At 37.4% G+C, this 72,089-nt stretch overlaps 3 protein-coding genes across 3 annotated transcripts in view; 2 read left to right on the top strand and 1 right to left on the bottom strand.

Annotated features, from left to right (window-relative positions):
* fam210ab (family with sequence similarity 210 member Ab) overlaps nucleotides 1-3,080 on the top strand; it is a 3,795-nt gene extending 715 nt beyond the window's left edge. The window contains exons 2-4 of the mRNA XM_020937465.2: nucleotides 519-933; nucleotides 1,198-1,309; nucleotides 1,907-3,080. Coding sequence (XP_020793124.1) covers nucleotides 551-933; nucleotides 1,198-1,309; nucleotides 1,907-2,206 — 795 coding nt within the window. The 5' untranslated portion in view covers nucleotides 519-550 and the 3' untranslated portion in view covers nucleotides 2,207-3,080. The remainder of the gene's footprint in view (nucleotides 1-518; nucleotides 934-1,197; nucleotides 1,310-1,906) is intronic.
* Nucleotides 3,081-4,439: 1,359 nt separating this feature from the next.
* LOC110171523 (acidic amino acid decarboxylase GADL1) lies at nucleotides 4,440-12,457 on the top strand. The gene is made up of 15 exons (XM_020937239.2): nucleotides 4,440-4,602; nucleotides 6,710-6,849; nucleotides 6,989-7,115; nucleotides 7,442-7,532; nucleotides 7,650-7,756; nucleotides 8,170-8,285; nucleotides 8,383-8,462; nucleotides 8,555-8,609; nucleotides 8,708-8,824; nucleotides 8,906-8,970; nucleotides 9,337-9,418; nucleotides 9,865-10,064; nucleotides 10,306-10,357; nucleotides 10,434-10,523; nucleotides 11,063-12,457. The coding sequence occupies exons 1-15, from the start codon at nucleotides 4,563-4,565 to the stop codon at nucleotides 11,234-11,236; spliced, it is 1,536 nt and encodes a 511-aa protein (XP_020792898.1). The 5' UTR covers nucleotides 4,440-4,562; the 3' UTR covers nucleotides 11,237-12,457.
* Nucleotides 12,458-23,147: 10,690 nt separating this feature from the next.
* tgfbr2b (transforming growth factor beta receptor 2b) lies at nucleotides 23,148-67,855 on the bottom strand. Its single transcript, XM_020937344.2, has 10 exons — nucleotides 67,567-67,855; nucleotides 53,119-53,263; nucleotides 52,268-52,467; nucleotides 38,036-38,325; nucleotides 36,621-36,869; nucleotides 36,429-36,542; nucleotides 35,804-35,941; nucleotides 32,864-33,005; nucleotides 24,649-24,776; nucleotides 23,148-24,188 (listed from the first exon to the last, which is right to left on the bottom strand). Exons 1-10 carry the CDS (start codon nucleotides 67,649-67,651, stop codon nucleotides 23,925-23,927), a joined length of 1,755 nt encoding a protein of 584 aa, XP_020793003.1. The 5' UTR covers nucleotides 67,652-67,855; the 3' UTR covers nucleotides 23,148-23,924.
* Nucleotides 67,856-72,089: the final 4,234 nt, after the last annotated feature.

The raw sequence follows: 72,089 nt of genomic DNA, 5'->3' as shown, positions 1-72,089 counted from the left end.
CTGCTATGTGAAAGTAAGTTGGAGTGAGTTTTTGTTTTTCTTATTAATGGTGATACTGTTGATGATTAAATCAAGTTTTAAAACTTAGGAATTCTGTTGACTTAGAGCTGCTGTCACACCTGCATAAATGATGACTCACAGGTTAAATACGACTTCAACAAAAGATTTACCCATCCAATTTATCTGCACAATAAGTTACTATATCACCCATGTAAAGTTTAAACAGAATATAGTCAATCATAGTGTCAAGATGCATTCGGACAAAATCAGTAATCGATCCTAAAATTAGGTTGCCTGTTTTAGAGTCTCAATGAATGAAATTAACTTAAAATAATAACTGTCTTAAGGAAAGCCATACATGAATACCACCAATCTCACACAGTATTCTATAGCAATTTCGTTCAGCCTGCTTTTCCCCTACTTTGGACTTATTTGAGTGTCTGCCTTTGATGTTGTGTTACCTTTAACTACAATTAACACAGTTTTTTTTTTTTTTTTTTTTTTTTTTTTGCTTTTAGTCTGTGGTTGAAATCCCAGCACACAGTAGAAGATGCTGCAGTGCCTCATATCTGTCCGAAGCCTGCGCAGGGCCACAAGGCTTGGATCAGTGCTTCAAGCAACTTCTCTACCACAGCCTCCCATGGTTCTTTGCTGCTGCGTGCCTCACCTGTCCCGTCTCACCACAAACCAGCGCTGGATCCTCACCTCTGCCTCCTCCAGAGCTGCTCCTCCTTCTAAACCTCCTGCGGACAAATCTGATTCCCCTTCTCCTGCCTCAGATCAGTTAGCAGACATAGACCCTTTTCAGGACAAGTCTGTGGGACTGTTTCAGAGATTTAAGAAAACTTTCAAACAATATGGCAAAGTTATGATTCCTGTTCATCTCGTCACATCATCCGTCTGGTTTGGAACTTTCTACTATGCTGCTATGAAGTAAGTGTTACAGTTATCCTGTCCTTCTGTCGGGAATGTCTGTTAAGAAGTTCATTTTAATTGATTCAAGGAATATTTGCCCTATAAGTGGTAAGACAAATGATTAGGAGTTATATAAATGTGAACATATTTATTGATTACTCATTAAATGACCATCATGAGTAAACTTCCCACATGTCTGTTGTTTGCATATTTGTTTGTTTATTGAATTGGATTTAACAAAATATTACTGCAGATTTAATTTGATTTTTGTTTTTCTTTCAGAGGTGTGAATGTTGTGCCATTCTTGGAGATGATTGGGCTCCCAGAGTCACTTGTCAGCCTTTTGAGAGACTCTTCTAGTGGCTACGCATTAACTGCATATGCAATGTACAAGGTAATTAAGGTTCAGAACACTGTGGCTGAAGGTACACTCACTCTGAGCCCAACAGAACTATGCCCAAGCATGTGATGCCTCTAAAGATCAGTGGGCTTGATGAGTAGTGCAGGCATTGTATCCAGGCGCAGCACGCTTGAAACTTGGCATGATTGGAGGAGGTAGGCCAAAGCACAGCTTGGTTGCCTGTTCATTTCCACCCACTGTTTTAACTTTTATTACTTCTGATAGCATATTAACGCAGCATAATGACTTAATCAGGCAGGGGCGTGGTTTGTGCACGTGTGCACTGGCTGACTCATTGTTAGAAAAAGACCCCCAAACAGCACTAAATGAAGCCGTTGCATAAATAACGGGTGATGTCAAATTAGTTGTTCGTTGTAAAGTAATGGTCTAAAATTGTCAACTTTTTTGACTTAATAACTGACCTTGAACTTATCTTATCTTAGTATCTTTTTCAGTTGCCTTTTCTTGTAGTATTTTTTTTAGAGATTTCCAAATACACTGCATGTAAAATATAAAATGGAAAATCAAAAAGTCAACATTAATAAATCATATTAATGCTCTGTGCTAATGTCCTGTCCCATTTGCTTTTAGATTGCCACTCCTGCTCGGTACACAGTGACTCTGGGTGGGACGTCCCTTTCTGTGCAGTATCTCAGAAAGCATGGCTACATAACCACGCCTCCCCCGGTCACAGAGTACATCCAGGACAGGATGGAAGAGACCAAGGAGCGACTGACGGAGAAGATGGAGGAGACTAAAGAGCGATTCTCTGAAAAAATGGAGGAAACAAAAGAACGCTTCTCTGAAAAGATGGAGGAGACCAAGGACAAGCTCTCTGAGAAAATCCAGGAAACCAAAGACAGGGTTTCTTTTCGAAAGAAGAACGAATAAGACTACAGTGAATTACAGTCGCATGACAATAAAGTGATATTGTAAAAAGACATTTTATTTCAGTAGTTTAATCCTGGCAAAATTAAATAAATCCCAACTCATCATTCATCATTCACAATGATTACTTTAAATAACTAGATGTGTATACTCACTATATTCATGGGAGTTATTCACATGATTCTTCCTGTTATGAAGCACTCAAATAATATTTTTTGTGTTGAAAATTGCAATGGCAACAGACCTTGTTCCTCATTACTCTGAAACCCATGAATGCAATATACATTCTTAAACATAGTCATTTCAACTACTAAAATAATTTACATTTTGCACAATATTTATTTTACTGACATGCACTGTATCCTGAGAGGATTTCGCAGAGAAACGCACAGCACTTACGGAGAGAGACAATGCACTAAACTGTCCGAAAATTTCACCTCACAAATACTCAGTTAGCGTATGTCCCACGCCCAACCCTCAGACTTCCTGTTGCTTGGTTTTGCATCACCATGTGTATCATTGGTTAGTGTGGTGACATGCACTAAAAACTGTTGGCTGTAGGTTAACTTATGCATAAGTTATAGCAGTGTGAAGGGACAGTGCAAATCCTTCTTTGTGTCAGGAGAATAAAACTTGAAGTTCATGGTTTCCTGTGTGTAAACTTTATCAAAGCCTTTAGGAAGGTTGGAGTTCACCTTGTGTCTTTTTATAATGTGTCAATAGAAAGATTTTGTTTTCTAACATATTTTTATCTGATAACCAAAGCTAATATATGATGTTGGTGTCTATTTGATTCACAGAAGACCACATGAATTCACATTAGAAGAGAAACTGCTACACATGGAATAATAATGCTATTAAAAGTTGTATAATGAGACTGTGTCTGCCTCTTTAACATGAACAGGGGCTGATTCTAAAGTGTAGGACTTTGTATTCAAAACGTCTACCTTCTGACCTTTTAGATATTAGTAGCGACATATTTTATCCTTGCAAAGAAATGAAACATCGCTATCCATAAATTATTTTACATGCAATATATATGAAATGGCAAAGGAAACAAAAGTATTAAGCACATCAGGAATGAAAGGTGTAAAAGCTGAAAAACAAGGTTTTGAAACTTCAGAATGTTCATGTGAGCAGCTGAGACTATAATCTAGAAGTGGGGGGAAAAAATTGCTGAATAACTGACAAGACTTTAAATGCTGATCTGCTAGTCTGGTCAAATGAAACCAAAATGTAATTGAATTGTCGGGTTAATGTAATTACATTGTAATTACAATAATTACAATTCAACTATACCACACCCAGTTAAGTCTGGGGTTGGGAACACGTGGTCTGATTTCTTTGCATGTGTTGATGAAAAAGATGCATTTATAAATATTTATACTGAGACAAAATACAGTTGCTGAATGTTTAATGTCCGTATTGCACAACAAACCTCAACTTCTTCAGCAATTCTATTTTGTTAATCAACACGTTTGTCTCTGTGCCACTGAGAGCGCTTGGTGTTTTTTTTATTACCTGGGGGCAGTGCGCCTGCATGCCTGTTTATGAAATGGAAAAGTACTCATCTTAACTGTATGCAAATTTGAGGTGTGACCAAGCAAAGGTCTTAAGAACCTCAAGGACAAACCACAGAGATGAATAATTTTATTAGAAGAATCATTCATCATAAATAATGAGATTTATAATCACACTGTTTATACATACTACTACTAAATGTCTAACAATATTTAGTTGTATAGGATACCATATTTTCCCCCAAAACACTGACAATTTATTTTACCCTTATTTAACCAGGAGGTCCCACTGAGAATCTGTTTTTAAAGAGACCCGGACAAGGTAGCAGGAAACACAATCAATACAAAACAATAAAATCACAAAATATCACATTATAAAACCATTTACATCTCTCAAACAAAAGATACACATGTCTCAGTCGCCACACTTTTTCAATTTTTTTTTTACTTTTCAAGTGCAAATAAATATTATCCGGTGCTGTTTTCTGTGAATTGTTAATGTAACACAATACAAAAACACAAATAACAGGTTTTGCACAACTTTTGGTTCTTTTCAATTTAATACTGCACACAAAACGCGTATTTCTTAAGTTCAAAGCAGTTTGATTTGGTTTGATTAAATCGATTGTCCTGAGCCCTCTCAGGTTAAAGCATGAGAGCAGTCAGACAACCCAATGACACAGTTGCTTATGGCCACGCCCACTAGAAGTGCCTCCGAAATATAAGCCCAGATCTATGTTTCCGCTGCTTTAAGGTTTTGGCCTTAAAAACTTATTTCAGGTCTGAACTTATTTCCGGTCTGGATTTTATTCATCATTTGAGGAGAAGGATTGCACAAGATGGACAAAATGACACTTATACCAACTGTTAACGGACAAGGTAATATTAAAATATTCCTAAGAATGTAATGTAAGAAAGAGTAGCTTCAAATTAAGATATATGACTTCAAATATATAATCATTACGTTGATTCTGTTGTTTTCAGAATAATCTGATCAAAACCAAGAATGAAGCCAACTTCAATTTATTTGTTTTATGGTAGCCAAGTAACAGCGCACGGTGATGGATGAAGGAGTCCAGCTATTTCTTGTTCTCATCTTTAAAACTCAGCATCATAAAATATTTGTTTTTTTGTTTTTGTTTTCGTTTACCTGATACATTTTGGCAGCGGCTTTGACAAGATTTGAAAGCTTTAGGGGAAGAAACAGATTACTGCTGTGTGAGGAGATAACAGAAAGAAAGATCTTTGTATCTATATTTATCAAGATAGACACATATTTACATAGCGCAGAGGTTGATGGTCTAAAAAAAAGCCTATTTTTAGATGTTTGGGAAAATGATGATAAACATGCGCGGTATCTGTTAGTTACAAAGTACGGGATTACTGTAATCAAATTACTTAAAAAAAATGCAGTAATATAATTAGTTACAATTGAAATTAATTAAATCACAGTTACTTTCCTTGTCTTCTGATGTCAGATACTGTGAACCGCAATAACACAAATATTAGTTTATAGCGTCATTAGTGTCAAGAATTTATGCTTTTTATAAATTTCCTGAGCTGTATGTTTCCCCATTTCAAAGCAACTTATAGTAACCAGTAATCAAATTACTTTTGAAATAATTTCAATTGCTTTATCGTCATTGTCATATAAAATGACAACGAAATTATGTCAGAGCATCACAGCAAACTGCACAGTGTGGTGCCAGTAACAGGAGCTCCCAGCCGTTACGTCTAAGCGCGCTGCCATCTTGCATTCCCCTCTGACTCCGCTCTGCTGTTTCCACTGCTGATGAAATAATCAATTTCCTCAAAGTGTTTCCTCTGGAAGTTCCTCTGCCACATTTGCTGCCACTTATGGTGTAACAAACTTGTAGAATCTCAAATGTCCATAGCTAGCGCCTTCACTAGCTCCCTAGCTAGCCTCTCGCATGGTCTCCATGGATAGGGGAAAACCAGCTCATTTCACAAAATCCAACAGTCCCTTACTTGTGTCCTTTGAACTGCACATTCTGCACTTTCAAGTTGGTTAAAATTCCACGACTAGATGTCAAAAACTGAGCCCAAAAAACAAAAAGTTTCCAAATCTGCTCAGTGTGTGAGTGTGTAAAGTAATCAGAGTAGCAATTAGATTACTTTTAGAAGTGTTAGGATAAATAACTAGACTTAGCTATTTTGCATAATCACTTCATTTGACGATAAGGGCTGTGATCACAGCTATGAGACTCATAGATATATGTCAAGACAAATGTGTGATATTCCAATCTATCTAATAGCAAACTAACTAAATAGGACAAGAACTACAGATAGGGTACCATGGTAGTCTCTCACTATAGTTGTGTATAAAACTCATTGTATAGGCCTTGCATAAACATGGAGTCTCTGCATGGGAATGTCGGCACAGACTCCTTGTACAAGTATGGCTTTCTAATACTGGAATAAGTAAATTATATGGACTTTATTTCTGTTTCAAGTATTATTATTATAATTTTTTTAATCTAAGCAGAAACTAACAAACAAAAGGAAAAGGTTTTCCTCCACAGAAGGAGTAATCAGTAATCAGATTACTTTTGCAAAGTAATCTAATCAACACGATTAATAACATACTGCTAAATTGTACATCTGATATGCACTGCTTATTCTTTATAGAAGACTCTCAGATTCCCTGCACTGGCTGGTGCAGTCTGGTCTGGCTGCTGTGTGTGTCTGAACTGCTATACGCTCCTGTCAGAGCCCTGAGGTCATGTGACCAGATGGTTTTAAATTGTCCTCTCTCCAGGCTTAAGACCAAGGGACAGGGCATTTGCAGTCACTGGTCCCAAACTTTGGAATAATCTCCCTTTGAGCATTCAGTCGGTCTCATATTTTCTTGCTTAATAACACAGTTGTATTTATTGCATGTAATTACTCTTGTACAGCACTTTGAGGAGTGTTGACTGTATTTTAAACATGCTTTATAAATAAACTTTGTCCTTAACTTTGACAGAAATACCAAATCTGGTACCTTCAGAGTTGCGTCTGGACCAACCCAGTGTGGACATGAGCTCAGCAGAGAGGTTTCTAGAGCGCTGTACAGCTCTGATCCTGGAGGAGGCAGTGAAGAGAGCCACCAACCGATCAGAGAAGGCAAGTGCAGGCACTTTAGTTTAACTCTATTTCAGGGTACAATATTGTGATCCATTTTGTTTGTACTGATATGGTCTGGACCATTCTTATTCAAGTTAAATAGTAGTAGTAATGGGCTTATTGATGCTCTGGTGTGCAGGTTTGTGAGTGGGTGTCTCCACAGCAGCTGCAGCAGTTGCTGGACCTGGATCTGGGAGACACAGGAGAGTCCGAGGAGGAGCTTCTGCAGAGGTGCAGGGACGTCATCAAGTACAGCGTCAAGACTGGTATTGCATTATTACACCTAATACTAATGACTAATCTGATATAGCATGGTCACAATTTTTTTATTCTCTTAATGGTCAGTCAGAGTTTACATATGCTCTAATTCAGTTTGTTATAAGAATTGAAATATGTTTATCAATACATTTCTCCTCTTCAATACTCTACAAGAGTATTTGTGTTGGTGTAGTTCTTGGTATAAGGTAAATAAATGTACATACATAGTTTTTAAGTCACAAACATTGACACAACATTTCATACATCATGGAGTGTGGTTGATATTTATGCAACAAATAAATGAAACATCCTCTTTTTTCTTATTTTTCTATAGTTCACCCTCATTTCTTCAACCAGTTGTTTTGCGGGTTGGAGCCTTACTCTCTGGCTGCCAGCTTCATCATAGAGGCCCTCAAACCCAGCATGTAAGGAAACATGAAAAAAAATAAAATAAAATAAAATAAATAAATTATTATTATTATTATTATTATTATTATTATTAAACAGTGTACGTACTATTAATGTGATCATATCCCTGGCAGATACACATATGAAGTGGCCCCAGTCTTCACAGTGATGGAGAAGGTTGTATTGAAGAAGATTATTGAAGTGATTGGATGGGAAGATGGAGATGGGATTTTCAATGCAGGTAACAGCATCTGTGTTTCAACCAACAGACATTTAAGTGCACTGTGTAATATATGTAGTTAAGGGTCTGCCACCTGCTTGTCTCCATGGAAATATTGATTTGTCTAGAATGTTCCATTCAGTATAGATTAAACCTATACTATATATTGTATACCAAGCAGGTTACAGCACTACACTACAGTACAATTCAGATCTGTGGAGAGTCACCCCTATTCACAGAAGGATTTACTATATTTTTGAGCTTTAGAAATGCTAGATGGATATACCATGGAACATTCCAAGCCAAGCAATAATATCTCCATGGAGACAAGTAGGTAGCAGACCCTCCACCAGAAAAGTTGTGAATGTGCTTTTAACATGACACAGATGTGCATCTGTTGTGTTTTGTAATCCAAAGGTCTTCTTCTGTTCTAGGTGGGTCTCTGTCCAACATGTATGCCATAAATCTGGCCAGATTTCACTACTGCCCCGAGATCAAGGAGCTTGGCATGTCAGCCTCTCCGCGTCTGGTCCTCTTCACTTCACAGAATGTAAGGGCACTATCTGAGTAAATGTTATTATGTTGGATTCAGATGTATTATCCACTTTAACAGCAATGAATGTTAATAATTGATTTTTCTATTCTAGAGTCATTACTCAATTGTCAAATCTGCAGCATTTTTGGGCATTGGTACCAAGAATGTTTATATGGTCCCATGTGATGAAAGGTAATCAGAACTAAACTAAAATACAAGGCTGACTAATCCTGAAAATGACTTGACTTCACTTCTATTTATTACTTACTTATTTTGGTTTCCAGGGGCAAGATGATCCCTGGTGCTTTGGAGGAAATGATATTAAAGGCGAAAAAGGAGGTTTGAAAGTCAAAATTGAAAAAAAAATGTTTTACATGTTTTACAGTTCTACTGAATATTATTTATTATATTATACAAATTATTATTTATATTTCCAGGGAGCACAACCATTTATGGTGAATGCCACTGCAGGCAGCACTGTCCTGGGAGCATTTGACCCCATTGAACAGATCGCAGACATTTGTGAGAAATACGATCTTTGGCTGCATGTGGATGTGAGAGAATAACATTATATATTTTTGTTCATCAGTAATTCTCTTTTTATGATGTTTACTATATTATTCTATCTTCTTCAGGCATGTTGGGGAGGAGCTGTTATCTTGTCTAAGAAGCATAAACACTTATTACAAGGCATCCATAGGTACCACCTATCCATCTCTCTTGGGTCACTATCCGTGGGTTTCAAAATTATGAAAAGTTAAGAATGTTACCATAGAAATTAACAATTTAAAATATAGTCTTTTGTGATATGGATGTAGACAAATATTCTGTGACGATGATTTTTTTGGATGATATGTTTGGTGTACAGTTTGATTACTTAACATAACACTCTACATGGGTAAAATAGAATTGGGCAGAAACAAAGGGGGTATTTTTTACAAAATATAGTAGTAAATATAAAATATTGTAGTAAATATATAACCAAACTCATACTGCTGTGCTGAACTGGTTTATGCTTAAATGCGTATTCACTAACGCCACCTTACCTTATGCTGTTCTTGTTCAGAGCCAACTCTGTGGCATGGAACCCACATAAGATGATGATGGCTTGTCTGCAGTGCTGTGCCTTTGTGGTTCGAGACCAAAAGGTAAGCCACACTCACAATGTGATAGCAACTTTCCAAGAATTAAACTGAGTAGTGTCACAAACTTTCCACAATTATTAACCCAACATTATCAGACTTCAGTAAACCTTTTGGAGGACAGGTCTAATGTTATCAGCTTCAAATCCCGTGGTGCAGATTTTACAACCTTTGAAACCTTTGATACGAGACCCAAGTCTGGCACGGACTTCATTTTACTGTTTTTATCTTTTTATGTTTTTTAGCTACCATTTTAAGGTATTCTCTCGGTTTTAGTGGTTTTATTTTTATTGATTTTTATGAACACTTGTAAATCTATTATTTTATTTTAATGTTTTGTTTAGCACGTCCAGTTAAAAAAAAAAAAAAAAAGTTGCTGAGTCATTGATTCATCATACCTGCACATTGTACGGGTTAATTTGTGTCATTATTTGCATTTTATTTGTCTTCAGCATCTTCTGGAACGTTGTTACTCCGCCAAAGCGCGCTACCTCTTCCAGCAGGATAAGTTCTATGATGTCACTTTTGACACTGGAGACAAGTCCATCCAGTGCGGCCGCAAACCAGATGCCTTCAAGCTCTGGCTCCTGTGGAAAGCTCTGGGCAGCAACCGACTGGAGCAGAGAGTGGAGCGCGCTCTGGCCATGGCACAGTCAGTGACACACATGCACACACGTACACTCACACATATTGTCACTTTGCAGCCGATGTCATCAACATTCCCTGGAGGGTGATGCTAACTGTAGGCTCTACTCAGTTTGAAGCAGTGTTTTTTTTTCCATTACAGGCTCTAGTACTCTTGTCCCAACAAACCAGAGAGACTTTACATTGTGTGTGTGAGTGTGATTTTTGGATGTGTGTTTTTTTTTAATCTGTAATGTGTCTTCCTGCAGTTATCTGACACAGCAGATCAAAGATCGACAAGAGTTTCAGCTGTTCATGGAGGTATTTCAGCTCTTTGAATTATGTACATAATACTATAAGATTAACCTATAATGTTTCCCAAAAAACTCCTTTACAGCCCGAATACACCAACGTGTGTTTCTGGTATGTGCCCCCAAGTCTGAGAAATGTCCCTGTTGGCCCTGAATTTTGGAACAAGTTGCACAAGGTATTCCACACAAAAAGAAAATATAGGCTTTGCAAATCATCATGATCATTTCACATCACAGTGCTCATCAGAAACACAAACGCAACACAATTTTGAAAAACACTGAAAAGCATAGTTAGGATTTAGTTAGGCTTATTTTAGAAACCCATTGCAACAGGTGCCATCCCAATTTTATAACTTTAATCTTTCCATTGCCAACACTTTGGTATGTAAGAGTTAAGGTTAAAGGTTAAAGCTAAAGGTTAATCTTCAATGGACGTAAGAGTATGGTAATAATATAAAAGTAAAATCCAAGTAATATTCAATAGTGGTAGACTTTATAGTTTTGAGGATAACATTAAACTTAAACATAAAACTACTTACTTAGTTTCTTAGTTAAATTAAACTGGAAAAGGTTAATCACACTTTATGCAGACTCAGTGTGTAAATCAGTAACAGCATGCATTTAGTGCAAAAAATTTAGTGTATAAAAGAAATATCCAAAAGTGAAATCCACAAATATTTGGTCCTTTCTTTTAACAATATGGGTTTCTCCCTAGGTGGCACCAGTGATAAAGGAGCGTATGATAAAGAAAGGCAGTCTGATGGTCGGGTACCAGCCTCATGGGGACAAGGCAAACTTCTTCAGGATGGTCATTATAAGTCCTCAGGTCACCTCTGAAGATATGGATTTTGTGCTGGATGAGATTCATTGTTTAGGACAGGATCTGTAAACAACTACTACTACTAGAACTAGGGATGGGCATTCGATGAAATTTTCTTAATCGATCGTCGGAAGAATTAACGATCGATTATCGATTAATCATTAACGTTTTTATATTAAAATGATCATCATTATTATTACTACTATCTGCACTACTAATCTGTATAAATAAATTCAACTTTACGACATATAAACCGTAACGACTCTAGAGCCACATCAATACGTTTGATATTATAATGTGTTTCACTAGCTAGGACCACGCCAACAACGACATAGTGCGAAGTTTATTGATAATGTACGAAGCGAGGTAGAGATGACTGGATTGAGACTATGGGTGGGGGCTCCGTCTCAATCTACAATTGGCCCAGCCCCCCCCCCCCTTTACCCTTTTACATAATTGAGGGAGTGCACAGCTTGCTCTTGTTTTGTCGCCTCTCTGCCAAATGTTGTACGATTTAAAGAGTTTAATTTATCTTGACTTCTCAGCCTCACACATTTTACTGATGGTGGAATGATGAAACGTCCAGCTGTGTCTAGTTTTATTCCTTTGATTAAATGATTGATATTACTTTTCACATCTGTCACTCCTACAGTTTAACTAATCTAAGTAACAGATTTTTTTTTAAATCACTGAAAATTACTCCCTCTACTCTTCCCTTGTTCGGCAGTAAACCAGTAGATGCCCCTCACAATATCAATGGAATATGTATTTTTTTTCTTCTATTTACTTTTCAACCTTTTTAAAATTAGTTTATAGTTGTTGCCATATTTAAATATCTATAATATATCACTCCTTTCAAATACTTTAAGTATAACTTCACATCATTCTCCTCAAACCAAGAGCTCCAACAGTCCAGACTCTGTGGCAGTGGTAGAGTAGTAGAGGATATCCATTCAAATAATTTAAACAAGACCACTATGTCACTTGCATAGTGTTCTACTTCTATATGTATTTTGTAAGAAATGGCTTTATGTTTTATCTTTATGGCCATTTTATGGTCTGTTTTTCAGTATGTTGATTCATTCGCATTCTAGTAACAGTAGAGTTGTTTCTTAAGACATCTGGGCATTTTCTTTCAAATTAAATAAAGTTTCATTTGTATTCAGCTAAAATGTGTGTGGTCCATAAAATGACTCTGGTATATTCAATAGCTATCTTCTTACATGAGACTGTGTGTACTGCATGAAATGTCAAAAGTGCAAAACATTAAAAAGTAGACATTTCAATGTTTTTGGCAAAGTTTTACTGTAGTAACTTTAAACCAATTTCTTCACCTACCATCACTCCAATACAAATTAAATGATTCATATGTTTGGCAAACATTCTTTGCTATTCTTTAATGTTGAAAACTCATTCAATATACCTTCTTAAATTTGCATTGTATAACCTTTCTGGTGGAGGGTCCATTAAATACTTTTCTCCTGTAGATGTTGTTGCTTTATCTGGAATGTTTCACAGTATGGCATTAAACCTTTCTATCTTCATAGAGACCAAACCAGACCAAGTTACAGGTCAGATCTATGGAGAGGCAACCCCGCTCACAGTCAGAATGCCTGTTTTTCTAATATTTTTGAAATATAAAACCACCTAGAATTCAATACATGTACATACATGGACCCCAAACCAAAAAGTTACACAGTGCATCTTTAAGAAAAAAAGTATGAATATTAGGTCTAATGTGTAAAGTCTATGTGTAAATTCTGGCCGAGCTGGTGTATCTCGTCCAGGACACAGTGCAGGACGTCTCAGCTGACCTGAGGACTGACTGTGACCGTCTTGAAGTTTGGTTTGTCCTGGTGCGTGTGGTACTCCAGCATCACACTGCCGCTTTTCACCATGCGCTCCTTTATCACTGGCGCCACCTACAGAGGAGAAAAGGTACAAACTGTAATCAATAATCATGAAAATACTACACTTTTCATTGGTGATTTGAATTGAATTCTTACAAAACCAACTATAGCTGTTGGTGAAAATGTTTTTCCTAAGATCATGAAACAAATCAAAAGCCAGCCAAATGTCTTTGTAAATTTGATGAATAATTTCTATTGATTTGAACTAAAATCATAGATCTAGATACATGACGTAGATATTACATTACTTCAGTAATAATTCATTAGTGATTAGAATGGGAAAAACAAACTTTTCCAGTTCACATTATTTATGTTTACTTTAACAATTGCAAGGACTGAACTGATCAAAATGTTGAGAATGATGCATCCAAGGCTGAGAGAAATAATGAGACTAGGATTGCCTATAGATTGCACTTAACCTTGTGGATCTTTGTCCAGAGTTCAGAGCTGTCTGGGAGGTTTCTCAGACTCGGAGGGATGTACCAGAAGCAAATGTTGGCATATTCAGGCTTAGGGAGAAAAAACAACAAAGAAAACAATATTATAGTTTTGTAATGCCCACAATTGTTTAAGAAATAGTATAAATAAAAAAAAATAAAAAAATTACATAATGTTACGAAATCCTTTGTTTTTCTTCTCGTGATCTGCAAAATATCTGAAAAAAATAAATAAATAAATAATAATAATAAAATAATAAAAAATATATAATAATAATAAAATAATAAATAATTATACAATTTCCAAACTTGTAAATATTTGATATGGCTTGAGTTGGTTGTCACTGACTGTACCATTGCCAGAGCACGCTCCACTCTTTGCTCCAATCCGCGCTGCCCAGACCCTTCCACAGGAGCCAGATCTTGAAGACGTCTGGTTTGTGGCTGCACTGGATGGACTTGTCTCCAATGTCAAAACTATGTCATAAAATGTATCCTGCTGGAAGAAGTAGCGCACCTTCTCCGAGTGCTGTAGGAGATGCTACCAAGAAAGACAGAATTATGGATTTACAGGGTTGGTGTATACCAAAGTGTGCATGCTCTGAAAAAGATTCCAACCAATAACTTCAAGTGGCTAACGAATGCTTAGCCAATCGTACTATTGCTGTCCAGTATGTTATTGAGTAATACTGTGGAATGTTAATGCCTCACCATGTAACTTTTCAGGCAAAAAAACAGACTAAAAAGCATTTTTTTTTTTTTGCACTGGAGAAAAACATGCATCATTACCATGAGATTACCATGAGATTGCGCCTGCTTGTTTCTATAGGAATGTTCCTTTGGCTATAATCATTCACAGTGTGGCATAAAACGCATCTATCTCCATGAAGAATGTTCCAATGTATGGCTTTAACTTTTATGGAATCAGGCAGGTGACGTGTTACCTCCAGAGCCACATGTTTAATTTTACTGGAACTCAAGTGTTTTAATACTATGACTAACAACCTACAATAGTAAATTTACATCAAACTTACTAATATCTACAGTTACAATAATGTTACTTACAGTTTTGTCTTGTACTAAGGAAGCCGAACACTGCAGAGACCATTGGCAACTAGGGATTCAACACCACAGAATCCACCCTTAAAATATTGAACACATGCAATAAAACAATAACATGATTTACATGATTAATTAAACATCTCCATTTATAATACTGTTACATTTACCTGTCAGTGCTTTTTACTAAGTGTTTATGTCTCCATGTGACAGAAACGTGAGCATGTGGATTCTTCAGTTTTGTTCAGGAGTTATTGCACATTCTGCAGTAGTAGCGCAGTGAAGTGTCCGGCAAGAGATATAGCTTCCAATCAAGTACGTACAAAAATATGGAGAAAAATCTATGGAACTCAGTGATGAAGACCTGCTGTGCAAAATCAGAAGAGTAGATTTTTTTGCCAAGAAGGCAAGTTTCATGAATGCTGTCGCAAACAGTACATGGTAATGCAAGCACCCAGTCTGACATTTTTTTTTGTCTCAGGTTATGGCTAGTGATCTTAGCAACAGCTGCTTCTCTGAATTCTGTAAGTTTTCATCATACAAAGCTGTGAGATGAGCAAGTTTAACAACCTGACCCTTTTCCATAACTTCAGTTTCTATATGGTCATGCACCCAATTAAAAGTTTTACTGATCAATGCCTTCTTTGTAGCTATTTCAGACTCTGCAGCTAAAGTGTAAAACTCATGTTTCTGACTCATGGAGACATTCTCTGCATGACACATAATAATATAATAATAATAATTATTATAATTATATTATTATAATAATAATAATAATTATAATATTAATAATATAATAATTATTATATAATAATTATAATAATTATAATATTAATTATAATTATTATAATAATTATATTATTATTATTATTATTATAATTATAATTATTATAATTATAATAATAATATTATATTATTATTTATAATATAATTAATTATAATTATTATAATTATTATAATTATTATAATACTATCATCATAATATGTAACACTTGTATAGTGCTTTTCAAGATACTCAAAGACGCTTTACATGAAGAGGATAAACAAAGGCAAACAAAAGAAATAAGACAGTTAATGAAAGATGGTTTTAAAGAGATGGTTTTTAGGGCTTTTTGAAACATGGGGAGTGTGGATGAGTCTCTCATGTGTTTGGGCAGGGAGTTCCAGAGGGTGAGGACAACAGCAGAAAAGGCCCTGTCCCCCCAGGTCTTATGTTTAGTCCTGGTGGAGGGAGACAGGAGGCTGGCATCAGCTGATCGGAGGGCATGGGGGGAGGTGTGGTGGTGGAGGAGCTCAAAGAGGCAGGTGGGGTCCAGATTATGGGGGGACTTGTACACAGTGGTGAGGAGTTTGAATTGGATGCTCTGGGGGACGGGGAGATGTGGAGATCTCTAAGGACAGGGGTGATGTGTTCACGGGAGGAGGTGTGGGTGAGGAGACGGGCAGCAGAGTTTTGGATGTACTGGAGGCCATTGAGGAGTTTGGAGGGTGAACCGTAGAGCAGCTATTGCAGTAGTCAAAGCAGGAGGTGACAAAGGCGTGGATGAGGGTTTCAACAGACTGAGGGGAGAGGGATGGGTGGAGATGAGGAATGTTCTGGAGGTGATAGAAGGCAGTTTTGGCGATGTGTTTGATGTGGCGTTCAAAAGATGGGGTCTGGTCTAAGATATCAAGGTTACAGAGGTGGGAGGAGGAGGAGGAGACTGAGGAGCCGTTGATGGAAAGGGTGAAGTTATTGTGGGTTTTGGTGAGTGTTTTGGGGCAGATGATTATTTATGTTTTGTCGCAGTTGAGTTGGAGGAAGTTTGACTGTAGCCAGCACTTTATTTCAGAGATACATGTAGCACTTATACAATGCCACAGAAAGAGGTATAGTAGTAGTAGTGGTAGTAGTAATGGTAACTGGCTAGATCAGAAGATTGGGTTCGGCTCGGAGGGAAGTGAGGTGTTTAATGAGACACTTTACACAAGATTGTAGTGCTTAGCTGTGATATTATTATTAATTACAGTGTACAACAGACAATATATACAATATTTACAGGGGTGCATATTTATGTGATTAAGTTCAGAGGCTATGGAGGGTTCAATGAGTTATAGTCCTTAGTCCGATTGCTAATGAGCAGCAGCAAAATTTAATGTAATCCACACGGAGGTCATGTGAAAGGCAAAAAAAAAAAGATTTCCAGAGATGGTTATGGTAAGTGGGTGATTTCCAGCAAAGTCTATGAGGAGCCCAATGCCCACAGCAGGGGGCAGTGGGTGTGTGAGTGTGTGTGTGGGTTAAGCGGCTGCTACGCCTCCTACCGCACAGGCAGATGCTTGCACTCTTAGTTTGATTTGGGCTCTAGGCCTTAGCTCGCCATCCAGTTTCTGGAGAGTCCAGTTTCGGAGAGTCCAGTTTCGGAGAGTCCAGTTTCGGAGAGTCCAGTTTCGGAGAGTCCAGTTTCGGAGAGTCCAGTTTCGGAGAGTCCAGTTTCGGAGAGTCCAGTTTCGGAACCTGGCCTGTGCAAAACAGGACCAGCAGTGAGAGTAATACAATTTTTTAGTACAACTAAGTCACTATAAAACATTTCCAAACATTATAACAATTTGTCATAATAAATCAGAATAATTATTCCATCCATGTACATGTATCAGTATAAATCAATATCTAGAGTACTCCATTGTAAAATATTTCCCATTAACAATAGGTAATATGTCATTTTAAATTACTTAAATTAACAATTTAACAGGATTATATATAAATCAATTTGTCGTCAATATCAGTACAAACAGTCAATAAATTGCACTGAAAAGCGGTCATATAAATGAATGCGAACAAATGAGGCTAGCGCCAGCACCGGCTCACAGCTCCGTATTGAATGTATTATTCGGAGCGCTAGCATTAGCATTAGCTCCGCACGGCAACAAACAAAGTTAACTCACCAGTTCCACTTAGTTTAAGCTCAAAGGATCACGACAGCACTTCGTCGTGAAGGCAAGAGGCATCTAGGGAAGTTGATGGCATAAGAGTTACTTTAATATACTTTTAGAGCGAAACAGTGAGTTTTAAGAGTAATAATCGCCTACCTGCAGCAGCTCAGTCACACCCTGGACCGACACAACACACGAGTGAATGGGAGCGTGCGCGCGGCCGTGTTTAAAGAGCTTGGCGCAATTAGTCTCGCGATACGTGCGCGAAGTAATGAAATGAAAAGAGTAATGATACATTCTTTTTTTTTCTTTAGGGTGAGCGTCTTGCTGCTGGTTCACATGCATCCCCAGCTCCTAAAGGCTATGGTGGAAAGCTCAAAGCCATTAACCGTCTCTTCAGAGATTTGCAGGTATGTCATGAAATGGTTAAATGTAGAACTGAAATGTAACCTCACCAATAATTTCGTAATTGATTAATGTAATTTTATATATGTGTTAAGTAGTTGATTAATGGCTGTTACGGCCCCAGGCCTTAGGTTTAATTTGCTGTGTGATTTTTGCGAAGTTCTCCTAATTCCTGCTGCAGGAGTCCTGGTCTGTGATTGGTGGGGCAAGTCGACGCCCACCTCACCTGCAGCCACCTCCCCCTATTTAAGGAGATTGCCAGCACCTGTTCGGGGCTGCTGGCCTTGGTGGCCAGTATGCCATTTTGTTTTGTGTTTGTGTGTGTAGTTAAGTTTAGTTTTGTGCCTTTTTTGATTTGGTCACTCGATTCTGTTTGTGGGTTTATGTGGTTTAATTTGGGGAACTTGTGTTTTAGTTTAGTGTGTGTCCCTAAGTTTTACCACTCGTTTTTGTGTAAGCCCGCGTGACCCCTTTTCTGGCACAAAACTCTGTTTATTCTGTTGTTCTGTTTCTTAGTTTAGGTTGTTTTCTGTATATTTTTTAGTGTTTTGTTAATTTACCTTTACATTCCTGTTAATTAAACATTACTTAATTTATTCAATTTTACATCTTGGTTTTATTTTTGTTACTTCCCTCACCCCAAACGAGCTGGGTCGTAACAATGGCATTTAGGTGTTTTGTTTCTTGTGGGTCTTGCATTAAAAATAATCTTTTCTAAGGGGTCACATTTTTTCAAATTACCCTTCAAGTTATTTATTTGAGTGGTTCATGTATACAAAAACATACAGCTCATACAAAAGAATAACCTGCTTAATAGGAACAAACAATGATATATGCACCATAATATATTTACTATATATTTACTTTTTAATTTGTATTCATGACTCATTAAAAATTGCATAGCCCGTTTTGCAAGGTGGTTACTTGAATATGTTATATTTATTCTATTCTATATTTTATTTTACAGATTGGTATGGACACATTTCTTGCTGGTTGAGCCTGGACGGCCTTTCTACCTGTGACTGAAGTGGGAAGGACATAATGATATGTCATCATTACACCTGTATTCAAAGAACTGTCTACAACATGGACATTGGATGTAGCAAAAGAAACCCAAAGAGTGAAACATGACGATGATGACAATCATTGTGACCAACTGTTGAGGGCACAGAGAATTCCTGCTGTCAGTTGGATTTAGCAAAAATAGTATTTTGTCATATGACTTGTTTAAATTGTGTTGAATGTATGATGTGCATTGTTTTAATTTCATTTAAGTTAAGTTGAAATGGAATTTTGTGGTGGTTTTCATTATTTTACATTTGTAAAAGGGATTATGAACTAGAATGACCACAGCATTTACACTGTATTTAGTGAAGGAGTTACTATTGAATAGTGTAGCATGAAGAACACTCTACACTATTTCTACTTCATAAAGTGTTAAAACATAGCAATGTAGAGTTATTAATTTTTCACTGTACACTAGTGTAAAAAATCAAATCTTAATCAGTGTAAAATTCAACTATGAGGAGTGTAGTTACATCACCTTACCAGTGTTGAGCCTTCTGCGCATTGGAATGTGTAGTTTTAACTCATTTAATTGTGGACCCCTTATGACATGGTAAAAGTGTTAAAATTAACAATATACAAGTTGAAGTAACACTCTTGAGTTTGCTGTGTAGTAGCTTGTTCCAGTCATTCTTTAAAACTCACTTTATCCACTACTACACAGTGTGAGTTAGTGACAGTGTGATGAGAGATGTCTTTTAATTTAAATACAGCATAGATATTATTGTAGCTACTATTTTTAGGCTACAAAATATAGCACAAAAGAGTCTGACAACATTTATCGTCCATGTTCAGGGGGTCAAAAATGCGATCGTTTGGTCGGAAAAGGGAATAAAAATAAAAAAAAGAAACCGACGAAGAACAATACCCCAATTATACTGTTTTTGTGACAGTTGACAGGGGAAACACAGAAAGGACACCAGGAACACTATAGGATGCATTTGATGCAGTTTATCTATTGTCCACAGGGTGGCAGGGTTGCACTAATCCCTTGTAAATGCCTTCTTACAAGCCTTGACAAGTTAAATGCCATTTTCGGAGTATTAAGTCTTTATTTGAAGTAAAAGCAGCAAATCTATAAAATAATAGCCTACTCGACACCGTCTGCTATTTTAATGTAAATATCATCTCACTCTCATCTTTGTGTTAAGATAGTTATCAACTGCAAAAACACAACATGTAATGTGAACTGAAGGACAAACAGTAACAAAGGGTCAAATGTGTTTTCCAAATGATGACCCATGTGCCACACAGACATTGCAAAATAGGGCCTAGCTTATGTCCAGATTTAAATTTGACCTGATTTTTGGGGGATGCTTATTTTTCTTTACTGCACTGCACTCTGATCCTCACTTTTTAGTACTACTTCCGCTCACTGGTCAATGCACAAATATGGCATAGTGAACTTAAAAGCTAAGCCAGTTTCCAATCAGGTCACCCTCATCTCCTTAGTAACCCTGGTAAATAATAGACAAAAACACAAAACCTTTATGCCACACAGACAGAGCTAACAGGTGCATTGCATCTGGAATGAACCTGCACTAGCTCCACAGGACACTTCTTTTCTAGCCACTTTTGAACACAGAAAACAAACTACCAGTGCTTATAAAAGATTGAAAACTTAATCTTGGTTGCCTGAAGGAAAGTCCACGATGCCAATAATACCCTAACAAAGGTTAAGCAGGGGAGGAAAGCTACAGTTTATAGATGGAAAGAGCTGGCCTGGGCCAATGTTAAGAAGGGGACAGTGCATGCATAGGTCTATGGTTGGTGTATGGGATACTGAAGCCTGTCATTACAGTCGTATGGTACAAACACTGGTTTAAAAGAATGTCTACACCACACACCATGTCTGAGTCACCGCTTTGAGCCTAGGTCCAGACCACAGCACATTATAAAGAGACCACTCCAGCTGTTTTGGTGCTGCACTTTCTACTTGTGGGGACTAATTTAGCAGAGGGACTAAGTGGCTCAAGTAATTTAAGTATGAAACTCATTATATTATACTGATCAGATTTGAGCTTAAGTCTTTTAATTTTGAGATACAGAAACATAAAAGGAACACTGCATAACTTTCTGAAGGTGGCTAGTCTCCTGTATGATTCCATAGTTTAAACCAAATTTCTGAACGTTATTTACACCAGACTGTGGAATGTTATTTCCAGAGGTGCAACATTTTCTTGGAAACTATGCCAAATGAAAGTCAGGTATATGGAGATACAAGCCCACTGACATTAAGGACACAGGCTTTTTCTATATATTTCAGTGAAATCACTTTTGGCTACAGCGTTGCAAGGTGGGGCTTCAACAATGCAATTCGAAATACTTTATTTGTATTAATTCATTCTATATAGAGCAAGAGTGAGGTGTTTCTGAGAGGAAAAAGAAAAGAATGTAAGAGACCCTTGTTTCATTCTATGGACATATATATGCACAAAAGAAAAAACTTGTGATGCGTCCCCTATGTACCTATTTAAATTAGTATCCACAAAACAAAACAAAACAAGTCATGTCAGGTGATGCAAATTTTCTAAAGAAATTATAATTGTATAATCGTAACAACAACAATGATTATAACATTCAAACTCAAACATTATCATTATATATATATAAATATAAATATATATATATATATATATATTAATTTTTTTTTTTTGTCAAGCCATTTAGTAGCAGAACCTGTATTTATCTTGGGACTGGGCAGCAGAACTGGTTTAGACATTGGCAAGGACCCTAAAACTAGACTATTAATACCATTACCCATATCCCGTTTCCACTAATGGTATTATCCATTTCTATTATTAAATCTCATTTGGAATCTGGAAACAAGGGGATAGACAAAACTAAACAAACCATCTCAACACTATATTTTATGAAAGCCGATCTAGGAATATTTCGGTACCAACTGAATACATTTGCAGATGTGATTCTGTACTGTACCTCAAACTTAAAAATGGCACTGTGTTTCATAACTACTATGAAAACATAGGCTAAAATATGTATTAAACATTTCACAGCTACATTGATGTGATCCTATAGAGACACTTATAAGACTGCCCACCTGTGGACTACAAAAACATTTACATGGAGTTGTTTGGGTTTGTCTGTCTCAGCTCACCCAGATCTCACTCCTGCCTGCCGTCTGCGTTTTAAAAAAAGTTTTATTCCTTCACCACTCTGGCAGTAGTAGTGTTATGTGGACAGTGTGTGGGGCGGTGCACTTCCTCTGGCATTCCTACAGAGGCCAGCAGGAAGCAGAGAGGATAGAATAGACAGGCAATAAAAGGAGGCAAACCATGTAGGAGCACTGAAATAGACACATTTTCTGCTACTTTTACCAGGAAAATTATGCAAATGCCATGCTAAACGCTGTAGAAAATTTTATAAGTACAATTATATTTTTGTTTCCCACTTTCCACAGGTTTTGTTATCAATCTTGAAACATGGAGGCGTACCCTGCTAAGGTTCAAAGTAGCTACACCTATATCTGAAAAGTGTAAATATCAGTAGCTATAGTTTGTCCCTTTGTTGTGAAAATAATAAATACTTTTTCTTGTTGTATATACACAAATATGTTTTATTTAATAAACAATTTACAGTATATTACATATTACACATCATGAAAGTATATAAGGCACAACTGTGGCACACTCTTATATTTTAAGTAAATATAGACAAACATTTCTCAAAAATACTTTTTTTTTTTTATAAAGCTTTCAGTATTTGCATTCATACAATAAGTGGAAGGATTCTCTTTCCCTTTTCATTTGTACATACATCTGTACACTGTGCTTGTTTGTCTGGCAAACAACTGCTTTAATAACACAAAACATTCAACACATTCACTCACAGAGGCCACTTAGTGTTACTGCAACAGACAGCGGGAGGTTTGGCTCACAGTTAGGCACAAAGAGGCAAGGCACTTTCTCTGATAATAACACAAGCACAATTAAATAACACGTGTAGGGCGCAGGTAAAGTGCACACAGCTGTCTTTGGTTTAATGTTTGTTATCCTGATGATGATATAAGGTTTCTATGCTGCTACCTGACAAAGTCTGACCAGTTATCAAAAAGGCACTATGTTAAGAAAGTAAGAAGTGATTCCAGTAATATGGAAATATTGTGGAAATACCTTATGGAAATGCAGGGCTAGCTTCTACTCCACATTATCACAATGAATCAACAACCAGTAATCTTGATATGTATTTACTTCACTTTTAAATTAATACCAGTAAAATAGTTTAAGAAACAAATGAAGCAAAACACATGATAGCTTTAGTATTGACCTATTTCAAACACTTTGGAAGTTTCCAGTTTTCTTTGGCTTGTTAGCTCATTGAGTTTGTGCCTGCCGAATAAAGCAGTCTCAAAAACATATTAGCATATGGTGGCTCATTCATTGTCCAGGAGATCAACTCCTTCTCACCACAAGTCCAACCATAAATGTCCACACTGCATAAAGGTGCTACCTACATTTGTTAAATCGACTTCAAGTAGTTTGGTCTAGTATGTATATTTATTCAGATCAAGCTAAAATCTAAATTCATCTGTCAGTGGTGTAACACAGTTGCACCAGAAATATGAGAAATATCTTACTGCACTGCACTGTTTTTGGAAAAAAATTAACAAAAAAAAAAAAAACATTTTGTTTAGTCTTAACCTCATAAAGGTGCATTGTGTAACTTTTCTGGCGGAGTGTCCGCCACCAGCTTGTCTCCATGGAGCTCACATTGCATTGTCTAGAATTTTCCAGAGAATGGCATTAATAAAGTTAAGCATGTTACATTTATTAAATTACAGGTGTTTTTGTTGCTCCACATTGCTCACTTGTATCCTCCTCCAGGAAAGTTACATATTGCACCTTTATACTTCAACTACTCCAAACTATCTCAAAATCTAGATTTTGAATTAAAGTCAATTTAACTCATGTAGTGCTCTTTTTGCTGTGTCTTTTTTGTCACTGGGACTTATTGCTTCTCATCAGAGACCGAGCAGTCCACAGCGATGATGTCCTGTAGCTCAATGATCTTGGTCTCTCCTGGGATGTCCACTTCTATGGGCAGTTTGAGCTCCTGTTCAGGGATCTTTTCGTTGGATGAGCTGCGTGAGGAGATCTTGTCCACTTGGTCCTCCAGCTCGTAGATGCGCTCGGCCACACAGTGAGCGGTGAGGCGGGCTTCTGGGTCGTGGTCCCAACACTCCTTTATGGTGGTACAGATCACAGCGACGCCCTGTGGATAGAGTGCGATAATGTTAGACTCATCGCTGCTACTGGCATTGTGTTTTTGGGCAAGACACCTGACCCAACTGCCTGTAAAATATTAACATAATTTGTATATTTGTATTCTACTTAACTACAAACAGTGAGAATTTGTATATATTTGAAACATAAATATAAAGCTTTTTTTATGTTTACTCCACCACCTTTTGTATATAGATTAAATATATTTTATATTTGCTATATTTAATTGGGATTACTTGTATATTTTAATTCCATTTGCACACTTTTTGTACTTTATTATTTTGAAATTTAATTTTTATTTTACAGTTTACCATTTTGATATTAATTTGTAAAGTGCTGCTGTATCCAATTAATGTCCCTTTTGAATCAATGAAGTTCAAATCATTATAATTAAAAAGTACAGAATTTAGAAGAAAAACAGGTTATAGTATAGTTATAGCATATCTTACCTGGTGCCGGAGCCATGAGTCTGGTATCTCTGGCCGTCCTCTGTCCCTCAGTACATTGTCCTTCATGCTCTCCACACAAGGGTGCTCCCGGACCTTAGAGCCGTACGCGGGCTCATACTCCTTCACCTCTGCAAAATACAACAGGCAAGACCCTGATTCAGTAACATCGTCTCTCATGTACCACTATCTAGTTAAATATCTGCCACTGTAATCACTTTTAATAGCTAAATTTTTTAATTCTGTGTAATATGTCACACCACTTATCCAAGTAGCATCCAAATGACTACTTTAAATATCTGTCTGAGGGAAGGTGATAACTACACTGAAACCAACACAGCCTAGTTGTTCATAGTAAGTGGTATCTGTCATTAAGTTCATTGATCTACTCTGAGTGAACTGTCACCAGAGTTAATTTTTTCTTAACTGTTTCTGCCATCTAGCACATATTAACATACTCTTTAGTTCTTTTAATCTTTTACTACATCAAAAGAGGAACAGAGACAAGTTATAAATGTGAAGCTTGTGTCTTTATGAATTCATGACAAAACCACAGTTGTCTAACAATAACCTGATATACTCAACTTTTCTCTTTGTAGCTTTTTAACTGTAGAGTTCTATTTTACCAAATCCGAATCAAGCGGACATTAAGAAACAGGTGCTACAACATATGTTACTGTGATAGACGTGTATAAGCCTCATGCTATGAGCTCATCCCACCATAAATCACCATCTTACTGCTGCCACAACCACTGACCATTAGGCATAACACAAACAGCATGACATCTCTATGGTACATGGGGAAACATTTGATGGACGACTCTTTTTAAGACCCCTAAATCGGCTTCTGCTTACAACGAATTAAGTTCAACCTCAACATCTGAGCATTGGCTGTCTCTCTCTCTCTCGTCTTGTGTTGGGAGAAAAATTAGCATGGAAGAGTTGGAGCATAATTTTGCAACCATGAAAAATGAACAACAAAGTTTCCTGGGAAGGCATCCAGACCTCATGAAACTGGACTCGGCAGCTGCAGTCTGTCCTCAACACAAGACGCTCACAGTTGGCGTAAAATGAGCCACTTGTCTCTGCTGTGTCTGGGTCCAAAGCGATGAGAAGCAAATATTTAACAAGTGAAGACATCAGAGGTACCTTTACATGTTAAATATTACAGGGAGATGTGCAAAATTTCATGCATTACCTAGTTTGGATGGATCCAATATTGTGGATGTATATGGGATAGCTAGATGTTTAAGTGCATTGCGGGTTAAAGGTGCACTATGACTTTTTTCTGGACAGTCTGTTACCTGCTTAGGGGTGTGATTGTTTTGTCTGGGATGTTCCACAGTATGAAAAAGGTAGCAATATATAATAAAATGTCTCCGCAAAGAACACAATATGGTAATATCTTACTTCGCAAATCTCACAATTGGAAAATTTGCAATTTGATTTTTAAAACCATGCAGCTCTAGCCAGCACTCCTTGCATGCTTGTGTAATTTTTGGAGAGGAAAATGTCTCTTAATGTCTCAAACCACACTCATTTATGCTAAAGGGGAGTGGAACACTATGAGTAAAAGAAATGTATTATACTGCATGATTCCTGGTCTGAGGCACTGCAGCTTCTTATAAAAGTGTGTGGTCTGGACTCGGGAAGTGGGATGGTTGGAGCAGGAAGCTGAAGGCAGGGATTGGAGTGTTCACAGAGGAGCTGACTCTGCTCTTCCTGTTGTTGACGTGTGGGACTTCCTCTGGTCTTTAAAATGTGAAACCACCACTACTTTTACCCAGGAGCTGATCTCAGCCAGGCCTGGCATTGTTCACTGTTTAGAGCAGGTTAAAGTCTCCTGGGGTGAGTTAGGGACCATGTGTGTCCAAGAGCAAGGAAATCCAAAATCACAAATCAAGGTAAAATATTATAACTAAATCTCATAAGGCCAAATGCATTAATTAACTGACTTACTGCCGCTCTATGCTAATGCTACTGAATAATATGCATCTATACTGTGAGCAGACTTGCCTCACAGACCTGACTCATTATATGCACAGTGGTGTGCATGGCTGTCACCACAAACGCTACACAGTGATGCTTTAATGCTGAAATGGCAGAAATCGTTCACTGTTTAGAGCAGTTTAAGTCTCTTGCTAGGGTGGGTTAGGTATTTCTTTTTTTTCCAGTTTATAATATATTCTAATATTTTTTCAGAAAATCCTTGAATAATATGCATCTTTACTGTCAGCAAGCCTGTCTCTCCACACAATTATAACATGTCTGCTCGCACTATAAATACTGCAGATCTGTTTTATTGCTCAAAAATACATGGAATAATATATACTTTTACATTGAGATAGCTTGCCTCTCCAGAGAGATGACCATAGCGAGGTGCTGCAATGCTGAAATTACCCTGATGAATAAAGTAACAGGAAAGCACTGTTATTATAAAGTGTATTTTGTTATTGATACGCTAAACTGTATTGTAACGCACACTCCCCCAGCCCTATACACTAAGTCCACCTGTTTTGTCCACCTGTTGACTGTCCAAAGCTTGATGTTTTTTTCTCTTGGATCCAGACAGTAATCCAGCAGCAGACCCCGGGCTACAGCGGTCTCAGACACTTAATCTCAAAAGGAAAGGCTCCTAAACTGCTTTCTGGCCTTACACAGGAGAACAGAGTTTAAGCAACATTTCACCAAAAGAAAAAAAAAAAGTAAACTTCATATAAAGCTTCAAACCAGCTGTCCATGGACCACACCCTATGTATGAAATGACAGGCCCCACATCTGTGCACTGTATGGATAGAAATATATCCAGGGACATGTGCACATAGCTTTACATGGGCCAAGTGGGGTTAGGAGATGTCAATCCAGACCAATATCTAAATTAAATGTGCCTGTGTAATGTTATTCCTGTTTGATGGGCTCATGACTGGAAACTATAAAAATGATAGTACATAATTCACTCTACAGCTTTGGTCATACTCGCTGGTGCAAAAGTGGCAGGAGTCATACTGTGCCAATGGCCTCTCTGACAAGAACCAATCACAGACTCACAAACACTTCAAACAGGCAAGGCAGGTCAAGAAGTTAAAGTTGAAATGTATAGCCAGGATCAAATTTTCCACCTTATATTAGCAGCATACGCCATTCACTGACATTTTCTTTCACTCAGGGGATTTTCGAGTCATGTATGTTATCTGGGAATGACAAGATTTAATATACAAGAATGAGGCCTTCAATTGTGCACTCACAACGTATGACATGCCATAATATGTCATTTTAACAAAATCTTTAAAGACGGACTGTGTAACTTTCTGGTGGAGGGTCAGCAACTTGAGATGTTGCTTTGCCTGGGATGTTTAACAATATGTATCTATATGGAGACAAGCAGGTGGAGCCTCCAGGCCACGCAACTGGTCAGATCTGTGGAGAGGAGAATCCGCTTGTAAAAAAAAAAAAAAATACAAGTTACCAAGGGATAATTGAGCAATAAAACCTGTAAATTGTAAAGGCAAAATAGATCAGGTGGCAGGCACTAATTAACCATCGTTTTATTTTTCTAAATTGATATGGACATAAATATTTAATATGACATTTGAAAGAAAATACTACAATGACTGGTTTGTTCTGTAAACATGACAAACATGCTATCCCTCAAAAATAAAAGTCCTGAGGATATAATATGTACTTTTACCTTGAGATAGCTTGCCTCTCCACAGAGCTGACCATAAATGCTACACATAGGTGCTGTAATACAGAAATTTGGCTGATGAATAAACTAGTAGGACAGCATTGTTACAATGAAGTGTATTTTGTTATTGAAAATGAAATGTACCACGCTAAGCTGTATTGTAATGCACAGTCCCCCAGCCCTTTACACTAAGATCTAGACCAGGGGTGCTCACACTTTTTCAGCATGCGAGCTAATTACAAAATGACCAAGTCAAAATGATCTACCTAATACAAAGTCAAGCAAACTGCACTGAAACACTCTGTGCCCCTTTTTTGGACCCTCACCCACAGTTTGAGAACCCTTCTTTAAGAGAACTTCCTCTGGCACTTTACACAAAACTGTGAAAAAAGTGAAGGAAGTAGGTAAGATTTTTAAACCTGTTTTTTAAAGTTCCAAACTGGAGTTGCATTCTTTTCTGGTTTTGCAGTGATATTTACCAGCCTCTGCACATTTACCAAACCAAACGCACATCGTGACAAACACAGATGCATTTGTGCACTTTTGTTAGGCAAACTTCAGTCAAATGTCACAGTACTGTAGGTCTGTTCTGTAGGTCTGCTCTATGCTGTAGACCTGCTTTGTGCCAACACTGTAACACAAATTTAGACTCGTTTTTGCTTCACATTTCGTATTGTTGACTGGTAGATCGGGATCGACGTATTGCGCACCCCTGATCTAGACAGTAATCCAGCCACAGAATCTAGACAAGCAGGTGGCGAGCACTCCACCACAAAAGTTACACAGTGTTTAATTAACTATTGCTTTATTTTTTGGAATTCATACTGACATAAAAAATATCTAGTACAATATTTGAAAGAAAATACTACAATGACGACTTTGTTTTGTTCTGTAAACATGAAGACACGTTATCCCTCAAACACAAAAGTCCTGAGAAGCATTGTGCCGAGCTGAACCCTGGAGATAGCTGTGGTTAGATTCCTGTGGTGGTGGTTTTGTGGCTAACACATTAGTGAGTTGTGAAAGTTAAATGTCACGGCTGCCAGTCTGTTTTCAAACGAGAGAGAAACATATGGGATAAACCTTTACTTACAACAGTGAAGTCCTGTTTGGGCATGAAAATAACTAGTGCACCTTCTTGTAAAAATGCAAGTTTAGCTCATTTTCTACATGGTTAAATCTGTTAAGTCTACACATCTGTTTTCACTGATGCAATTGTGATAACACTAAGCTTGGTTTCCTGTTTGTCTGAGTCTGTTATTTCAGCCTGTGTGGTTTTGACACCTGTTACAATAAGAACCTGATTCAATTATCATCTTTTTGCAGCTACGACAAGCTAAGCACTTTTAGCCTGCAGCTGTTGCTAATCTTATGTCTCTCAAGGGAAATAATGGTCTAATTTCCCCTAAACTATTCAAATGACCATTCACTGCCCAGTCTTTCTATGTTTTTCTGTGTTGTTGCTGCCAATGTCTGTTTTAATTCAAAACCTGTACAAGTTTGCCCGTTAACGTAGCGACATTACCCAAAGTAACCTTGAGCTGACGCCACACCCTCCAAGCTAAATCAGGCTACCTAAATAAAACGTGCACTACAACTGACCACAACAACAAGCCAAGCAATATGGCAGTGTTTTATGCGGCCGTTTTATTGGCATACAGATGATAGTTATAAATACAGGGACTATTTTCACTAGATTTATTGCAGTGGATATAGAGTACCCACAGTTGTAAGTAGGGTACGGTTGTAAATAAAAAAGGATGCCAATTCAATTCATTTATACAGGGAGAAAAATACATAAATAAGCTTTAGAACGGTCTTGATCTTATTAGAGCTAGTACAAAACCACATAGTAATACTGAAGAATCTACTATCAAGATCATCCCGAGTAAACCAATTTTTAAATAGTATCAGTAAAAGGCCTGAGCCCCAGCAAATAAAAGGTAGAATGAACCAATAGTCATAAAAGTTACCATATGACATGAAAATGGCAAAACTCTTCTCGCTATTGCAAATAAATAGTACATTACATTCTATAGAAATATATATTTTTAAAAGCTACCGAAAGCTGAAATTTTTGTTTTGTGACACCACTGCTATCAGACTAAACTAAGTCACAAAATAGGCAGAAAATATGCAGTATGTAGACAAGTAGCAGCTGGTTACTGGTCTACAGTTAGAGAGGATTAGCCCATTGTGCATGTTTTAATTTGCTGAAGAAATACCACATCCTCTTGAACTTAACCTGCACAGACACAGGGACCACGTGAAGATTTTTATTTATTTATTTATTTTTACCAGAAATCAAACAGTTTCTCTGCCGCACCACATAATAAGCCTGCTCTTTAAATTAAATGCAACAGACAACCTTTTAAACGTAACCATAGCAGCAAAGAAAAAAGTCTAGTATCTATGACTGCAGTTGCTGGGGTGGAGACATATTCCACATTGAAAACAGGACTGGACAGGGGCCACTGTCTGCCTTCCTCCTCTGGGCGGCAGCTATGAAATTAAACATCAATTCAGAGAAATGCAGAGGATGGAATGTGTCTGTCCCATCCCAAATGTCTCAAGTCAAAATGAAGGAGAAGCAGTGGTCAGACAGGAGAAGTAGTGTTTTTGTATAGGGCAAGTTTGAGTATATAGTTGGTCCAAACCACAATACCAAATGTAGTTAAGAAATGTTGTAAAGTTGTTTTAAGACTTGAGATAATGCCAACAAGAAACCAGAATACAATGTCTAAAGATCTGCACCACACTGTATATGTGGCAGGCAGCACTCCACACACCATACCATGTAAAATAAGCAGTACTACTACAGTAATCTACTACAACTACTCTTTCCAAATTGACACAGTAGCCAGTAAAATGATTAATATTTGCCTTTAGTTTTTTCTTTACAAATAAAATCCACCATTGTATAGGTTTATTCATACACTATAACTGCGTATTTGTTATTTTTCTTGTTCTATGATGAGATTTGAGCTGCATGGGGTTCAATAAATGACTTCTCTGATTTAGTTAAGCATTTTAGAATATTTTGAGGATAATTCTACTTAAGGATGACAAAAATTTGCTTCAATATTATGGTTTATCGTTATTATTTTCTTCAGCATTTCTTCAAAATTTGTTGTTGTGGCCTAGATGTGTTTGGACGTCACAGTAAAGCTAACACTAACAGAACACTTCCTGTTGTTCTGACAATAAAAACAGATTTTATTCTATAATACATGTAAAGGGCACACCACAGTTTGATTTTGATCCCAACAACTGATTTTAGAATATATCTGTGCTAGAGAAAACCTAATCTTGCTCAACTGCACGAAAAAAAAAATCATGTGCAACCACTTTAATTTAAACATAGAAAACACTGTCTTCTACTAAACGGCCTATCTTGTGATCCTATCTGTAGCAGTGACTTTGAAGTGTTTTTAATCTCTCTCCACTGAACCCTCTCTATGGGCGCAGGTACACTATCGTTGGCGCTCTCTGCCCAAACAAGGCCATCAGAGCAGCGACCCGCACATTTCAGACATTCCCTAGATTCCCCCGGACAAACCTGGGGCCGAGGTGAAGCCTGGGTTTCAGAGCTGTGGACACACAGGCCCCCAGCCTCCTCATAACAGGAAACAGCACTGGTCCTGTCTGCTGTATGTAGGTCACGCACGCACTACAATGTACTACAAATGTTATCATGTATGAAGCAATACTCATAGCACAATGTAAGGTTGGGCTGGTGACTCAACTTGTAGAAATACTGCAGCCAGACCCAACATGATCACACTGCTTGTCATGGATAGAATAGATTAATTAAAGGCACACTGAGTAAGAGTTGAGCTAAAAAATGGTTGGAATAAAAGCGTTTATCTAATTATGACCTTGCACTGTAACTGTGAGCAGGTTTGTCTCTTTCCAGACCTGACCCATAACTTGGCCTGACTGGTAGGCAACACTCCACCTGCATGAAGATGCCTTTGCTTTGCCTTGAATATTGGTATACATAATTCTCTCTTCCAAAAAGGAAAGGTTTCAAAGTTTGGCTTTAACTTTATTTCCATGGAGTCATGCTGTTGGCATACCCATCAGCAGAACACTTGTTATGTTATTGCCACATGACATGTCACATTCAAAGGCTTGCTACCACCAACTTTCTCTAAAAAGGTTTACATACAGTACCTTGAATTATCCGCTATTATTATGCAGTCCTATACCTTTGCCAGGTTTTGAAGGGTGTCAGAAAGTACTAGTGGAACAATTTGGTTTGAGCTTTCATTTGCTTGATGTTATTCTGATCTCTCTAAAGGTCTCCCAATAATGACCTCACTTCCTGTCCCTGAGCCACTGCTGTTTGTTACTACAGCTCCACAAAAGTGCCATGAGTCATCTCAGTGGCCTTCCCTCCCTGTGTTATGCTAGCCCCTGTGTCACTTCCTGTTTACCTCAGCACATGACATCATCTCATCCCACTGCAACTAATGACAGGCTTTGTTTGTTTGCGTAGTTTGGGCCGAAGTGGTGGGACCCTGCACTGACCTCCTACGGCCTCACAGCGGGACGTCATCTCCCACAGGACCAGAGCCATGGAGTAAATATCCGTCTGTTTAAAGGACTCCATGTTCTCCAGGTTGAGACGTGCCTCCAGAACTTCAGGGGCCATGTACCGCGCTGTGCCCACCTGCCAACAAAGAAAACAAAGGGAGTGTTTTCAAAATCTGTTCTTTTTTCATATTATTTTATTATTGTGAATCCACAATTTGAATAAGCATGTTATTATAAGCATAAGTCAACTATGCAACTTTTCTGCTGGAGGGTCCCCCACCTGTTTGTCTCCATGGAAGTATTATTGCTTTGACCAGAATGTTCTACAGCTACAGCGCTAAATCTTGTACTTATTCAGTTACAGATGTTTTACTGGCTAATGTTGAAGAACATGCATTCTTAGTGTGATTGTGCTCACCTCTCCACAGATCTAACATGTAACTTGGTCTGATGGCATCAGCTGCTTGACTCCAAGGACAAAGTTAAGTTTAATGCCTTGGAACATTCTAAGCAAAGCAATAACATCTATTACTTTTTTTCAGTAGCATCACTGTCCACTAGTTAAATAAATATGAAAGTGGATCTATACTGGATCCATGTCATAACGTTTCCATAGACTTTGAATTAAAATATGTCTGACAAAAAGCCAACACTGTGGGACGTTGTTTAGTTTAGCTGTGTGGACTGTCTGGATTGGGCATAAATCATGTTGTGATACAGAACACTGTACACTTTGAAGTCCTTCAGCTGTTTGACAAGGATTTACATTACACACATCAAACACTACACGAACACTGGGCTTACAATGGAACAGGACTCTGTCTTACACTAGAATAGCTACCACACATGTTGCCTGCTTTTCACTATTAAGTAACAATATAAAAGATGCAAATTAGGTTTTATACAGTATGATAAAATCTGAACTATTTCCATTTGACACTGGGCATATCTTTACAATCTTAAAAAATGTAATGTGCATTCAAACAATATTGGTTATAAATACATAAGACCACTTACAAACTGCCTACATAACAAAGGATGTGGCTGGATATCTTTGAAGTCATACTGTATATAGTTTCCTAAAATGACTGTTCAAGTGGAAATATTCAAAAACGGTTTATCTATGTATGTAATATGAAATGTATATTCAGCTACCTAACTTCCCACAGTAGGTAGTAGGAAAATTATGATGCATAAATTCTCACCTTTGCTACTTTAATGAGTTGTATGAATGTTTGTAAGCTATTTCCTTGAAACTGTGTGGGTTACAGCAGTTTTATGGCAATTTATTTTAAACGCATACCGACCACACAAACACATTATAATTGCAAAGTGCATTGTGGGGATTTCCAGCTCACGATGGTATGGTTTCACACATGGCCGATTTAACTATGCTGAGTCTTTTTTGGTCCTAGATTCAGTAAAGTTGACTCTTGTGAGCTTTAAGTCATGTTATAAGCTAGTACCTCCTAAAAAACATACCTTAACCCTTTCTTATTAGTCTGTCTACATCTCCAAAGCACAAAATGCATTGTTCCACCTTGTGAGGTCATATAGTGGTAGTTTTCAGGTTAACAGCTACTATTTTTACCTTTACTTTTGTAGAGATTGGCAATTTCAGGGCTAAAATTATCCAAATGATTCTAGTGAAAGTGTATGGACTTTAACAACAGTGGAGCACTTCCTATATTACCACACAATGACATCACAAGGTGGATGGATAAATATGCAAGGTTTGTGTGTTAAACATGTGTGAATGAAAGAAAACACAACTCCAAGTATGTCTGTGATGTGATGAAAATAACACAAATAGGAAATAAGGACGTAAGGAAGGTAAAATAAACAACAAATAAAACAACTCAAGAAGTTCAACAGTAACTATGTCCTGTGATTTGATGCCAGACAATTATGAAAACACAGCAACTGTTTACCATACAGCACCTTAATGTAAAAATATGCTGACACAAAAGCATGTGCTTTTACCAGCATGTATTGTATTTATATAGAACTGACTGATCACTCATGTTATGACAGTGGCAGACAGTGAGAGCCTCATACACAGCGCCTCAAGGCTGGTACATGTCGCAACAAAGTCCTTTCCTCCTCATCTCCACTCTGCTGCCAGTCTCTGTCAGATCTGTGTCAGCAAACATAATGTATCACATCCAAACATGCTTAGGAGACGCCAGGAACAAGGCAAAATAAACACCAGAGCAACGGAGAGCATCGTAATTTAAGGTTTGGGTTGCAGTCTGTTCACAATAGTGACTGTTGATTTAAAACCCACAATTGTAATTATTATTTTGGATTGGAAATCTGAGGTCCCAGAGCTGACAGTGCTATTAAGTTATGTGTCTGGTCTATACAAACATTTTAAAACTTTTTTTTTTTTTTTCTGGATACTTTTGATACTTGTACCACTAATCCATGAAGCTGTGTGGGTGATGGGCTGAGGCAGAGATGTAAAAGGCAGAGGGAGAGGGGCATTGTCCAGGTGTCAAGATGCAGGCACAGCACAGCTCAGATCATTTCAATTACTCATATAGAAATGTAGTGTTACTAGGAGAATGCTATTCTTAAAAAAAAATATATAATAATAATTAATTAGCCATGTTAATTTTATATTTGCATAATAATACTGATACTCAAATGTGTACTGACTGTCTATCAAGTTACTAGGTATCAATATCCCCATGCACATTTCTGGATCCAGTACTCAGATTTATTTATTTATTTATTTTTTTGACTGTCTTTTTCATAATTATTTAGAATGATACATACAGTAATGCACATACTTATCCACGAGACAATACTAGTTCTACATACTACATATACTTTTTCTAAACACACATATTTCATAAACTTGTGTAGCTTCTCAAAGGTCAGTGTGTTGTGTAATGTAGTTGTGTGGGAGTGTAAAGTGCTTCTGCTGACCTGCCCACTGTTGGCGAGGTCGTCCACTGACAAACAGCTGTCCAGCCTCAGAGCCAGACCGAAGTCACACAGACAACACGACAGATCGTTCTTCACCAAGATGTTGGAGCTCTTTAGGTCCCTGTGCACAATGGGCACCTGTGTACACAATGGAAAATGTTATATACAAGAGTGGACATAAGCAAAAGAAAATTACAGCATTACTTGTGGAACTATTTTAAGTAATTGTTGTGAAGTATAGTTGTAACCACTATTCCTTTTTTAGATTTTTAAATTACAATTCTATAAAAATCTATCTCTCTATTCTATAAAGAGTATACTGAAGCACAACTTGACTACTTAATAAAATCCGACCACTGAATGCTGTACATCTAATTATTACTAATAAGTATTTTATTGACTACAAATGTGAGAGTTGATTAATTCAGTGATAAGGTGCTTCACTTTGCCATCTGTACAAAGCAATTCTGTACCCGAAAATCCATGCATATAAAAACTAGCAATGTGCGAATGGGTTTGTGTAAAATGGAAACATGTTCACTTTCATGATTTGAAAATCAGGTAATGTAGCTTGAAAGTCATCATTTGAATTTCTGTTCTGATAAATGAATTGAACAAGCCAAACCTTTGGCCGTCCACAGGGCAGGTGGTCACTGTGGAGGTGAGCCACTCCTCGGGCCAAAGAGCTGCTCAGCACCTGCAGGTCCTCATAGCTGATCACATGACGTGTTAGATACTCCTATGTACAGGTGGGATAACATTACAGTAATGCCAACATCAGGTACTGTATACTCAAAACAAGGTCTGTGCCTGTTACCTGTAGATTCCCTCTGGGGTGAAAGGCTGTGATGAGCCAGTACTGTCGCTCGACCTTCCTCTCCTCTGCGGTGAGAAAGTGCAGCACATTTTCATGTCTGAGGTCAGTGTCGGAGAATATATCCTTCTCAGTTTTCCAGGAGGCATATTCTTCATATGGAAAGATCTTGACCGCGACCGTCTCAAATTGATCCGATGTGCTCTGCTTCAGTTTGGCTTTGTAGACCTGAGCAAAGCGGCCCTTACCCACCTGTACGACATGGTCAGACACAGTTAGACAAGGGCTCTTTGGAAAACAACACAGGCTTTGTGCAATAACACGGTTTTCATTCAAAACAAGGAGTTTATACAAAAATCTGACTAGATAAAATAAAAGACTGAAAATTATAACTGCTTGTCTATGACTTTAAAAATGACTTTTTTACAAAATGTTACAGATTCATAGTTTATGGGGGTTGCAAAACTTTTAGCAAAGCAGAGCTGTTGAGTGGGATGAAATATTAACACCTTTGTAAATAAAGCACTGTTTTTCATTCCTTCTTGGCATTGATGTAGCTAATTCAATACATCACCAACCCACACTGAACAAAGGTGTCACAGCGAACAGAGAATAAATACAACGATCCACCAAACATGAACATACTGTAGATTAAATGTAATTGGTCTAGCAACAATTATTATTATGTAGTATTATACATTATCATATATATTCTAAATTTCATCCACAAGTGCACTTTTCAAAAAGTAGTTGAAAGTGTGAAAGAACCATTATGGGCATTGAGGTTACAGGCCAAATAGGTGTGTAGTGGCAGAAACAGTAGCCATCAAAACCAACTTATATAGCATTAAGAGCACTGTAGTAGTATTGGTAAAAGAGACAGTTGTAGTTGTAATAGTAGTAGTAGTAGTAGTAGTAGTAGTAGTATTAATAGCCATAGGAGTAGCAGAAGTATATTTACCAGCAAGCCCAGCTCTATGGGTAGGAACTCTATGTTGTGGTGGTCTTATAATAGTAGTAGTAGTAGTAGTAGTAGTAGTAGTAGTAGTAGTAGTATATTTACTAGGAAGTCCAGCTCTATGGGCAGGAGCTCTGTGTTGTAGTGGTCTTGTAGTAGTAGTAGTAGTAGTAGTAGTAGTAGCAGCAGTAGTAGTACTAGTAGTAGTAGTAATAATAGTAGTAATAGTAGTAGTAGTAATAATAGTAGTAATAATAGTAGTAGTAGTATATTTACCAGCAAGTCTAGCTCTATGGGTAGGAGCTCTGTGTTGTAGTAGTAGTAGTAGTAGTAGTAGTAGTAGTAGTAGTAGTAGTAGTAGTAGTAGTAGTAGTAGTAGTAGCAGCAGTAGTAGTACTAGTAGTAGTAATAATAGTAGTAATAGTAGTTGTAGTAATAATAGTAGTAGTAGTATATTTACCAACAAGTCCAGCTCTATGGGCAGGGGCTCTGTATTATGGTTGAGGTTGTTGGCGTGTGTTGAGCTGCTGTCTGACCCGTTGTCCATCATGATTGCACAGCTCTCACTGCAGTCCATCACCTTCCTCTTCTTCACCCCACTGTCCCACTCTGGGCTCAGGCGCTGCCGGGACACTCTGTACCAGTAGAACATGCCCAATACCACCAGTGCCACCAGCAGCAGAGGCAGCAGGCTCACCAGAATCACAGACAAAAATTGGTTATCCGGGATGTCGTCTGTAGGGTCACCAACTGTGAAGAGAAAGAGAAGAACACTATTATTTTCTCTTGTATAGAAGCTTAGCATAAGTACAGTAGTTTCACTGTAAAATCACAAGTTTTCAATCAATCAGTAAGAAATCATCAGTATTCAGTATCAATACATCATCATGATCATCAGTAATCACTATCAATACAACAACAACAACAACTATTACTACTACTGCTACTATTTCTACAGATTACATAGTCACACTACAACTACAACTACTGAGACCTACTTCTGGCTATAGTGCTTGTACTAAAATTCTCACTACTACTACTACATTCTACATGCTACAGTATAGATAAATGCATTGAAGTCATAAGTAGTATTTTGCTCCTACACTCGTAAATTCCCCGCATTTATGAGATTAGAAAGTGCTTGCGGTTTGACATTAACTCAGACTTTGATCTCTCATTTGAAATTTAGATCTTAATTTTCTGATGACTGTGGTTTGCTCTGTAAACATGAGCTGGGATTGTTTGGTGGCAGGGCATCTGAGCCAAGAGGCTGAACGAGTTCAAACAGGATTCACATTTGTCAATTCATGAAAAGGGCTGCATTTACATGACTAGTATAATTTGCAGAGATTTAATGAAATAGATTAAATGTTGGAACGGGATTAGCTGGAATAAATGGCTCTATTCAAAGTAATTTTTTCTTGAAGGTTTATAGAAAAGGCTGAGGTGATGCTACATTTACTATGCCACTTTCCCCTGTTATATCCTATTTTTGCTTTAAAAAAACTTTAAAAGGGTGTATTTACTTCTATGGGGTATTAACTGCTAACAGAAAACACGTTTAGACCATTTTTATACTAAAAGCCCTATTACACTGTTTTACATAAGAAAACAATGATGTTCATGATTGGCCAACACTGTTCAGAAAATGAATATTGAAAACCATTTAAAAAACAAAAAAACTAAAACGTATTGATCAATATGAGGACAAAATAAAAAGAACGAGATGTATTTTTACAACATATATTTTCCACTCGCATTAAGTGACCATGGATCGGTGTGTTGTCCAAAGAGAACTATTATTAAGGTCTCCAATGAAAGCTGTCTGGATTACCCTCACCACAAGTGTCTCATTTATCACCAAAAGTAACAGCAAGGCAAAAGTCAAAATCATTTTTACTACAGTTCTTTTACAGAAAGAGTCTGTGTTTCATTTAGTCTTGTCTGGTCCAGGGCACATAAAACTGTCTGAATATACGCCCCTCTGGTCTGACCAGCCTTCGGCCCACACGTTGCTTCCCTCATTCAAAAACACAGTCTAGAGTCTGAATTTGAAGTGGCTATAGCTGATTTATTTCCATGTAATTGAGCAAAATTAGTCTTGCCCCAGTACAGGTATATTGTATAAGCACTTCTCGAGGTCAAATTGAGACAGCTAAATACTGACTGCACTCCATCTAATAAAAGTATACTGCATTTTATTGTCCATGAAGTGTCTGCTGTTACCATGACAGCAAAACACTGGTCTCTAAAATTTGTGAAAAGCCCTTCTAAACTCATTGTGGTGAATAATTAGAATGCTTGGAATGCATAAGGTAAGTTAAGAATAACTTTGAACAGCTGAAAAGTGTGTAAAATGAACTAGTTTTGACAGTAAAATCAAGTACAGTGCCTTTAAACTTGCTCTTTAGTCTGGTGCAAAGGCTGATGGGTAACTAATCTTGTCCTTCAAAACCTCTCCAGTTTCCTCCTGCAGCCGAGTCCAACACAACGTCCATTACATAAAATTTCATTCTTCAAAGTCTGTGAAAACACTCTTCTCCAGGCTCTCGTAAATCTAGATCTCTGAGCCATGACAGTGTTCTTTTTAAAGTACAGGCTGTTTTGGGGTTTGGTCAAGTGGAAGAAGTATTTGGAGTAGGTGTCCAAAGTTTTGTTTCTTCAAAATCATGAGACATAATTAACGGCATGCATTTTGTACGAAAAAACTACTATTAATTATAAATTGTGATTTTTCTAAATTTCAAGAATTGTTTGAATAAATGCTGTCGCATCATCTATGTAGCTAACACAGTGGTGATAATATTTTAGTTTTTGTTTTATTGTCCAAGAACCAAGAAGTGTGTTCTTAGCAGGTGAGTTTTTTTGTGTGCTATTGTTATCTTTATCATGATGGCACAACTCCACATAGCCTCTGCAAGTTGTAAAAAGTGCTATGACTATTTATACTGAATAATTAAGATGGTAGGAATGCATTGGGGAAGTGTGGAATAGTTCTGAACCACTGCAAACTGTTTAAAATGAACTATTTCTGTTTTTTCACATTTTTAAGACAGTAAAAAAACAGTACAGTGCATTTAATACTGTAATACTGGTGCAAGTATTGTCTGTAATTGACTGTAAATAGGCTTAAGCTATGATCCAGTATTCTTAAAATGCAGATAATTGGGTAACAGTCTTCTTTTTCTCTTCTTAGTTAGTTGTTGAGTGCGGTTTAAACGCCTGTAATGGTCAGTGCCAGTGTTATGAGTAGCCCTCACTGTGTCACTGAGCTGCAGCATTAGACATGGTCTGTGATTGCAGTGCCAGACAGACGAGCGGCAGCCAGCATGAGAAATCCAGAGGCAGGAATAAAACAGGCAAAGTCTTGTGCTTCTCCAATGGGCAGCGTTTCAAAGACTTTCTCATATGTGACTATGGGGGAACTGTACTCTCCTGCTATAGGACAGTGCCAACAGGCCGGATCAAGCACTGACCATTAGACTGGGGATTTGTAATAAAAATCTCACTGTGGAGTAAGCAATAAGCACCTCGAATAGCTTAGAAAATTAACATTAGTAAAAGTTTGGGAAAAAATATGTATTGAATGTTTAATTTAAAAATGGGATAAGATGGACTGACCTGGACTTTGAAATGATCTTATTTATATGGGCTGAAAAATACAACAAATATCACTTTTTCTCAAGATTGTTTTTTTTTTACATAATACACATTGCAGTTGGAATATTTTTCAGTTTACAGTGCCTAAACCTTCCCAAGACCAATATATGAGAGAAGACTGAATCATAAGACACATATGCATTTCACAACTTATTTGTATATGTCAAAACTACAGGGTTAGCTTCTACTAATTACAATCTTAGTGAGATAAAGTAGTTTCTTTCCAGAGAACCATAGATTACAAGATTAGATTCAAAGCTATTCAAGCTGAACATGATTTTAGTTTGATTGTGATTACTATTGCAGCATACTTCCTCAATTTGTGTTTTCAACAAAGACATTTTGGCGTCAATGAACAGGTGAAGAAAGTTTGTTTTTGTGGTTTTGGGTTGATGCTTTTGTAACAGAACAGCACTCTACACTCAAAACACATAACCTAAAAGATAAATTGTTCTAATTATGTTGCCCTTTAATTTAGTCTAATTACTGAATTTGACTATAACACGAAGTGACGACGTGTGATCTGGGTGAAGGTAATACATTTTTAACAGTCTCTCCAAAAACATTTGAAGTTTGTGGTTGTGTGATTTCTAGTGTTTTTCCTTCTTTTTTTCTGCTTTGGACCTTAAGTGTGGACCATGAATCAAAGTGCACTTGCAGACAGCCCGTATTTAGCCTGCAGACGGTTGGAGCGGTGTGGTACAGAGGCAGCAGACTCCAGCGCTCCTTGTCTGTGCTAGTGCGGCTGATTTAGGGCTTTTTGATTGCGTTGAGGTTAGTGAGGTTTTCTCTTTATTTCTCCGACTGTCTTACAATCGTGATTACAGACCGTGAGTGCAGAGCTGCAGCCAATCACATGCAGCCAAGGCAAACTGCTAATACTACACTTGTGTGGGATGTGCAGGGCAGTGAAAAGTAGAAGTATTCAAAACTTTTCTTGCTAAATTGATAAATGTCTAAAAACAATAAAAAACAGCATAATACTTTTTCATTTACTGTTTACATAAGTACCAAGAAGTTTTTGTAGATTTGAGCCTGTTGGCTGCTTAGTAAACATACATAAAAGTTGCATTATGGAACTTTTCTAGCTCGGTGGTCCACCACATTTCCATTTTCCTATAATGTTCCACAGCAAAGCATTAAATTTATCTAATGCCATATATTGGATACAAGAAGGTGAGTCTAAATTCACTACAAGTTACAGGTAAGAGATGTGGAGAGGCAACCCTGCTCACAGGAAGAAGGGCAATGCTTTTCAGTGTATTTCTGAGCAATAAAACACCTACAATTGAATAAAGGCATGATGGATAAGTTCTGGCAAAACAACAAAATCTCCATAGAGACAAGCAGGTGGCAGATTCTCTACCAGATATGTCACACGGTACGCCTTTAATGTGAAGATACACGTAATATTAAGTAATACAGTAACACACGCAAAAATAAAATAAAACAATGATTTTTATTTTAGTTTTTTATTCCATTGGACCCCAGTACAACTAATAGAACTACTATTACCACTACTAGAAATACTGCTGCTTTACATTCTGCTAATGATTCCACTACAATGCACTAAAAATGTGTAAACAGATTTAGGAAACCTGGTTTGCTACATTATCACTACTACAACTACTACTACTATTATCAACTTCTTTTCTTTTGACACGCAACATTCCACACGGGCAGTTCTACCTCCAGCTGTTGGTTTATGTAAGCATTTTTGTTCAAACTATTTACAGAGCTTTTCAGACAATTCTTCCACAGTGATGTCATCCATGATCAAAAACTACTACTGCATTAAAAAACTATTAGGTACCTCTGAGTCTTTTATTTATTTTTATTTATTGATTGATTTAATCACTTTTATTCGATTTATTATTTTTATCTAATGTTTCTATTAGTTCCTTTTTACCAGAACATAATTCAGATGACGTTTTGAGTTGTTTGGAAACTGTCTTGTTTATAAAATGTGCTATACAAATAAAGTTGGAGTGGATTGAAAGATTGCCAGTTTCTGCTTACACAAAATCCAATGCTTGCTACTACCAATATTATTACAAAGTAGTTTTCCATGCATTTTGCATTCCACCAATCAGAGCACTCAGATACATGTGCACACTTTTCCATATGGTTTGACACTTCATTGGGGCTAATGGAGCTTTGTAATTATCCACATTATTACAGTTGGTGTCTCTGGTTGTTTAAACAGCACCACTAACTGCCTGACTCACTGCCTGACTACCCCGGCCTCGTGCTAATTACTTAGATCCTTGCTGTGTTTGGGTAAATAAAGAAGTCTGCAGTTGGATGTTTTGGGGATGTTTAAGAGGAACTAGTTTACTTGGAAAAGCCAAATCCAGACGTGAGATCATGTCAGAGGCAGGTGACTGTGGATATGGAGAGAGAAGCCACAGTAAATATAAGCACAGCCAAGGGACTTCTAACTGACAGGTGACATGCCAGTTGGTCTGTGTAGCTATATTACAATGGGGTTTTAACGAGAAGTAATTAAAATGATAAAAGCCAAGTGATACAATCTGGTTTAAATTAATATTTGACATTGAAAAATATGAAATACCTATCCAGCTGGAAACGTGTGTGCAATGTAACTTGGCTGGTTTTATTACTGGAACGTTTCTTAAGCTTGAGTTTGCAGGACCTTTTAATTTGCCACCAGAATTATTATGATTGGGCGAAATTGTAAATTATTCATAAAATATTCCTTTAACACTGCCAGCTTCAGCCAAGGTTCGCTCCTTTATTGGATTGAGCATGTTTGGGGATTAAGTGTTTTACTGCAAAGCATGGGTCTCAACAGGTCTTGTAGTGCTGAGCCTGGTCCATAAAAAGTAGTTGTTCCTGAAATGGATTTGAAAATTAGATTCATAAATTGTTATATTAAGAACACAAAACACAACTGTTGGCTAGTTTGTAAATTTGTTTTTATTATAAGGGAATTACTGTAATATAATGTTTTATTGTTGCCCAGTACTTTTATTCATCAACATCTGGCACAATATTATATTTTTTTCCAAGTAAATAAGTACAATCACTACTAACAAAAAACAGAAGAGGAGTTGGCCAATGTTTAATACTGGACTCCATAACATTATAGAGTTTGGCACGGAAAATTGTTTGTTGATGAATTTGAAAAACTATCCTTGAAAAAATACACAGAAGGTCCATTGTATTTGCCCGACTGTAGCTTAAACCCCTGATGATATTGTTCTCGTGTGGTCTTCATTACTACACTATATTATATCATCTTCCATGAATGTATTTTGCCTGGTGGTTGTAAATTTTCTGACATCTTCAAAATATGGATCTGGTTTGGGCCCAGATGTGCTCCACACCTGTGTCTCGCTAAAGTCTATGGAAAGTGTCTGAGGCCCTGCCAAAGGTGCCGGCTGATGTCATGTCTACACACAGATAGCTTTATGATCAAACCTATAAATAGCAGACTTTACTGATAAAAAGGTTTGTATTAACTTCACTGACCTCAAGGCACTTTTCCACACACTGCGATGGAATGCACTACGCCTGGTAACCACGAACACAACAGAGCCGGCCAGAACAGTCTTGATATTTATAAACCAAAGGAAAAAGTAGCTACTATGAAATAAGACATGTTTGTCACATTTTGCCAAAGCCACAATGTTAATAGTTATTACTTCCGCTTCTGCTTGTCTCCAGTCTCCCGCACTGTTGCATTAAACTCCATGGAGACAAGCAGGTGATGCCACTAGGTCAATTTCAAGATCTGAGGTCCCACTCACATAAATGCAAGTTATGCAAGTTTTAGGTCAAACTATGGAATATACTAGGCAATGCAAAATCATCTCCGCATAGATAGGAAAGTGCTAGACCCACTAGAAAAGTTACAATGCACCTTTAATAATGGTAGTGTGGCAAGAGTTAGGTTAGGTTAGGTTGCTTTATTCGTACCCATAGGTAAATTAGTTTTGCAGATTTGAGAGGCAGGTCCCACATTTCATTCATCTACATTATATACAAAAAACCCATATGAGAGTATGTTATATTGCAGAGTTAGTACAATATAGTACTTGACCAGTCAAAATTTGGATCTGGGCTTGTATAAACATTAAACTTGAACATAGCATGGGTACAGATTAGTTAATAATTTGCCAAAATGAAATACTACAAACCATGTGCCCTCAAATGCAAAGTCAAAAATTAGCTGCTCTCTGAAGTTGCAGCTGTCTAACCTGCCATTTAAGTCACTTTTTTATTGCACTTTTCTGTGTTGTTAAGTGTAAAAATAGCTCGTGTATATTTGGTCTCATTACGTTGGGGAACAGACTAAATATTACACTGTCTTTATTTACTTGTTATGGAAACAGAAGCGACTTGAGCCCACTTCATAAACAAGGCTCATATCTCCACTGTGCCCCTCTCTTCTTTCCATCACCTCCAACCACAGGGTCTCTGCCTCCTCCTTTCATCGCAGTGTGAGAAAGCTATAGATGACTATCTATTTTAACACTGTGCTCTATACTGTCTGAGATGTGTAAATGAACTTAGGCAATTGATAGACTAATAAACAGTGGCTCTGGTATACACACTGACGTGACTTTGGTAAGACTGGCACGCATTTAGTGACAACCATTTTGAATAAGACCTAAAGTGGGCATCACAAGTGACAAGTTGCTATCCTAACTGCCAATAAACAGCAGCTATAATTATATATGGTTAACTGTATATACCCCCAGTGTCCCCCCCAAAAACACAAGAAAGCAATGGCTACTTTATGGATTATGATTTTGGATTTAAAAATTTGATAAGGTGCTTCTTTTTACTATGATTTCTTTATTTTGAATGTAAGAAGTGTGAAACTGAGCTCCCTTCACCATGAGAAGTTTGTGGGTTAAACTGCAAGAACTAGTAGTAACCTATTTGCTTGGAGTTGTTGTTGTTTTTTCTGAGAATGCATTGCTTGTGCATTGCATTGTGTTATTCCTCACTTACCTTACACATTTCAAGCAACCTAATTCACTGTGATGACCTTTTCTCAATTTTCAGAGGCCAGAGTGGATTTTTGCTGTCACGGTAATGCTCATACCAGTAGTATGCTAACATGCACTTCCTGATTTATGGACAATAAAATGCTTTAAGTTAGAAGCAGACAGCAAGCAATGGACTCATTTTGACTTCAAGATCTGTGTATCTGTACTGGGCAATAGTATGCACGGGACAAAATTGGGTATGTTTTTCATTCTTTGTCAAGTCCTTCAACATCAACTGTCTGCCCGCTGTCTTGACTGTGACTAACATATCAAATGACAATGACTGTTACAAAATTCACTATAATAGGAACAGCACATATAACTTTTTCCCATAAAAGTACTGTATCTTCCTCTTTAATCCCAAAGCCTCAACTCAATTAAGTTAGTCAACAATTTACTGGCAGGCGACTCAAACCAACTGACGAAATAACTTAAAAAACTTGGCGAAGCCTTCACTCATTCCTTAGCGTGACTTTACACCAACAGAGTCGTAAAAGCAGCACTAAAACAAATACTACGTTACAATGACAAGCCACTATTTACTTTGGATGCCTCACCTCCCACTGAAAGGAGTCGGCGAGCGTGCAAACATGTCGTACAAGCACAGAACATTGTCACAATCTGCTCCACATCATCCCCGCAGTGTTTAAATGTGAACAAATGCAGTGGAGCACAAAGACCAAAGCTTTCACAGAGCAGGGTTTATAAACAGTGTGGGAATTAGATTGTATTAGGGTGCAAATAATGTATGTTTGAGCATAAATATTGGGCATTACATCACTACAACTGAGAATGTTGTTTTGAAGATGAGCAGAATTTGCATATTGAGTATATTGTTTATAATTTTCCCATTGTCTGATACTTTAACCTCATTAACCACATTAACAGACATGTTTTTGCACATTTCCAAAACACTGTCAGGTCATCATTATCCAGCTACATCATCAAAAATACTGAGGTAGTAATCTTCAATGTCAGTATCGCTCCACTTATGATTATTTGTATTATTCATTATTACCAGTAGATTGTAAATTACTTATGTGCTATATATAAGTAATATAACACAAAACTACTTTTACTTGAGTACATATTCTGAATTAGAACTGCACAATAAATTGCAATCAAATCCAAAAATGGGCAAAGTTATAAATTTGTCATTTTTTGTGTAAATAAAGTCTGTCATTTGAATTACTAGTAGGTAATTCATACCATAACCTCTCAGATATTACTGCTCACATTTGTCTTGAAAATGCGGACTCGAAACTGAATATCACTTTTTAAAAACATATTTCCTAATCACATTCTCAATACTTCTCAGAAAAATTAGAGTTTCATTTTTTTATCCAAAATCGTGCACTTCTTTCTCTATCCTTTATTTCCCTTTAATCTATCCAGATTCCAAAACAACCACGTGCTCCTATACTCACTCCCTGTTAGCAGCACTTGTCAAACAGTCACACACGAGAGGCAATAAAGCGCACTCCCCAGCACTATTAGGCACGTCATCAGAATGTAACGCAGCAGATGAACAATGCCAAGTGTTTGTGGAGAGAGAAATGTAGTGGCGCTGGGCCAGTAAACATCCACATCCTGCCCATAGGTCTTCAATGGGAGGAAGGAACCGCAGCCTGTTCCTCGCACTGTCAATAAGGTTTAAAGACAAGACTATATAACAGTTTTTATTACATCATTTGCATACCTTTCAAACTTTAAGTGTCGGTGGTATAATGCAATTTAATTCAAGTGTTTTGTGGGCAAGAGAAGGCTTTATACCCCATCAATTTTAATGGGAAAACTATAAATATAAATACACTTGTAATTTTGGTGTGTTTTCATTCAAGTCCCAATTTGGTAGCCACAGCTCACTTTAAAGGTGTATGGCTTTTTTAGGTAGGGGGTTTGCATGCATTTTTGTCTCCATGGAAATGTATTGCTTTGGCTGGAATATTCAACAGTATGACATTAATCAATCAATCAATTAATCTATCTATCTATATTTCAGTTACATGCATCTTAATCTATATCAATATCTTGAAAAATTTACAGTGGGTGGGCTTGCCTCTTGACAGATCTGACCTGTATCTTGGTCTGGTGATGTCACCTGCTAGAAACAGGTAAGTTTAATGACGCACAATTTAATGAGGAACATTCCAATCACAGAAATAATATTCCGCCAGAGGGTTATGTAATGAACCTTAAAATGTCCCATGCAAATGCGATTTTTAAAGATGTAGTTAGTAAGCAACGAACAGCATCTTTTGCAAATCCCTCATTATTTGTGATTTAAACATTAAAATGTAGTATAATATAATTAGAGAAGATTCCTACTTGTTTACAAATTCTGTGTGGATTTGGAAAAACTTGCTTCCCCATTCTGGTCGCAGTCATTCATATTTGTGAAATCACGGCTAATTCACAGACCACAAATGCTTGTTGGAACAGCCAAGTCAGTGGAGGTTTGTCTAATTTGCAGCACACAAATTATTCCATGCAGATAAGATACTTGTGGAGTGGTGTAATGGGAGAATTTGGGTTGAATCAATCTCACCAGAAGATAAAGAGGCAACTGTAAACACTGTCAGAGCAGCCAGTTCACTAATATGTTTGTTTATGGAATTTGAGTGCCTTGAAACAATAAATGAAAAGTTTAATTTATTATTACAAGGGCTAAGATAACACATTTCTTTATTTAATATTATACTCTTTCATCAATATTATAAAAAAAAGGAAAAAAAAAAGTATTATACAACTTTACTGCCATTATCATGTTTTAGGTTTGTGGTATAAAGTAGTCTTAAATGTTAACGTTTATTGCAAAATTTTCTGCATAAATGTATCTCACTCTCAATTTTGTTAGTAAAATGTGTGACTGATATTACAAATGTCTCTATTAGAAGTGTAAGATATATAGCAGAATGGATAATATTGCATTCATTGTTTTAAAAATATGCTAAATTATCAAGATATTTGTTTTTGTCAATATCGCCCACCTCTAATCACTACAGCCTAGACTGGTTATCATATAGTATAGCATTAAAATCACATAGGATGTAGACTAAAATATACAGTAGCTACATTGGTCAAATAAGATAGCATTCACTGTAATCATTACGCCATTGGAAAGCCTGATGGTATAGCAGCAGTAGCAGACTCTGCCTTATATCCTCCTCCTCCGTGCCTGAGCTCTCACCACCACGTGCTTAAAATGTTTCTGATTGGCACTAAACACAGGAAACCATATGTCTGAACACTGCTCTGAGGCCTACCCCAAACAGACTGCAGGTTTTTTTTTTTGGAGTTATTCAGAACTAGCTGCTCATGTGTGACCACGTGGAGGATTCCCCTCTAGGTCATGTTGTGAGATATGCACACACATCTCAGCATTTCCATATCCTGTTTATGATGACGGTGCATTCTTCAAATTAATGTGACAGTACTGAGGCCAGAACTACCCACAGCTTTGGAAATGAGCTGGGTAAACATGCAGGTGGAAGTAGTCAAAGTTCAGTTACAATAAATTTTGGTTACTAAAGATGAAGTAGTTTACAACATTATAGTTATGTCAGGTATATCAAACTTTAATGCCATCAAAATGAAACCAAAAGTAAAAACCCACAACTTTCACAAGTGAGGTAGTACTCATGCAAATGTTTCAGAATAATCTGTCTTGCTAAGTTACAGTGTGAACAATTAACATTAATAAAGGGCTTAATAAACTTAATAAAAAGGTCACTATTACTGCAATTACTATTTTTTAAATAATACTAATAATATAATAATAACTACTACTAAAATTTAAAGCACAACATTTTTTAAAGAGAGATAAAAAAAAGTATGAACATAACAAGAGAAGTATATTCTTGTAAGTAAAAATGTACCCATAGAATATTTAAAATATATTTTCACTTCTAAAATCAAGTACACCAAGTCCACATAAGTAGGCCAAGAACATGCAGTTTCCTGTAGAGATGTGACAGCAAAGATCATAGAGAAAGCACCTCACCACACCGAGAACAGTGATAAAATGTGGTTACAGTACTGACCCGGAAGTATGTGATCTTAAGGTAACACAGTACTACAGTAAGTGAGCATACTAAATATTTTGATTAGATAGCATGGTATAAGGTATGCAATTCCTACATGAACCACAAATTTAGAACATGCAGAAAACAATATTTGGGGGTTTAGGATTTGCATGGATGAAACTGGGTCTCACATCAGATCATTTGGGAATCTGTGCACCAAACAAAAAACCTATGGGAATGTATGTTCTAAATTCAAGGTTCCTTCACAATCCAACTACCAAGTATACTCTGTAACCATAACCAAGCACTAACTGCAGCTTTAAGATAATTAATGTCTCATAAATGAATTTTTAAGTGTCATTATGGTTTGAGATTACGGTAAGTATGTTTTTCTGAAAACAGTGTGAAGAATGGGCTGGAATGATGCCACCACATTACAGGATATCTATAGGTATATTACAGCCATTTTCAACACTAGTATGCCATTGTTGATATAATAACAAGCAATAAGCAATGATAGTGTGCATTAAAATTCAGTAGCAGAATACTGAATACTTGCTTTTGTAGCACATTATGTTACATGGGTCAATCAGAGGACTGTATTCTAAATACTTAAGTGTACTTTCACACAGAGTTGCATTTAAATTACATAGTAAAATTTGGATTTGGGGTAAAAATGGCTTCATGTTTGAATCACTGTTTGTTATTCTTTTATTTATCACTACTTAAGGAAGGAAAAAAGCACACATGCACTCACCACAAGAGCAGTGTTTTCTATTTTTCTCAATAGTTATGTACAGGGTGAATCTTAAACTGTGGGATTAAGTACTGCCATGCATTCCTTTGATTTTAGAAAAGTAACTGTATTCCGTATACTCCTAATGAGAAACTCGCTGTATCAGAATACAGTTAGTATTCAGAATACATATTCTCAGAACATGTATTCAATTATTTAGTAGTAGATAGTAGTTGTAGCTGACCTTTCACAAATAGGTTGTACTTAAAATACCAGTCCATCAACATAGCAAACTGATCAGACGTGTCTCAGTATACAATGACATGAGCTTAAGTCTATATACTGTACTCTGACTTGTTATCATGGTTATGCCTGGTTTGTGCCAGAAATCTTTATTTATTTATTCTGGTACTTGTGATTTATTTCACAACTGACTGTCCATTTAAAATTACACATAGCAAACATTCACAAAAAGTAAAAAGAAGAGGACTAGCCACAAATTAATCCAACCAATACAGTTACAACCAAAACCTTCATTACACTGCCTCTCGAACTGTAAATTACCACGTGCAGTACCACTTCCTCATCAGACCATTATTCCAGTTGGCACATTTTATGGCTTCTGCTTTCTGGATTACCCTATATTTATTACTCATTTACAAACATCACAAGTTTTCTCAACTGTTTCTTCTATCTTTTGTTTGTTTTGTTTGTAATTTTAATATAACATTTCTATGATCATGCTTCTTTCATTAAATTAAACTTTATCTACCTTCCATATGCCTATTATGTGCATTTAAATGAACTGTGTGTAGCCTGTCACAACAAAACCTGGGTTGTCAGTGCCTAAACCTGCAGATAGAGGACACATTAAAGTATTTCCCTGTATAGGATGGTCATGTTTCATGTGTTCAGAATGTCTAGAATTGACTCAGAGGCTGCACTAGCACCTGCAGTCAATAAATCACTGGCTGCAGGTGCTGGGGTTTACATAATGTGGTTTCAGATCAGAGAGCATCCTTTTTGTTTAAACCAACAGGATTTCTTCATGTGAAATGCGTTCTAAACCAGCCACAATCCAATCAATTTATCCAGGTTTGGCACTAACAAAGAACACTAAATCCTATGATTAATTCTGGATGGAATATTTCTAAGTGGTTTAGATTATCAGTTGTTTTCAATGCTGCTAGTATAAAGAGTCTACAGGATCTTTAAGTCTAGCATGATGATAATGTGAATGCAATCCTTACTGGGTGGGAAAAAGAGCTTGTCATTGCATTCCCCCTCCTCTTCCTCAGTGCAGGAGCAGAGAAATGCTGGCCCACTGGTGGTGTTCTTCTCCTTCATTACACACGTGGAGCTGTTGTAGTCATCCAACATCACTCCGTACAGAGGCTTGGAGGGGTCGTGGCACAGCGTCTCAATGGAGTAACTGGTCTCATTCTTCCTCCTGGAGAGTAAAGGAAACAACAAGTCAAGTAGTAGTAAGCATACAGAGACTAGACTGCACTAGACTCATTGCATTGAGAGATTTTTTGTCATATGTGATGTAATTTTATAACAGGTTGTTGGCACATTGAAAATTAAAGGTCCTATATTACGACTCATGTGAGCTTTTTATATTATAATGCTGTTAACTCCTCAAAAAGACACCTGGAGTAATGTTTAGTTTCATTCACACATGTTTGTGTAATCCTTTATTATTAGTGTGTCTACATGCTCTGTTCCACTTCCTGTATTACCACATGACATCACAAGGTGAACTCAGTCTAAATGTGCAGGATTTGTGTGTTAAACATGTGTGAATGAATCAAAACACAACTACCAGTATGTTTGTGATGAGGAAACATTATAGCATAGATCTGAAAATAGCGTAATATGGGCCCTTTAAAGAATAAATATAATTCTTGTGTATGTTATATAGTTGGACATGTTTAATTACAATATTGATCCAAAATCTTAGATATCAAAGAACAAAATAAATGCATAATAGTGGGTGTGTATGATGGGTTAGTGAAAACAAACATTTTCAAGTAAAAGTTGATGTCTTTGAGAAAATGTACATCTAAACTGATAAAAACAGTATATTAATAGTACATACCAAATGGAGACGCAGACCTCCGCGTTGAATGAACAGATGGAGGTGATGGAGCAGTTGGTCATACATGTCCCGGTGCCAGTGCAGGACGAAAGCTCCAGATCACAGAACTTACACAGAGCATTCATGGGGTATAGCACGGGGATCCCTGTAACAAACAAGCACAAATACATCCCTCATGTTATGTTTTCAATAGCAAAATAAATAGTCCAGCTGTTATGATGGAATAAATCACCTAATTGCATTTTCATTTATTTTTTGTTTCATTTAATCTTTATTTAACGAGGAAAATTTAAGGTTTTAGATTAAAAACCTCTTTTTAAATGTAGTCCTGGCCAAGAGGCAGCAATTACATAGTTACAACACAAGTAAACAACAATAAAATGACACTGATTATAAATTAAAAAACATTACACATTATTGAGGCAGTCTCTGATGTTTTGACCTTAGATTTAAAAGCATTTAAGGACAAGAGCTCAGTCAGTTTCCAGTCTTTCTGCAACATGTTCCAAGCAAACATATTGTGAAGAAACTTGGCTGCTAAAATCATTTCAGTCAAAATAATATACACTGACTGCTAGTGCTTCAAGATTAATCGCAACTGAATCAAAATCAGCATTTGAATGAATGCAAGCAAACTGCAAATGCTGCTATTTCTGAAGTGCCAAAATTTCATCCATAAACAACAAAATATCCTTACCTATGCTGCATAAAATCTCTTAACTCTGTAATTTAGATGTGTATTGTGTTCTGAAATGTGATTCTAGTATTAGTTTGTCAGCTCTTATTTCAGTCTTTTTGTCAATACAATAGAAGCACTGAATAGAACCCTATTGTTCAAATATAAATCACAAATAATCACAATCAGAATGCTCGTCATAAAACGTGCAATTACATATTTTTCCCAAATCATTCAGCCCGACTTTACTTCACCCAACTTTAAAAAACTGTTCACTTAAATTAAATGCAAAGTCCTTGTTTCACCTGATGTGTATATTCTTTCTAGGAATTTGGGACTGGTAAACAGATGTTATGACTGCAGCCACTTTTTCAAGCTCGGGCACATGATGATCCACCTCATATGAGCTTTAAAAGAGCCTTAGGGTAAAAAAAGGCCACAACCACAAAACACTACAGACCCAGACAACCACAACTAAATCAATATGGACACAGTGCCAGCATGCCGCAATCGTGCACATCAAAACATTCACTGCACTGAAACGCATTCAGAATAACTGCTCCAAAGGAAGTTTCTGAAATATGATTTTTTCTAATGTTCCAGACATCAAAGAGAGAATACAAAGGAATTTCTTATTTAGGATTTTGAGGAAAGCTAAATTATAAACTGAGATGCTAAATGCTCTTGGATGAGTCAAAGTCTACAGATGGGTGAATAACTTCTGACTGATTTTAAAAGGGCACAGACGGATAATTACAGCGGCTAAACAACAACCCAAATAAAACTATATAGGCTATTTCGTAACAGTGCAATAATTAAAGACCATCGCCTGTACCCACATTTGAGAAAATAATCATCTTGCCCCAGTGCAGATAGGTTGTGTAAAGCAGCTCTTGAGGTCACCATTTAATGTTAACAAGTTCTGTTTTTCTTGTTTACAGTATACTACTATTACATCTGCACTGGGGGCATTTTGCTCAACTACATGGGAAAAAAATCAAGTACAGGGGCCTTTAACTTCTTCATTCATAATCTTCGATGTGAAGCATAGCTAGTGTTCCACAATACACTTGTGGTTCAAAGGTTGTGCTTGTGTTTAATTAGGTCGCGTGCTGCTGTAGTTTCAGTGTAATCTGTAAAATCTTATCCTGGTGTTGTGCTCCTAGCGCTTCTCAGATCTACTGCAGGGACCTGTTCAGACCTGCTCCCCTGAACCCTGTCCCCTCCTCACTCAAGCACAGAGCTACAGCACAGGGTTCAGACCCTAGGCTATAGGAATCTGCATTAGGACCAACCGGTAGATATGCACTTGAGAAGCCATTAGTCAAGGTTCTCAACTTTTCTTTTTCTCTGGGTGATTGCTATAAATGTTTACATACTATATTATATTATCAAATATTATTGATCCTAATTATCTGTCAATAAAACGCTTTATAATTAGAAGACAGCACACAACAGGCTCAAGAGCTGCTTATACAATATATTTGTACTGGGGCAAGACACATTTTGCTCAAACACATGGGGAAAAAAGTCAGTTACTTTGAACTGGACAGATGAATGCAGTCTTCAAGAGAGCAGGGTAGCTGTCAAATTCATTTTAATCTTATTTTAATTTCATTGTTTCTCTAATCAATAAATCAGTCAAATCAATAATAAAAAAAACCCACATGTAATCATAAACAACAAATTATTCATTCATTGAAGACCCTGTACCTGATTTTTGTCCCATGTATTTCAGCAAAATATGTCTAATCTGAGATCAAATGAAGTCCGTGGCTTTCTGTCTGCATCTAATTAGAAAGCATTTATTGTCCAATATTAGGAAGTGTGCAGTAGCATAAGCTTTACTGATTAGCTATACTGTCTCACTGTCTTACTGGTCTCTGAAAGTTGAGAAAAACACTTTCAAAACACTTTAAATTCATCATGGTGGCTCATTAGGATATCAGGAATGCACTTGGGTAAGCAAAGAATAACTTTGGGCTACTGCAAACTGTTTACAGTGAATTAGTTCTGTTTTTCATATTATAAAATACAATGTTAAAAAGTAACACCTTTAAATTCTGTTTTTAAAGCGATCAGAGCTCAACCCTCAAAACCTCTAATGTTTTATTACTAATAAATCCTAACAAATTTATACTTTCGCTACTTTTCTAAATATCTTCAATTGTGACCCAAATTGTGTTTTGCTTGGTTTTCATTCATATGATAATTTACTTTACATGGTACTGCAAATAGTCATAGAGTCAATGCTGACTAATACTAACCAAAACATGTGCCGTGCTTTTCAAACAAGACAGCTTCCTTGTTCTCTGCCTGACCAAAATTGCTAACTTAACCATGTAAACGATGTACTTCATGCAAACACTGCTTCCCACACCAAAGTATGTTTATCGATGAGCCATCACGATCAAGCTCAAAAACAGAGGACAGCAGGGAAATGTTGATACGATTCAAAAAGTATAAATATGTGTTATGAAATTCGGTGAAGTAGAAAGTAGAAGGTGAAGTACAAGCTCATAAATAAAGGGTCTACTGTGTAACTTTTCTAGTGGTGATTCAGCTTGTCTCCATTGAGATGTTGCTTTCCTGGAAAGCTCTACGGTATTATGCTATTGTATGAACTTTACATGTATTCAATTATGCATGTTTTTGTTGCTCCAAAATACACTTGAAGCAGCAGAGCAGATCACCTTTCCATAGATCTGACCAGTAACTTGGCCAGCTGTTTGTCTCTGCTGTGATAGATGAGTTTATTGCCATGCTGTTGGAGATTCTAGTAGAAGCAGGTAACTGAGCCAGAAAAGTTACACAGCGCACCTTTAACGTCAGTAAATATAGATAAAGTACATAGAAATATCCCATTCTGCTTCTGGTCTTTAAAAATGTTTTGGTAAACTTCGTGTAGGTATAGTGAGAGGTCTTCATGTCACCAAGGAACTACATTATGGTTCAGTCTGAATGAAAGAACTGTACCTCCCCTCACTCAATGCTCCCATACACTTCAATAGTAAGAGCTTGTAGACTGAGTTATCACAACCATCTTCATTTGTATAGATTTTCTGTTCAGAGGTATTCTGGAGGGGTTTCTCAAGCATTCATGTTTTGGTTGGCAGTGTCAAATGAAACATCTCTTTTTGCAGTTGGATCTCTCTGTGTGGGCCCTCTGTGCAGTGTAACATAGACAAACAAACCCACACACCAAAACATTCAAAAACAAAAATCTGCAATTACTACAGATGCACTGAAGAAGTCTTTGAGATTTGCGTACACAACATGCAATAATGTAAATCCTGTTTTGGGTGTATATATAAATTACTAAGGGTAACTTATTTAAAGCACATAATGATAACACTCAATCACTTGGAAAACAGTGGGTTTGTTGCAGTTATAGTCCAAGAACAACAATTAGAAACTTTATAAGAAATTTAATCTGAAAACCACTCACTTTCCAGGAGCACATGCATTAGATGATCTGGCCACCCAAGAATATGTATGGATGTATTTGGGGAATCACAGAAGTCAATAAAGAATTAAAGTGTGATATGCTTCCTATAACAACTTAACTGTTGTACAAGTCTCTATCAAAAGAACAACATTGCACCCATGATCACATACAATGAAAAATATATGTTAGTATACCATATTATCTGAATAACTTAAAAAGTATACAATATACTATGTCACTATACATAAACTATACACTATACTATGTCACTTTTCTGGAAGAGGGTCCACCACTGAAATGTCTCCATGTCATTGCTTTACCCAGATGTTCCAGAGTAGGGGAATAAAATTGTAATTTTCCATGGAAACAATCAGGTGATGCTGGTTACTGGTCAAATCTGTGGAGAGGCAACTCTGCTCATAGTAAGAATGTTGTGTTTTTCCATTTGTTTTTTTGTTTTTTTTATTCATGTAAAAATATAAAAAATGAATGAACAGAATTCCATTGAAAAAGAGAGGATGCTTATCAAGGCACAATCCAAAAATACATAAATAAAATCCTTTGTTTAGACTCTTCAAAATCTGTTAATCCAATAAACCTCATTCAGAAGCACCATGTGCTTCTTTCAGATAAAATCACTGACTCCAGGTTAAGTATGTCTCTCCATCGACTGAGAGACTCCTTTTGCAGAAGTAAGATGTTCTGATATAACCATTTTCAGTGATAAAAACAGACTACTACAAAACAGACTCTTAAACGTCTCCAGTGCACAGCATAGACAAAACAACTGACGTCTGAGCTTGTAAAAAGTTAGTGGGCAGAGCATCATGTCTGCCAACCTTAGCAAAGAAGATTCATTTTCACGACCAGTCTTTTAAGAGTGTAGGCTCAGTTTGTGCTTATGTGAAACCCAAGTCTGCCAGAGTGAGTTATTCATTTAACAGAGCAGAGGAAGAAGTAGTTCAAATATGTAACAGAAAACTGCTGGAGTGACTTAACACAAGTGTCACTGAGTAAAGGTAATAGCTAATACATAGTAGAGCCCATGATCACAATAGCAATCATCTTGGAGGGGTTCATAAAATTGTTGAATTATTGTTGATCAAACAGTGAAACAGTAATGAGTAAATACAAGACAAGCTGATCAACTATTCACAAGAAACAAATAGACAGCTCTCATAGAGCATCCCCTGTTCCTCAGGCCCTCCTTTCCGACAAGAGAAATGATTTACAAAACAGAATGTCTTCCGCAAAGAAAAAATATGTTTTTTCAAAGACAAAATCTTGCTGTACCTGTAAAACATCTATAATTACAAACATGTTCTGAAATTCATGAGGTCATTGTATTTGTTGTATCAGTTCATATTTCAGTCTTCTCTCAAATATGAAAGCCTCTGAAGTTGTTTGCAATGTGCACTTTGTACAAATCCTACATTTTTTTGCAAATGTTATCTAATCATTTATTATTGGTCTGTTTGCATCAGCTAACTTTTACCTCTAGTTCAGCAGTGATGGGTTGAAATTGTTTAAATCATTCTAGTGAAGGTGTATGGAGTTTGAAATCATATAACACTACAAGGTGGAATAGTTAGTTTGTGTTTTTAGTTTAAGAGAAGAACTTAACCTAAATATGTAGGATTTGTGTGTGTGAATGAAACAATACACAACTCCGGGTATACTTTTGATAAGGGAACAACATTATGACAGATCTAAAAATAGTGTAAGATGATCCATTGAACTTTAAGATTTAGAATATGCAGTGTAACTTGATTACTGGAGTGAAAGTGCCCTGTTAGCAGAAAGCAAGCAATGTACATCCATGACCTACAGGCTATAGTTGGAATAGTTGAGTTTAGTATGACAGCCTCGTAAACCGTGCTGTTTTAGTGCAGCCGTGCCACAGACAGGAGATAAATCTACATGACTAACAGGGCTATAGGGTTACCCAGCCTGTAAAGTTCAATTCATCTTTATTGACCTGCTGCTACGACCCTGATAAAGCTTTCAAAACAGCTATACGTCAGTAATGGAGCACTACATGACCTCTCAACCTGGGCCGGAGCTAGTGTGTTTAAATTAAGACCAGGTTAGGTAATTTGTAAGCTTTGACCTTACTGCACTGAGAAAGAATGTGGATCTACAACTGTTATTAATATTAAAATTAAAAGTGCTCAAGATTGTTATGGTTTGCTCAATAATTATATTAACAAATTCATATTACATGATTAGCATTTGCAACATGTATATCTGGATATCAGTCCTCTGCACATTAATAAGTGCATAGTGCTCTTTCTTCTGTAATCAGAACTTAAACATATCAAAGCATGTATGTATACATGCATGTAAAATGATTGTCGCCAAACTCATATTTTCCATCTTGTGAAACAGTAACTCTCCAAATATTCTCATTAGCTAATATAGATAAGTTAACTGTAGACTAATGATAAAAGATTGATTAAATCAGTCCTGCGTCTCAAGTGTACAACGTGTGTTGGATTTGGCTGACAACTTACTGATAAAAATGTGTCAGTCTTCCAAGAAACCATGATAAGAATAGAAAGTACTCATCTATTTCTGTAGCTTTTAGATAAAATAACAAACATAGTAGCTTTGCAAACTGACTGAAGTGAACAGACTGAAGTAAATTGCAATTATAGAAAAATCTGGTGGTGCCTTAGGCCAAAGACGCAATCACAATTTGATTTTCTTGGAGATCATTATTTCTTTTTGATCATGATTCATGTAAACTTCTTCTTCTTCTTCTTTTAATTGCTTTTATATTGTAACTAATGTCATCTGCTTTATACTTCATTATAACTTCTTAAATCCACTTGTCACTCACTCAAGAGGCTTGCTGAGGCTGATCAACAGGAGGTGTAGGTGTGTTTTTGTTGGTGCATAGCCAGGCTGGCACCACCTAGTGACTCTGCTCAGTTTCATTTCTCTCCAGCGACTAGGTCAGGAATCAGTATACACAAGAACCCTGGAAGCTGTAGACCGCTCACCGGCCAATCAGCGAAGAGCTGTGAAGCCATCACGTCAAACTCAAGCGCCTGTCTGGGTCCCTTTTGTGGTACAGCACAACAGTAAACAAAGCGGCCGAGATGGATGTAGACAAAGCCATACATTCTGTGTTGGCAACGATTCCCGAGATCAACGATTTAAAGCCGGAACAAAGAGAATGTTTGGTGAATTTTGTCAAGGGGAAAGACGTTATTGCCGTTCTTCCTACAGGATTTGGCACATTACATTCGTCACCACCAAATAGCAGCGATTAGTTAAATAAAAAAGTACAGGTCTACCATCAAGCGAACGAATCCTAATGCAGCAGATGAGGCTGATGAATCAGGCTAGCATAGAGCTGCATTCAAGAGAAAATTTGTTAATCATGATTATACCTAAATATTGTCACAGGAATGAGATCCCGATCAAATTTTTATCATGGTCCGTACAGTAGTTTGTGCCTGTAGTTTTGACCTCTACAAATGTCAATGATATGGTTGATGTTTTTAAATTGAGAGGTCCACAGCCAAACCTCTGTCAGTAAAAGCATGTAGTTTGAGGTCATACTTTAGAGTGAAAAATAAGAGGAAAGAAGTAAGAGCAATTTTTATTTTGCTACTGAAAAGATAAAACATAACTCAATAAAAAAAATCGAAATAGATCCATATGCAAATAAAAAAAAAACTAATTTCTTTGCCATATCGCCCAGTCAGACCTAGCCCAAAGACTTTGATCTAACCATCGCCTTCATTGAGATTTAACTTTTCTTTTTGTCTGTTATTTCATGTGTAGGAGCCATAGACAAACCAAAACACAAGAAGAGGTCCAAGTACGTCAGAGAAAGTGCGGAGAAGGAAAGTGTCATTAACCAGGCTGGGGATGGTTCCTGAAGGGGCCATAATGTAAGAGGAGAGCTGTGTGCTGCTGTTGTTTCACTGCTGCTACCGTGACTGGCTCACATCTGGTGCTGTGGCTAATAAAGACGATTGATAAATATCTGAGTTTTTAACCTTCTAGCTCCCCGGCAAGTGTTGAGTGTCTGGACTGGGTCAGAAATACTGCCAGAATCCCAAATGTGTGAGTGGGGTAGCAGAGGGCGTTTAATGTTCAAGTCTGGAGATCACTTTTAAAGATATCATCCACAGTGATTTTAACCAGGATGAAGTAGTTAGCAAAAGAAAATGATCAGCATTTTGCAAGTCCTTCCTTGCTGGCTTTACAGTTTTCCACATGCTCAATAGGCTAATCTTCCAGCTAGGGACCAAAATATGTGGAAGAACCCTCCTGAGAGCTTGAATAAACAACTAAAATGAGTCAAATGCAAAGGACAAAACAAGTAGAGACTGCTTGCCTATTATTTTTTTGATTCTTGGAAACAGTGTAAAAAAGAAAAATACTGAGATAATGCTAAAATCAAGATAATATAACATTACCAAATATTACCAAAAATATCTTGAATAATATCAACAATTACGGTTCTGGTAGACTGTGTTTTGGTTTCTCTCTCTCTTCAGTCAGCTGTAACAATATATCTACATTTGAATACTATTAATTATGTCTGGGAAATAATGACCTATTAGAGGTTTTCAAGAAACACGTGATTCAACCCCAATGCAAATACAACATGTGGCTCTTGTCAAAAAGACTTATGCATACCATCGTGAAAGCTGTTGACATTGAATCTTGTGAAATACCTTCTCACCACTTTTTCTCATCTTTAAAGAACTCACACAGGAACTTAAAAGACCATTCATCACAGCTACACAGGAAAGACAGTGATGAGGCGTTCAAATGACTGAAAAAAGAACTGGAAATATGTGCGCCACGCAGAATGAAGCTGGGTTCAGGGTCAGTGAAACAGTAGCTTGGGTTTCATAGTGTAGTTTCAGGTGTGCTATGCATTATGGGAAAATGAGTTTCAACACAGTTTCTCTGAGAACCTTTGCTGCATTTTGACATTTCCTGTGCCTAAGGGGGGGCACTGAGGTTTTACATTTCCAGACCATAACAGCATACTGCTATCTGCCAGTTTGAAAACATGACACACCTCATTCCTTCAATATTTTGACAATGCTGATTTAAAACTATTTTGACAGAAGGGAGGTTGTGGTGCTGCATGGGTAGTGAAATACCCCCCAAAAATGGACTTAATTGCACACTGAACAGCATGTTGTCCCTATGAATTAATCCCTAATCACCAATATTGGACCCATTTCAGATGAATCCCTTTACAAATCTACTCTTGTTTCAAATACGGTTCAATCATTGGGAAGTAAAACAATGTGTGTATGCACAGCTGGGGTTATTATGTTTTATTACCACTGTCAGTCATCAAATTCACAAACTAGGAACTTGCTGTAAACATAAGTTAAATAGATAAACTGAATAAATAGACTCTGGTATTAAATACAAACTATACAGTAGGGCAGAGCATTAGTGCCAAAGTGTTGGTGCTAAAAGTGACAGTGACTGGTGTCATAACATGACAAGTGTTACAGAGTGTCCATGAGTTCAACAGCAGAGGAGAAGAAACAGTTCTTGTGGCGAGAGTTTGTGGTCCAAATGGACAGTGGCCTCCTGCCTAAGGGAGTGACTCAGATAGTCCATGTCCAGGGTGAGGCTGTGATCAGCTGTGATCCAACCTGCTTGACCCCAAGTCCTGGAGAAGTACTGGTCCTGGAGAGATGGAGGCTGCAGCCGATCACCTTCTCAGCAGAGCGCACTGCAGTCTGTGTATGTGATGGAGGAGGTGAGGATGGGCTCTGTGATAGCCATGTAAAACTGCATTTTCTAGGTTGGAGCTTGACTTTCCTCAGCTGGCACACAAAGTACTGGAGCATATGGTGGGCTCCTGCTTGAGCTCCTGGGTGATGGTGGTGCAGAGATAGTAAAAGGCTCCTTGCTGGTGATGAGGGTGTCAGTCAGGGCAAAGAAGGGATGGGGAGACATTTGCATGAGAAAAAACTGAAATACGAAGTGCTAAACTAATACAAGAATCCCATACAGCTCCAGGAGCATTTACATTTGTGGAAAAAATTAATATGAACTGATAAGCTAATGCAAGAATCCCATATATTTCAGAACTAGTTTATAGCTGTCCCCCCCCCCCCCCCCCCAAAAAAAAAAAACAAACCTGAAATTACTGCCTTGATAATTGCACCAACTCAAGTTACTATTTTAATTTGATTGCAATATATTGTGCAGCCCTAATAAATAGGCAATCAAAATGTTTACCCAGAGGAATAGTTGAACGAATTGGACATTCGACTTTCCATATTATAATGATGCCAAAACCTTTGCATAAACCCACCAGCATAATGATGGAGGACAACTGGCAAAAGACAGACCAGAGCCACATAACTGACCCAGCAGGACACTGACCTCACCCCCTCTGCCCCTGAAAGTTATCCTCCACCTCCAAAGTCTTCACAAACTCTGTCCTAATCCGACTTGGACATAATCCCTTCATTCCTCAGTGTTTATCTGCCCATAGTACATTCCCACTGGTTTCTCAAGTTCCCTCCAGGCACCTCCGCCTTCATCCCACCCTCTGAACGCTTCAAGTGAGCAATTCAAAGCAAAAGAGTGGAGATGGAGCCAAGCCAAGAGACCTGGACTAATATGGTCAGGAATCAAGACTCAGAGTAGAGTAGGAGATGTATGTTGTTTACTTAAGCCTTTTTTTTCCAGGTCTTTTCAGGACTAACCTTTTCAATATAGGCCAAACATATTTTTACATTATATCTAAGCCCTATTTTCATCTTTACTATGGGTTTGAAAATGCAAAACAGCACTTTGAATTTCATTTTAATTGAACAACCTTTCTATATTGAACAGTCACTGTGTAACTCAAATTTCAGAAACTTCAGACGGTCAAATCTCAAATCAAATATTCCCATAGTTAAGCAACTGAAGACACATTAACACATTATCACTGGTTGTGAGGTTGTTAAATAAATTCCAGGAACTTTTAAATTTTACACTCTTGTGATATTAAAATTACAAGTGTGCTCTGTCAAGGGTCTCAGAGACTGACATAAATCATTTGGAGAAATTTCACAGATGTAAAATAACCAGTGACTGATCACTACCATATATACAGTCAGAAACCATGTTCAAAAATAGGGGTGTGTTTGGTAAACAGTTGTCAATGTTGGATCTCTTTCCCACTGTACAACACCCAATGTTCATCTGGTTTTTGGACTCCATATGGGCATTTCCCAAACAGTGGCTTGGGATTTAAATATGGATAGTGTGAGAAAGTCTGTCATATAAAATTACCGTGGTCGCCTGTAGGGGTGGGTAACAGGACCCAGAAAACATACAAATACACAAATACACAAATACACATCACTGTTTTTAAGGAACTAGATCACACATTTGTGTTTCATCTTGATTTATGCAGTCAGTATATTTTTACATTATGGCAACTCAAGTCCTCTGCAGCTTCTCAGAGTTCCCACTTCATGGTGATTGGTTAAATCTATCTGTCCTCACTCAGAGCATGGAGAAAGCCATGATCACACTCCACCCATATATGGAGTAGTGTTAGAAGTGTTAATACATTGAACTGTATTAAACAGAAAAGCAATGAATCAGAATGTGACAATTTCTTCAAAATAGCAGGTCATCTGTGATAAAATGTTTTCACATCATACAGCCTAGCCATACAGCCAACCATGTTAAGTTACTATAACTATCCAAAGTTAGAAAGAAAACCAACATGACTAAATGTTTACATGGGATTTATGAACATGTAGTAATAGTTGATGAAGTGATACATTTAAACATGCATGCATATATGTAAGATATGTTACAAATAATTACATCCCAGCCGTTCTCAGAAAGTCTCATAAGCAATAAACTCACACATCAAACTTTTCTAATCCCACAATATTTTGAGTGTCACTCCCAAACAGTTTCTCCCAAAAACCACAGAGGACACTAACTGGGACATGCTGGGTCACGACTGCACCCTCTCCAGAGTCCAGACCTCGAGATTCCCTAGAAGAGGAAGGAAGAGGGAGCCTTCCTGGGACGTCCCATTGAGCGGATGGTTATCGACTTCAATTCAAAGCAAACAAAAAGAGAAAAGTTGTGCTGTTTGGATAAGCCCAGTGTCAAGCTGCTTCAGGGGGCTACATGTGAGGAGTAAGAGAAGCTATAGTGCTACAATAACAACATGGAATCAGTACCAGAATAGAGAGACATACTCGGACAAAGTACTAACATAACAAAAAGTATTACAGTGAAAGTGTTGTCGTGATATGAATAAATGCTTTTACTACTCAGGCCTTTTTAAAGTTATTCATGAAAGGTCTAATTTTGTCTGTGATATTTTTACAGTATTGATATTTATATAAAAGTGTTGTCATTCATTTATTTGTATTCTAGATTTAGCAGTAGTAGGTATCGGCCTATAGACATGCTCTTTTGCACTAATATTTTGCATTGCTTGTTTGACTAACTTTCATGTCAGACTTTTAGGACATCAAAAGAGTAATGACGTCACCAAGAGTTCACACTAGGCTTTTAAGTCTTTTCAGCTCAGAGACCTTGAAATGCTAGAGGTGCTAAAAATGACTAGATCACTTTTGCATTTAAATCTGATAAACAATATGCTAGATACAATAAGAGAAGCTGATAACTGAGTATCTATTATTCACTGTAGTCTTAAAGGCATTGCATGTGTATTTTACTCATCTTAAAAACATCAAAAACAGAACTAGTTCAGTTTTAACTTTCTGAAGCCAGAGTGGGTTTTTTTCCATGATGGTAAAGCTAACAAAACTGCATGCTAACAGTGCACTTCCTGATTATCATACAATGAAATGCTTTCTAAACAGATGCAGACAGTACACAGTGCATAAGCAAAACTTTGCTCAAATATGTGAAGAAATAGAGTAGAGGACTTTTTGAAATGAGCGTAAGGATATGGGGTGAGTTTTGGTTCGGTGGTGGGGGCATGTGGGTGGAAGTTTGTATGTAAAGTGGAGAGCATGTCCATGCATGTGCTGTCCGATGTCTATTTGTGATTCGTACAATGCAGCGAGACCACACAGTCCTTCTGGTATGTGGGATTTCCAGGTTGAAAATAGCTGTGCCGAGCGGTAAGAGCTAGCAGGGCAGGAATAGGCAGCCGGCAAGGGGGCAAGAGGGCAAGAGGAGGGGAAGAGGCAGAGTATCAGCATGAGCTCCAACACGAGAGGTGTGAAGTTACATCTAAAGAGTGTGGTGTGCCAAGGATTAGTCAACTTAGCTAATATACTAATTGGAGGTTTATATGCTTCATTTAACAACAGGTGAGTGCAAGATCATCAAGTTAAAATGTTGTTAGATATTGAATAGTATAAAAGAAAATTCTATATATCTAGATGTTAGTTGTTGTTTTAGTTTTTATATATGTTAAATAACGAATTTAGGCTACTAACTGACGATGAGTACACTCTTTCCAAAGAAAAGGGTGTACTGAGGAAAATAGTATGAGATGTGTTGACACATAAAAACAAAGCTATGACAGATGATCTATGTCTAATTAGGAAACAATCGTCATGAAGCAAGCATTTTACTATGGAATGCAACTTTATTTTTGTTTGATTGATCATGAATCATTACTCAACTTTTATACACACTGCAGCTTTGACTTGGCATGAATTTTAAACACATTAAACAACAGAATGACTGTAGCAGATGGAAGCGGCAATGGCACAGCCAATCTTGGACACTTAAATTACTGTAAACATCATAAAGCATATGTATATATTTTACAATGGGACATATCTAAACACAGCATTTGCTCCTGGTAGCTTTTGATCATTTGGAATCAAAAACAAGTCAAATATCCCCTGAAAGGCAATGTAACAGCTTTGCACTGTCAAATTATCCCATATTGCCTTCCTAAAATCTTATTGCAAGTCATAATAACAATCTTGATACAAAGAATGATGTGGGAAGGGTGTCTTATCAATCAGCCTAACGTTACGTAAAACTCAGATGCGAGAGCTCGCTTGGCGCACATATCCAGGTGCTGTCGTAACACGCAGTCCTGGAAAAACCTCTGCTATTACTCCAGGTCGTTCCCATGTGCAGCTCTTTAATAAACAGACCACTACAGTGTGAGCTTGGGGGTGCGCGCATATTTGAACCCTGCATCAGCGCCTCAATGAGTCACCTGTTGCGCCTTGCTGCTCCAAAGAACCGTGCGTAACGCTGAAAGAGCAAAGTTTCCAACACCGCGTTTGGTTTGAAGGCGTGAAGAGTTGGTGTATGTCAAGTGTGGTGAAAGCAAAGAAATGTTACGAAGCCTTTTCTGATAACTTACCGGCGTTCCCATGCTCCAACAGCGAAGTTAACAAGAGGAAAAACATAGGTCCTCGTACGGATAGCGAATAGCGCCGTGGCTCCATATTTCTCTATCCTTCGCACCAGTCTTCGCATTCAGCTGCTGTTTTAGTAAAGCTATCTCAGTTCATAAAGTCCCACGGATGGATACGGTAAGGTTTGTTTGTTTTCCACTCGCATGCGCCCCTGTCTCCTCTCCACACCGCGCCGCAGCTGGACAGTCACTGCGAAGACATCCATAGACACAGACCGTTGTATATACAGTGACAGGAAACCGGAGGAGGGAAGGAGAGAGAGAGGAGGACCCGAGCTCGCGCGCTCTCAGTTAGCTGGTTGGTTGTGTGTGTGTGTGTGTGTGTGTGTGTGTGTCTTCGTGACGCGATGGGGGCGTGTATTTTTAATGCGCACTTACTTCAGGGGTCTTGGCAGCTGCATGTGGGCAAAGAGAGAAAGCTATGGTTTAGAATGACAAATTTTGTGAAGATTGTATCAGTTAGTGGAAGTAGAAATTGAACAATATAGCTGCAGGGTTATTTAGAAGCAGTCAAATTTCAACTAAAACAAATAAGTATTCCTACTTAGTGTAGACCGATATGGGCTGTAATCAAATAGGAGATAACTATCTTGAATACGGGATTGTGTTGAAAAGCAAAACAGACTCAGATGGAAAACTAACATTATACTGCCGGCACATGGTTTATTGTATTGTATCAATGCCATTAAAGGTGCACTATGCAACTTTTCTTGTGGGGGTCCACTACCTGCTTGTCTACAGGAGGATGTTACTGATGTGCCTAGAATGTTCCACTTGTTGGGTTTTAATTAAATGTAATCTCCAGTCTGTCCAATCGAGCAGATGATGCCACCAGGGCAGTTTACTTGTCAGTCATCACAATATATCGAATTACAAGTCTCTGTGATTAAATTAAGAGTTATGGTGTAGCATTAGCTAAAAAAGACAGAAGGAACTACATAGACCATGATCCTTTGCTCCATTTCTGTGTAGACTGTAACAGAAATAACAGTTCTAAGCACTTTTATGTCTTAGTTCTTTGGATTAAGTCTTGTCAAGACATTTGAAGAGGAAAAAGTAGCATATGCAGTTTTATTAGTCTCCACAAAATATTGCAATAAATATCATACTGTGAGATGTATATTGTGAAAATATCGTACCTAAAGATTTGGATATTGTTACATCCCTAATCCTAAACCTCCCCATCATCATGTGAGTTTTCCCATGATATCGCAATAAATATCATACCATGAGGTTCATACCGTGTTGATATCGTATCGTGAGACTTGGATATCGTTACACCCCTACTACTCACCATAAGAATGCTTAATAAATGTCCAATAAGATCAATGCCACACTGTGAAACATTCTAAGCACAGTTATAAACATTCATGGAGACGTGGATCTTTTCACCAAAACGTTTCACAGTGTACCTTTAAAATCCCACAGTTAAAATGTTTTTCAAATTTTTCAACAGCACTAATTCTTACAGTGATGTCTGTACCAAACAGTATGTATGTATGTAAAACTGTAAAACAAATAGTCAAGATCATTGTATGGAAAAAAAGAAAAAAACATTTGCACATTTCCTTTTATAACCAACCCTAAAAGTCTCATCACGGCAAATGACAATATAATGGTACAAAACTCAGAATGGACTGTGTTTGAGAGGCATTATGTGGTGGTTTTGGGTTAGCCTCCAGGAAATGTGTGTTGGTCAGTGAGAAGTTCTCTTAAAGCACGGAAACACCACTAGCATGTGTGTGAGGGCCTCACAGTACTTCACAGCCAAAGTTAGGTCATTTGGATAGAAGGCATTTTAGGAATCGTACAGAATATTAATTTTGAAACTTACAGAGGGGAGTTTTTGATGACTGAAGAATGTATTCAAATGCAACTGTTGGAAATCAAACTGAGACTGTTACAATCATTTCTTGTAAAACGCTTCAGTAACTTCAGTCTAAAATAACTACACCTTGATTATCTTTAAGGGGACGTGGCAAAAGATCTGAAACTATTCATTATCTCTATGATCTGCACTCAAAATACTGCAACTGCATGTGAGTTCATTCAAATAGAAGAAGGTAGCTTAAACACAGGATTTACATTCAAAGCTCCAGCTAATCCACTCACTAACTTCTCTTTTCTGATGTTGTATGTATGTTGCATAATTCTTTATAATCTATAATAAGGTAATTTGATGACTAATATAAATTATAGACAACTAAGGCCCCAGCGACCCATTAATTGACTTAACAACGAAAGGCCTACAGCTCTAAACACTATTGCTCTCCTTAATGTCCTCACAGATATGCAGAGACATGGACTGGTGTCAGTGGTGTGTGCAATTACTTGTCCAAATGCAGTAATTCTCCACAGTAAACAGCTCTGTATTTATACAAACACAAACATCAGAGAGGAGGCTGCTGCTGCCAGCGCTGTACAGCAGAGCTTTCACACATTCATAAAGAGGAGACTTGGACACACGCACAAACAGCCTGTGTAATAGAACTGGCCCACATGCACCAGTTTACAGTAATACAGTATAATGACCTCATAGTATCAGGGCCAAGATGGACTGGACCTGCTTTGTATGGTTTGTTAAATGTTTGAAAAAAATGTTTACTGTACTACTGGGATGCATGACTGTAGTATGCCGCACATAGCAACCACGCACCACTGAGGTTGTGGGTTCAATTCCCCATCCCACTCAAAATTAATGCTGTCATGTTCTACTGTTCTTTTATTCTTTTGTTGTGAGAGTGACTGTGAGGTGGTAGTGTAGTCAGATTTAATAGGGAGGTTGGCAGTTCAAATCTGCCTCTAGTCAGTTTGAAACGGTTTGCTTTTGGGCAAGACACTTTGCACACCTTGCCTCTGTTAATATGGTATAATTTCCATTACATTCCACGCAGACCCCAAGAGAAGTTTGGCTGTGTGTAGGAAAAACCTGTCAGTATTGAAATCCAAATGTTGCTAAAGCCAGTATCATCATTGTTTCTAGGATCCAGCCCCTTATCATGTCATTACAGAAAACACTGGAAATTGATAATAGTTGAGTTGTTATCTGTTGAGATCCAGGAAACTGTATGGTAATTTATTATAAAACTAGCACACTAATAAAATTAGGTTAATTACAATGTTGGCTATTGTCATTATTCTTTGAATTACCTGAAATAAAAGTTCTGTATACACCATAGTGACAATACCTCTCTGTGTTTTCATTGTACTATGTCAACATATTAACCTTGGACATTTTGGATGGTGGAGGTGACGCAAATAACCAGGGCACTTGTCACAGCCTGTGTCAGGTCTGAGTGTTGAGTGACAGAGCTGGCAGGGTGCAGTGTGAACAGTAGTTTGGACAGCACTGATGTGGTGGTCACATGACCTAACAGGTCCAAACAAGCCACTGGAGCTGAACCAGAAAACATTTTTCAGTATCAATGTCAACTGCAGTTTATATACACAACAACAGCTAGAGGGGTGACAGTGGCTCAGTGGTTAAGACATTCATAGATCATTGTGAAGGTCGGAGGTTCGATTCCTGTTCAGATCAAATTCTATCATTGTGTCAGCTAGGCTACTAAAAATGTTACCTGACCAGGCAGAACCACATGCTTTGACAAAACTTTACAAAGAGGCTGTGAAGGCCAGGTAGATTAACCAATCACAGAGACACATGGTAACATGCCAGATATAAGAAATTATATATTTTGTTCTGAATGTTATGAGAATGTGTGTGAGAGATGTTGCAGAGTTACAATTTAGATACATTAGTTAAAACACATGTGACAACCCAAATATTTTTTTTAATAAAGGCATTTCCCCATCTCCCATGACAGTTACACTTACACTTCTATAAAAAAACACACATTTTCTGGATCAGGCCCTGGCCAAGAGGTTATTTGACTTGGATGAGCAACCCAGATTTTCTTGATTCTGTTGTTGCATGAGAGATGGTAACACGCTAAGTTCTGTGGTTGATTTTGTGAGGAAGTCATTGCCAGAGAATTTTCTAACCAGAGAAAGTTGCAGTTACGCCGGCTCTACAGGCTGTTAACAGACGAGCGGACGGATGTGCTGTGAGTGGTTCATTACACTACCCCAGGCCATGGGTATGTTTAACTACTGCACACTTCACTTCCTGTTTGTCAATCAATATTCTTGTTACTCATGTCATCGTTTGTAAGTCCTAGTGTTGAAACTCAATTAAGCGTAGATTTGTTGACGATAAGAATACTGATGTTGTGTCAGTTATAATGTATAAATATCTATGATGTGTCGAAACCATCAGTAGAGCATTGGCAGCTAAAAGCACTACACTACATAATGTACAATTCTTTACTGGTAACATGGGACTCATAAGGAACAGTAGAAGAATAAGGGTTGGTAGTTTGATCCGTGCTCCGTCCCCTTAGACAAGACACTTTACTTTGCTTCCTTGTATGATGATGATGATGGTTGAAGATGTGAGTGTACCAAATGTT

Source organism: Boleophthalmus pectinirostris, unplaced genomic scaffold (assembly GCF_026225935.1).
Source record: "Boleophthalmus pectinirostris isolate CB_2022bp ecotype Guang Dong unplaced genomic scaffold, ASM2622593v1 HiC_scaffold_6, whole genome shotgun sequence".
Classification (NCBI taxonomy): Eukaryota; Metazoa; Chordata; class Actinopteri; order Gobiiformes; family Gobiidae; genus Boleophthalmus; species Boleophthalmus pectinirostris.
The sequence above is the reverse complement of the archived record's forward strand: the minus strand, read 5'-3'. Positions and strand labels throughout refer to the sequence as shown.

Coding starts and splice junctions, on each gene's coding strand:
- LOC110171523 (XM_020937239.2), top strand. CDS start 4,563: ATGGACAAAATGACACTTATACCAACTGTTAACGGACAAG. Junction 7,533..7,649: donor GAGGCCCTCAAACCCAGCAT/GTAAGGAAACAT, acceptor TATCCCTGGCAG/ATACACATATGAAGTGGCCC. Junction 8,610..8,707: donor TATTAAAGGCGAAAAAGGAG/GTTTGAAAGTCA, acceptor TTATATTTCCAG/GGAGCACAACCATTTATGGT.
- tgfbr2b (XM_020937344.2), bottom strand. CDS start 67,651: ATGGAGCCACGGCGCTATTCGCTATCCGTACGAGGACCTATGTTTTTC. Junction 53,264..67,566: donor GTTGGAGCATGGGAACGCCG/GTAAGTTATCAG, acceptor TGTTTGTTACAG/GGATCCCCGTGCTATACCCC. Junction 24,189..24,648: donor ACTCATGGCTCCGGCACCAG/GTAAGATATGCT, acceptor CTCTATCCACAG/GGCGTCGCTGTGATCTGTAC.